We start from the raw sequence: 58,556 nt of genomic DNA, 5'->3' as shown, positions 1-58,556 counted from the left end.
TAGCCTTTCTTCAGGACTGGCTCACTGTTGGAGCAGGAGCCTGGAGGAATGGTTAGATATTTAGATTTGCAGGGAGTTTTGTTGGTTGGAGATTTACGATGGAACAACGTGGAGGCGAATGACAACGCGATAAATTTCAACATTAACTTTTTACCATCAGCTTTGGATCTCTACCAGTCCTCCCAGCTGGGGTGCTCTGGTGCAAACGTGGACGGGGTATACATCTACGAAAGACATACGCTGAGTAACTCAAGTGACCGAGCGGGGAGGTGAGCGGAGAAAGGGGGAGTGTGTAAGTTTAGACAAAGAGAGATGGGTTGAGTACAGCTAACCATCAGCCTCTGGTAAAGCCATCATGTCTGTCCTGCTGTAGCAGGACCTGCCGTGTTTCTACAACTTCACTCTACATAACTCTGATCTGTTGCACCGGCTTAACTCTGCTGTCTGGAATGTGGCTCTCAGGAGCCAGATAAAACAATTATTCAAAGTTTCACTGTGGGTCGATGTCGTGCACAAATGTTTAGCTGAATTTGCTGCCGAGTTTCAAGCTATTCTGTCTGTGTGTTTTTAAAGATGGGATGATAGGAATAAGGGGTGGGAATGTCTCCCAGTGTAATGTTGGGTAAATAAGGCAACGCTACAAACCTCAAAGGTACTTTAAATGTTTGGAGGAACGGATCAAATGACAACATGCAATCTGAGTGTTGTTGGTTATTACAAACCCACCGTTCAAATTTTGCTTCATTGAGATTCTTTGTGTTTTCCCGCTGATGGTTTTAGCATTAGAAGCTTGAGCTGTAGTGCACCAGGTGACAGAGATGAAGATCTATTCGTCAACACGTTGGAGACCAAGGCTTCTCAGAGGAATTTGTTAGGGGCGAATATTCCTCTAACTTTTAGCTAAAGTGGCCCAACAGCTACAGCATAAGGACTGCACCATGTAATGGAAAAATGCCATCGGAGGTGCACGTAGACCTGCAGTAGATCTTTGCTTCCACTTGGTGGTAGTGTCTTTGAAAAGAATGTAGGGTACTCCAGATGAGTGTTTGCGTTGTTGCTGGTCCTTTTCTTTGCTGCTGAAAATACTGAAGTCATAATGTAGTTATCAAAGAGCTTGTTATTGGATGCTGAAAATATTGGATCGACATGGAGGACAGTCAAAGTGACCTTCATGTCAATCCAGGCTTTTGTTGGGGCCATTCCACTCCTCCCAAATCCAGGTAGTTTATCGTGTTAATCCAAAGGCCACAAATACTGACCCCTAGCCAATCAAACTGGATCAGGGCGGAGTTGGGTTTGGGCTGAGTAGGATGTGGGTCACAGCCAGACATACTTGCATCATCGACCTCAAATAGTTCTTAGGGACTGTGATGAACTCTGTTCTTGTTCATTTTTCCAGTTTAAGCCAACCTTTCCCCCACTGAGAACCATGCATTGCATAATCATGAAGGAGTGCTGCGCTGTTAGCTTGTTGGAGGATCACATTCAGACGTGCCCTCACACAACTATGTTTGTGGCTCTTTGGCAAAAATTACTTTACAACATCTGGTGCGCCAGGTGTTTCGGTGTTGATTTGTCCGGTCTTGCACCTCCTGATTTATCTAGGTAGCCTGTTAGGCATTGCCCAAAAAAGCATGTTAATAAAAACCCTGAGGAGCTAAGAGGAAAAGAGTGCGAATAGGTTGATCTCTACTTCATACGACCAATCAAAATCCAAGAAGGTACCCAATGATAACTGAAATTGTTGCAAAATGTGATTGGCTTATGAGTAAATCGTCTCCCACGTTGGGTGCGTTCTTATGATTGGCTGAAACAAGGAAGGTATCCGATAGGTTGCAGATCATTCTGTGTTAAAAAAGAAAAGACTTTTGTGGGTTGACGCAAGTCTGGGGAGTCTCAAATATCATACACAAATGCAGCATAGTCCTCAAACCAGAAGCCGTTTATAAATCAAGTTATATTTGTGTGTGCATCAGAAATACATGTGTGAATCTTTTCCTGTGCATTTGTAAAAATGGAGACTGATTTAGCTCCATAGCGGTGCTCTTTTTTGGTCATTTTTCCATTTTTCTGCCAGAAACTTCAGGCAACATATATATAGAAACACTTGTACCCTGCATTTGCCTTCCATCACAACGGCACAAGGTTGTGAATGTTAATTCTGAGAAATAAAAAAGCAGAAACGGTGCTCTGTAATATTTGTGCGGATTTCACCTTTATATCTGAAGAAACAGGATGTGTTTACAATCACAAGCCTTTAGACTTGGGCAATTTAAAGGCCATTTCTTCCCACCATCATTTCTTATACCTTGACATTTAAACAATAAGTGTCACCACTTATGATCCCTGACTTTCCACAAAGCACAATGAAGGGGTGACTCTATGTATCATAACTGTTTTGTTATCTATTCTATTCATTAAAGTGTAAATGCCATGGCTCTGGGTGGAAATGCAGATATGAACAAGGGAAGTTTCAAAGATCAACACCGCTCCAAAGTGGATTGGAGCTCAAGGTTCAGAAAAAATGGATAATTTGTTAACAGCCTTTATCTGTTATTAAACCACCAGGAAATCCAGTAAGAGACATGTTCTACTGGCTGGCACACCGGATCTGTGATTAAAGAGTTACTTCAAAGGCCAGTCAGCAGAGAGCTGAGCTGCAGCTCAGACTGAAGGAGAGTTTACACAACGTGAAGCTGCATTAATGACACACGGATGCAAACAGACCGTTCTAACCTGCATGTTAAACAATCCTGTGTGTGTGTGTGTGTGTGTGTGTGTGTGTGTGTGTGTGTGCACACGTGCACGTGGCTGGACTGTGCCAGCTTCACAGCTCCAAGATTTCCTGTTACTCAGTTTTCGACTACATTCTTCAGCGATAAGATCATGCCAACACACACACACACATACACACACACGGCTGGTAAATGCAGACATTCCAAAAATAATACACACTTCTTCAGTTTGTCCAGTCATGTTTACGCAGCCATATTTATTCTTTATTATGCGGTCTGTCTCAGTCTCTCATTGCCCTCGCTCTTTTTTTAAATATGCTTGTGATATCTGCCTCATCCACATGACATGATGTCACCTCATTGCACTTTAGACTTACACTCTCTCACACACACACACACACACACATACACAGAAGAAGGGATAGGAAAAAAAAAATGGAAGACATGGGATGATTCTGAAGGATTTAAAACTCAAGCGCCCAAAGACTTATAGCATGTCCTCTAAGGAACTAACTGGGTCTTGAAGGATAATAATGATAATTTCTTATTCTTCACAAATGCCAGAAACATACCAAAACAAACGATAAAGCAATCTTCTGAAGCACGATACCATCTTATTGCTGAAGAACTCAAAGCTGCTGTGTTGTTACACACCATCAAAAAGCCATCGTGCGGCCGCACTGTTGGCCCTGCAGCTCATTTTCAGACATAAGAAAACAAATCGGACTGCTGTCTGAGCTGACGTGTTGACATGTAGGAAGCATGACGCCGGCGCCAACTGGAACTCTTACCCAGAAAAAGCAACGCTGTGTGGACAAAATAATGGGAGGTTTTTGGACAGATTCACGTTCCCACAATGTGAGTTTTCTTTACCATCAGCATCACCCGACGCAGCCCAGTTTATAACTCCACCGTTTCCATGGTGATCAAACACAGAGTTGCGTACGGGCAGCTGGGATAGGAAGAAATGACGTCTACCTGCACCGCTCCATTACCCAGCACGAATATTTACGGCCGGTAAGCAAAGCGCAGACATGCAGCAACAAGGTCCTCGGAGCCGCCTGACGTCAGCCAGACTTCGCTTATTTAGCTCCAGCCTGGATGCTGGCCGGCGTCCCGTTGCCAGCCATTGTTCAGCTCCCATCAGATAACATTTTCCCTGTTCTTATCACCCAGCGGGATTATTTTGTGTGTTTAAAACTGCACAGAGCTTCAGATTACACCCTTTGATTCATAGTTTTGGGCCTAAACAGAGAAAAGTGCAGATTCTCATTTGTCAGCAGGGTGCAAATGGCAAAATATGGAGAGAGTGAAAACAGAGGACACAAAGGACGTCACCTTTAGCTGGTGTGAAGCAGTTAGGACCTGCTGTCAGTACAGATGGATGAGTACCTCACCCAGCCTGCAAATAAAGCAGCTGCTCTTTCCTCCGCAGTAATAAGTGATAAATTAGCAGGAACTCAATAGAAGATGTCTGTTGACTGCCCATGATGTCAGCCTCGGTTGGTCTGCCCAGCAGACGAGAGCACAAAAGAAGGCGTTTATCTTCTCCACAGACAGCAGCACCTTTATCCTCAGCCACATTCCTCTGGCAAACAGCTCAAACTGCCGATAACGAGGTGGACTGATTTAATTTATTACACAGCATGTTGTGTCACCAATGACACATTTTGCGTCCTCATAACCACAATTGCATTTAAAGGACACAGTGAAAGGTTGTTCAAGGGTCAGTGACAAACTAAGCTTCCAAAGTAGTTATTTTGCAGTGACGAGTCACCGGGATATTTGATTTGGAATAACAAATGGAACAAAAACACATGCTTTTACAAAAAAGCGCAGACTGGTGCTTGTGTAACTCTTTCTGCGTGACTTTGGTGATCCCTCGACATTACAACTCAGCCAAAAGTAACTCTCTCTCCCTTTTTATTTACTTTTGTAGATTTAAAAAACCGCTATGATTAGGAGCTTTAAGTTAATTATCCTCTTTGTTGGAAAGCACGACGTCAGACTATTTTCCTCGGTTCAGAATGCTTTTGAATGATCTTTAACACGTGGCACACGTCCACTGAAAATAAACAAGGTTTAGCCTAGATGATACTTTTACCGTCTTGTTCAACTCTGAAACATCTAATTTGAAATATTTGTAGTTTATGGGGTACTTCTGTACAAAGCAGACCTCCCTTTTGGTTAACGAGAAGCTGCTTTCACGTGCCAATCAACAAACTGGCATTCACAACACGGATAATCAGACTGTAACCAGTAGGAATGACTGAACTTTCAGCAGCCCAGTCAATAAACCAAAGCTACATTCAACTTAAATCTTTAACAAAACTACACCTTGCTGTTGTTTAGATGCCATTTAACCACCTGATAAACAACAGCTCCCATTGGCCACCTGCTGCTGGAAGACAAACACGATCTTCCATCCAAAAGCATCACTGTGGTTTCAGGGTTTTATCTGTCTCATCAGTCACAAACCACCATCTGTCAGTCCCTGAATCTATCAACTAATTCCTAAATCCATCTCTGTCTTTTTCTGAGAACTGGGGCACACAAGGAAAAGTTGTTTGCCAACATGGTCCAAATGTCCTTGGCCAAAACCAGAACTTCCTCGTGAATCTGTTCTGACATGCTGCTCCGTCCGGGAGAACGCCACAGTTTGTGGTTTGCAAGGGAGTGGTTCATGTTAAAGTGTATGGGTGGAGGTTGTGTCAAAGAGCTGTCAGCATTCCAGATCTCGCCACATCGGTCATACCCGGCATTCCTTTGTGTGTTCACCTCACTGTGCCGACACACACACACACACACACACACACACACACACAGTTTGGAAGAATTCCTTGTAGTCAGCCACCGTGAACTCGATGCAGGAAGTAACTGAGTGAACTGGTTGCGGACATCTCTGCCTCCACATTCCCGTGTTGGTGTAGCTGTGTGCCATGATGTGTTTTATTCACCATCACATGACCTGACCCTGTAATCACAGCTCTGGGATCAGAGTTATGGTGCCCAACATGGTGATTTTGCTGCTATGTTTAGGGCCTTTTTATGCGTTGTTCCTTTAGACGCAGTGATTATTGGACTCCAAATAAATTGACTTCATTTTTTCACGCCACAGAGAGTTAACTCTTTGAAAGAGAGGTGATAGTTTCAGAACATTTCTAATATTTCAATAAGAAACAGGAGGTCCCAGATAAAGAAAAGAAGCGAACATCTGGACAAAGACACGGCTGAGTGGCACAGTGGACAAACAGAACAAGCGTGCATGGATGTGGGATGGGTTTATTTATTCAGCTTTAAGAGATGAGGGTTTCAACTCTTGGAGTTTGGTAAGGTGTGGTGCGAGCAAAGGAAATGGAGAGCAGCGATTGGTCAGAGGGACTGTGAGGTTGGAAAGGAACATAAAGAGATCAAATTTCTAGTTTGGTGCGAGCCATGCAGGGCTTTTATTGAAATGTAGCAGTTAAAGTCCAATAATGATGGTTAAGAGCCACTGTTTTTGTTAGTTAGATAAAAACCCAAATTAAGGCAAGTTACAGAACAAAAAAACATGCCTCTTGAGGGATTAGAAGTGGTTCATTTACAGCTTTCCTGGAGCAACAATTAAAGCCTAAAAGCCAAATCGTTTTAAGTGTACACAGGTACAAATAATTTAGTATATCGCTACCACGAATGGAAAGAAAAAGGCGAGTAACAGGCAAAGACAGGATAAAGACCAAAAACAGCAAAGGAGCTGAACACAGTGCTTCAGAGGATGGGGGAGCAGCAGTGTTCCCACACTGAAACCATAACAAGCCGGCTTGGGATTAACTGGAGAGACGGGTGAAAACTAAGCCACAAAGGCTGGAGCAACAGCACTACATGCTTACCTGTACTCTGATTTCTCCAGGGAAACTTTGAGGTGTTGGAGTGAGTGTTTGAATTGACCTGCTTTACTGGGGATAAAAACCGTGGTGCTCTGAAACTTTGACGGGCTACAAAGGAATCATTGGGACAAGCCGACCTCCAGATTATCATTTAACTCCTAACACCACGTGCTACATATAACTGATCAAAGAAGACAAAGTTGTGCTCTTGGTAATGTGTGACTTTTATACCTCCCATAAATGTGATGTTCCACATTGTATGAGCTCCTTCATCAGGAGAAGTTTTATGAGAGATCAAAGCGCACACACAGGGCTAGGGGTGGGCGATATGGAAAAAATGTTGTATCACGATTTTTTTTGCATAAAATCACGATTTTGATTTTTTTATCACGATCTTCTATCCAAAAAAAAAAAAAAAGACCAATTACAGTAGAGTTAAGTCGACATGCTGAACCACAGAAGAGCTAAGGAGTAAAAGAAAGAATTTGGCAATCAACACATTGTACTTCAACTGTAAGCCGATTCAAGATGAAAAATAATGATCTAATTGATGACATCTGACACAGTGAGAGTGAAGCAACCGGAAATAGAAAAACGAACCACTGATGACGACTTGACTCCACCTGTTAGAAAGCCCATGTTGTTTGGTTATTTTCAGTTAAATACATTAATTTATATTGTGTTTTACGGTGAGTTTTCATACGTCCAACGTTCGTGAACGCACCATAGACGTTCCGATGTTCCTGAATGTACCGCACCTGTGCGTGAGACGATGTCGCTGTAAAGTTTCGTTTCTCCTCCCGATGCAGCAGTGAACAGCTTGTAATTTTCCCTTTGCTGTTTTCACCTAACATTAGCCTGTACACCCTGGGTTTATTGTGTGTAAATGCCAGAAGAACCACAGCCAAATAAATCCACCACAAACTGGACATCTGTATCCGTGTCTTTTAACGGGGACACACACCATACACCAGCATTAAAAAAAATAAAATAATCATTGCGCTGATTGGCAAAGGCGATCTATACGGTTTCTCTAATTTGGTAGATCGCCTGCGATTCTCCACTCTTCCTCGCCAGTCACGATTTTATATCGTCAGATCGCGCACCCCTACACAGGGCACATCAGCCATGCACATAAACACTGACACGCACGCACATCTGTTTCAGTGTTGTTTCACTCGTAAACATCAAACTGACATCGCTCTCATGTTAAAAAGTCAGAGTACTGAAAGATGCCTAATCTCAAAACAAAAATATCAAGCTCCTTCGAAAGCTCCGTGTCTCACTCCAGCTGCAAAGTGAATCAACATCACCCCCATGTGGTGGTTTTAGGAGTTGTGAGAATAGGGTTCTCATTCAGGCTGCACACATCGCTGCAGTGATGCTTCCACACAAGCTGGGAAGCTGGCGGAAGGACCAAATCTTAACCGTTCAGCCATAACGGCAGGTTTACCTCTAACATTTTGATGTTATAGTAGCAGGATTAAACGTCACCTCTTTTCTTGCTCCTCTCATAGGTGAGCCGATGTGGATGTGACGATGGCAGAGAGCTCAAACTGTTTCTACTGTCGCGAGGACCTCGGGGGGAAGAGGTTCGTCCGTAACGAGGGCAAGCCGGTGTGCGTTCGCTGCCACACCAAGTTCTGCGCCAACTCCTGCGCCGAGTGCCATCGACCCATCTCCGTGGAGACAAAGGTGTGCTCTCAGGTTGCATTTCTGGGTCTGTGTCCAGAAAAGGTTTGGTGAACAAAGTATGCATTGGCGTCGCCAGGCCTGTCTCCCACTAACCTCTGAGGAATGCTCTTTCTTTATCCATCAGGAACTCAGCCACAAGGGCCGCTACTGGCATGAAGAGTGCTTCCGTTGTGCAAAGTGCTACAAGCCTCTGGCCAAGGAGCCATTCAGCACCAAGGATGACCGCATCATGTGTGGGAAGTGCTGCTCCAGAGAGGACGCTCCACGTTGCCACGGCTGCTATAAACCCATACCGGCTGGTACGACCCATCGCCTGCAAACCCTCAACTGAGAAGCTCAGTACTGAAAAGCCTCAGGAAAGAGTAGCCCTGTGGTCACATTGCTCGGGTGATGATTAAAAGAGTGAGACATACAAAACAATTTCCATTTGCGTCTCCTGGCCAAAGTTAAAATGTTTTTAAGTCGTCATGACTTTGAGAAAGCCATCCATGCCCTAATAAGTTCAAGGTTAGACTATTGCAATGCCCTTTATGTGGGCGTCTCCCGGTCTTCTCTCAGCCGCCTTCAGCTGGTGCAGAACGCTGCTGCCCGTCTTTTAACCAACACCAACAGACGTGTGCACATCACTCCTGTTCCTAACTCCCTCCATTGGCTTCCTGTCCTTTTATAGAACTGATTTTAAACTTTTAATATTTGTTTTTAAAGCTCTTAACGGCCTCGCCCCATCATATTTATCTGAGCTTTTAACAATCCTGGTAGAGCTCTGAGGTCAACAGATCAGTTTCTGCTGGAAGTGCCCAGCTCAGAATACAAACCCTGGGGTGACCGAGCCTTTTCCCAAAGCTGCCCCCAGGCTCTGGAATAAGCCCCCCCGTCCAGCTGCGTCTTATTTCTGACTTGGGCCTCTTCAGATCCAGGCTAAAAACCTACTTATTTAGGATGACTTTTAATACCAAGTAGTATGATGGCACTTTTGTCTTATTTTATCTTATTCGATTTGTTGTATTTTATTGCTTTCACTGTTCTTTTATTGTTTTTATTTGTTTTTACTTATTCTTCCCTTTATTTATCACCTGCTGTAAAGCACTTTGGTACATCGTAAGGATTGTATGTAAAGGGCTGTATAAATAAAATACATTTACATTTACATTTACAAATAAATTTAACTCATAAATGCATTACAGCATCCAAGAATGGGAGCGGGGATCAGTGACTGAAGAACAGTCATCTGTAGACTAATTATCAGCAGCAGCATGATCCATTTACCTTCCATTTCTTGTCTCCTTCAGGCACAGAGACTGTGGAGTACAAAGGGAACTCTTGGCACGACGAATGCTTCACTTGTTGCAGCTGTAAACGGCCAATAGGGTCGCAGAGTTTCCTCTCTAAAGGCAGTGACGTTTACTGCAGTCCCTGCTATGATAAGAAGTTTGCCAAACACTGCGTCAGCTGCAAAAAGGTAACCGCTTTCAACTAGGAAACCAACCCACCAGCTGACGAGCGGAATCTGATCCAGTTAGGATCGGATTCCTTGCTCAGACAGTCATATTTTTCCTACTGATGCCAACATTCCAATAAAACAAAATGTAGTTTTTGGATTCAATTTTGATGGCAACACTTGCGTCCCCAGCCGATAACCTCCGGAGGAGTGAACTACCAGGAGCAGCCGTGGCACGCCCACTGTTTCGTGTGCAGCTCCTGCTCCAAGCCTCTGGCGGGGTCCAGTTTCACCAACCACCAGGACCAGGTCTTCTGTGTCGACTGCTACAAGAGCTCTGTGGCGAAGAAGTGCAGCGGCTGCCAGAATCCCATCACAGGTTGCCTCATCTCTCTGTCATGACTATTAAAAACCTTACAGTAGAATTTTAATTCTAAACCTGTTATGTTACTCAAGAGTTACAAACATGTTCCAACATATAATATTTTAGGAAAGGGGCTCACCAGGTGAGAAGACTGACCCCGATGGGTTAGTGTGGCTCAGGGAGAGTCCTACATGAGTAAAAACTGCTTCCCAGCACCTTTATTAAACACAATATCAGCTTTGTTTCATCTGTACAGAGCCTTATCTGTAGCTCCTCCCCAAATGAGACATCCCTGCCTCACAGGCTCGAATTAATTTGAATGCTCTTTGCTATTTCATGAAGTCAGAAATGGACATTTTACCACCAAGAAGCTAAATGGTCACGCCCTTCTTTTTTTAGTGCAAGTTGTGACTTTAAAATCGACACAATAAAACTGGCAAATACTGTGCCAAGCGAAAAGTCAAGTGAGTAGGATTTGGAGGCATCTAGTGTTGAAAACAAAGATTGCATCACTACATTCCAGCTCTCGAGCATGTAAAAACTCAAAGGCTCCTCTGACTGAGGGGTTTGTACAGGTCAGGGAGGAGGAAGACCTGTCCTGTCTACGTATTTACAGAACGCTAAATTGAGTAGTATGTCGTAAAGTCTGAAGTTTGAACCATTGCACATCCACAGCTGTACTCAGACCAGCAGATGGCACACTCAGGCAGACCAAAAGCACCGATCGGCTCAGTGTAAAACAATGCTCTTCTGTCCCTCCAGGTTTTGGTAAAGGCGTGAACGTTGTGAACTACGAGGGCAGCTCCTGGCATGAATACTGCTTCAACTGTAAGAGATGCTCCCTCAGTCTGTCCAACAAGCGTTTTGTGGCCAAGGACGGAGACATCCTCTGCTCTGACTGCAGCAACAAGCAGTGATGGAAGACACTGCTGCGCTTCCAGAAAGTGATCTACGCAAACAATTTAGTATTTTCTTTCTTTTTTTATATATATAAAGACCAGGGTCTCCATTTCAATGTCCTGTTACGCGTTCAGCTGGAATTGTGAGAGATTGCATGTAGTGTGTGAGCCGTTAGCTCTGATGCTGCATGCTAACACTTCAAGCACACGCTGGGCCCGAGTGACCGGAGCAGCAAGCTTTGTGCTGCAACTTTATGAAGAGATGGTGGAAACAGGCTCAGGAGTCTGTCCGTTTCCTGTCCAAGACTGGTTCCACATAACAAGAGAAGATGAAATTCATCACTCACTAACGTGATCCTGGGAGCTTCTCCCTTTCATTAAGGACACAACCCGCTGAGGTGTTAGCATAAAGCTCAAGTATAGCTTGCATTATTATTATTATTATTTTTTTTTTAAGTTGAGAAGTCTGTGCTTGTTATGGAGCAGGAAGGCAACAGAATTAAGTACACATAACTTCTTTTCTATATCATAAAATAACTGCTTGTTTTAGTGTCTTTTACGTCTACATGCTGCTTTTTTTTCTACATTAGGAAAGTCAAGTCATCTACAGACCAAATCGTCCAAACTACAATATTTTTTAATTGACCATTTATATGCCAAAGGACTATTATACTTAATGAAAGTTAAACAAACTCTATGCACCTTTTCTAAACAGGCTTGGGAGAATAAATGTCACATTGTGTGCAAACAGCATGTCTGGATGTGTCGCTGGAAGGAAATAAACTTTCTACAAATATCTGAGCGTTGCATTGTTCTTATTGTTGCAGCAGGTTTCATTTAGATCCAGAGCGATGAGATGATTGGATGGGTCTTTCTTTTCTAATGCAGATGATGACACGACGACAGGGACCAGTGCTCAGCCCGTTCAGGTCTTGTGCACGACTTTAAAAGACCTGAACGGTGTTTACAGAGAGCAGCGAGCGACTGGCAGAGCTCATTACAAACATTTTGTGGCTGTGAATTACTTTCAACTTGAATTGATTTGAGGGCGTAGAGGTCACTCAGTGTGTACACACGCCCTCCCTCTTCCCTGTGTTTCCTGCGCACACATAATTACACAATCGGACCAATCCCGGCCAGATGCCACTCGTCTCCACAAACAGTCACACCGTGGTCGTTTGAGACGAAGAGGCACTCCGAAAAGCTGGTCCCCTGAAGCTGGTCCTCTGAAGCTGGTCCCCTGAAGCTGGTCCCCTGAAGCTGGTCCCCTGAAGCTGGTCCCCTGAAGCTGGTCCCCTGAAGCTGGTCCTCTGAAGCTGGTCCTCTGAAGCTGGTCCCCTGAAGCTGGTCCCCTGAAGCTGGTCCCCTGAAGCTGGTCCTCTGAAGCTGGTCCTCCGAAGCTGGTCCCCTGAAGCTGGTCCTCCGAAGCTGGTCCTCTGAAGCTGGTCCCCTGAAGCTGGTCCCCTGAAGCTGGTCCTCCGAAGTTGGTCCTCTGAAGCTGGTCCTCTGAAGCTGGTCCCCTGAAGCTGGTCCTCTGAAGCTGGTCCTCTGAAGCTGGTCCTCTGAAGGATATTTCACTTAAAGGTAAGCACCTCTTCAGCTGCAAAGGCAAAATATTGAGGAGATGGAATTAAATCATGTCAGAGTTAGATGTTGTTTTTATTAACCTGAGGTAAAATGACATCTGAAAAATCAAATCTAGATTAAAAAAAAAAAAGCATATTTCTTTTCCCCCTACTCCATAGATTTGAGATGATTTTCCTTCACAAATTCCTAAAAGTGATGATGACTCTGTCTCTGCTGGGCAGACAAGCCTCTACTGTGAAGCGAGGTAGGAAACATGACTACATTTATACTAATATATAATATATAACAGACAAAAAGAGAATCTGTTTTGGATTTTAAACTCGCTGTCTTCATGATTGCACTGTGACAGGAAGCTGTAAACATGCGAACCAGCATCACATGCAGTTGTTAAAGCCATGAAAGGTTAAAGAGTGGAGGACATGTTTGTTAGGGATGAGAAATGTACAGTTAACAAGTTATTTTTATTTTGTAGCAATGTGAGCACAGATCTTTCTTCAGAACATGAGGTCCACAGAACGAAATGTGTGACATTCAGAAAATAGCACCATTAGTAAACATAACAGGAACACATCAAACCGAACATTCAGAAAAACTAGAACTGCCGCCTTATTTAGGATGATTCAGGAGTGAAATGTCAGAATGAATGAATTCAGATTCACAGGACAAACAGCAAAGTGCCCCATATTCTTCCCTCAACACAACTCCTCCAATTTAAAAACAGACTTCACACCTTTCCCTCTGAAGCCAATAAATGCTTTATACAACTATACACACATGCAGCAGTGTTCCCCCAAAGCCCAAGGAGTCCAGAAGTCCATGGAAGAAAGAAGTCCCTTGAAAAAACATTCACTTCATGGCTGCATGGTCTCGATGCAAATTACAGTCCCTTTTAAATCAAAGCTGGTGAGGACGGGGATGCTTTGTGGCAGGGCCAGCCTGTCATCTACCCAGTGTGAGTGGAAGAAACACTATAATGCTTGAGCAAGCAGCGGCATTCAGCTCGCAAAAGTTCCTGAACTTCAGAGTGTGCTTCCTCAGGAACAGGAACATTTTCGGGAGTGAAATTATCTCCCAAGAATGCATAAAACCAGCGGCGTCAATTCAGCCAAAGCTAAGGTATGGCAAGGTGTGTGTGAGTTAGGCAAACTACGCTCCTCCAAAGGTTTCCGTTTCTGCTGTGGGAACACCTCCTCTTAACAAGATTTCATGTTTCTTACAGCCCCTTGGCTCAGTCTGTGGGGAAAGGTGGCAGACTTCACATCTGGGTGCAGCCACTGGAGGCTAAAGAATCATGTTTCCATTCCTGCTCTGCAGGAGTTCACCGTCTGCCTCCGCCTGAAGCTTGAGGTATTGATTAGAAACTTTCTTTCAAAGATATACTGCCTCTAAATTACAATGAAAAAAAAAATAGGATTGCATTGTTTAAGAGGTTAGAAAAGCCCTTTTCAAACACATCCAGGTGGAAGGCTCCACTCCATGGACAATCTTCATGTACCGTCATCCTAAGTTTGAGCATGCTGAGCTGGGCTTGGGAGGAAAGAAGGGGCGCTTAGTGGTTTGGCTCTTTGGTACAGAGCTGACCACCCCGCAGATCAACCTCCATCTGTCACAGTGGCACTCATTGTGCCTCACATGGTCTCATACGACGAATAGGCCTTCCCTATATGTTAATGGGAGCCCAATAAACATCACGCCAGGTAGGTTTTGATTTATTTTTTTAACATTTTATGGTCCAGCGTTAACTGTAGCTTGGGAGAAACAGAAGTCATCTGGTGGTTCAAACTCCAGCCTCCCCAGTGTCTTGGGCAAGATGTTAAAATGCAACTTTTCCTCTGATGTGTTCATTGGCATTTGGGTGTCTGTATGATAGCTTTATAAATAGCACCACAAAGCCTGTAAGACTGCACCAACTGAGAAGGGCTGTATGAGTAAAAGTGGGAATAGGAGAATGTGGCTTGTTGTGGTAAAGAAGACTTAAAAAGTGCTGATGAAATGCAGTATATTTTCAGCTGGGAGTTTCAGTTGTTTCAGCTGGAATCCGTACCGGACCCTCTCCTGTGTGACCATGACCTTCTTCTCCTTTAGCTCTTAAAACAGACACATCCTCCCCTTCCACTTCATGCTGCAAACTGTCCCCCAATGGATCATTCACTCTGGGCGCAGAACACAAGCTCATAGATGGGAAAATCCAGGTAATTCCATTTAGCAGTGTGTTGGGCAAGGTGTCTCTGTTTCGAATGTGGGCGAGGGAACGGAGCGAACAGGAAGTGACATCACTCAGCTGCACAGAGGGGGACCTGGTGAGGTGGGAGGTGAGCAACTGGGAGACTTGGCCCTGTGATTCAGTAATGGACTCCAGTCTGGAGTGTGGTGAGTGTGCCTCGGTTTGTATTTGATAAAACCCTGCATTTACTTTGTCCTCTGCAGGCTCTGCAAGAAGAGTCCCGAGCCATAGTTTCCCCCCTCCTGCCTGCCAGTGTTTGAAAGGCCGGGAGATTGGACCGAAAAACAAAAAGTTTTCAGTGCAATCTGTTGGTTTTCTTAGCTAGGATATTGTTTTTGAATTGGCTCTATATCAACGAATTGGATTATTTTATGAATTATGATTATTATTAATTATTTGAATTCCAATTGGCTTGAATTGGACTTACTATCTAAGTGCCTTGAGATGACATTTGTTGTATTTGGCGCTATATAAATAAAAATGAATTGAATTGAATTGAATTGAAAGAGAGTCACAGATGCACTCGCATGCAGTAAATGGCTGCGACACGCTCATTAAACCTTTTACAGCATCTTCCAACGTTCACAGCTCAATTACACACTGACCACCTGTCGTTTTGTCAGTTAAGCAAATACTCTATAAAAGTCGTTCTGGATCTATTATATTGGGCTTTGAAGCGCAAATCACATGGCTACAAAATGACTTATTCTGCAAGGCAAAAGCAATTTACCCGTGTGACTTACACCAGGGATGTTTGATGTTGCTCTTAGGGTTAGGGTCCCAACTACGGCCTTTACCGTGAGCAGGAAAAATAAACTATTCGCTCGGGCTCAAATATGAACATCAGTGTGGGATCATAGACCAAAAAAAGCACCGCATATGTAGAGTGCAATGATGCACTGACAAGAACTGCAGCAGAGTGTTTGTGCATGAACAGCTTTGTAAAGGGCTTTGAGCCTAAAAAGGTGCATTTCTATACAAATTGTGGGTCATGGTTTAATGTAGTGCTAGTTTTTTTTATACTGATGCCTAATGGTGGTGCTCTTTGGCAGAATGGTCCATTTACGATGCGAGATTGGTGTTTGGAATCATCCGTCATGATGGGAACAACACTGAGCTCTACACAGCGACAGACGTCGCACATCGCTGGGTAACACAAAGCAAAGTCCTTCTGTTACTGAGTAAATTCATACGTGACTTTGTGGTTAACTCCTGCTAATGCTGGAGGCTTCCAAGTGTTAACAAGTCATGAAAGAGACCAAGAGAAGTAAGAGATGAGGTCAAAAGAATGTCTATGTTAACCCTACTGCAACACAGGTTTAATGTCTTTAAAAGATGGTTTGTGAGTTAATAACTTATTAATTACCTGTTTGCTTTGTTGGCCTGCAGTGTAATAAGACTGCTCTGATGTTTGATGTTCCTGCAGCTCAGAGAGGTTTTACCGAAGGGCGTCTATTTACACGGAGTGTCTGTGTTTGAAGTAACCAGGTAGGAACAGATCGATGGCTTTTCATTTATTTTTGGATAAAATGTGTTTGTGTCACGTCAATTAAACTGTGTTTTTTCCCACCCAACAATCCCAGCAAAGAGGACCTGATAAAACCATCATCTCAAGACGGGTCGGTAAGCATAACAGAGCCACAGCTCGCTTAAAGCAAACACAACTGTGTTCTAGCTGGCTGATAAGACACAAGACTCAGTTGGACACAAAGTTCAAAACGATGTTTGAGCTGCTTGGAAAACCTAAAAACTTGACTTCCAAAATAATTCCTCCTTTCAGAATAACATTTTGTTCTAAAGTAACTTTTACGATTGCATTTCCCGATAATAATGCTCCTTTCGTTCGGCTCATTCTCCAGATGCTGTGGGCTGCCCCCAATATCGACAGGTAACGTGGTTCAAGTTCCCCGTTTCTATCATCTCATGGTTGCTGGGCAACAATCTGCCAAACTACAGAGAGCAGGATCAACTCACTGTAGAGCTGATAATCTTTTTATCAGAGTAATGAGAGCACATGTTAAGTATTCATGCGGAATGTGTCGCCGTCTTCTGTACAAAACGTGAGAAACCTTTCAACACGAAGGCTGTGCACACGCTACAAAGTGTCCTTTTACACTCAGAGTCCAGGGCCACAGAGGCAGATAACCTGCAATAACGCATCCCCGTGCCTTTAGATCAAGGTCACCGGATTATTATCTTAAATCTTGTGATAACGAAGCTCATATTCTTATGATAATGGAGGATCTACAGAAATAATCTGTTTTTCTTAGGGCCAGAAATCACATTAAATTCTAATGAGAAAATGAGATTTGTCATGTTGAGATCACAGGATAACCAGAGAATCAGGTCGTCGAGTGAGATAACAATAAAAAAGAAATCTGCTTATTATCAGAACAAAACAAGCTTTGTTATCTTGACACAGAACTAATAAGTTGTGACGATGATATAATGGCATTAAATAATGATTTAGAAAATCCCCTGAAAATAAATCATTTCCATCCAGGCAGTGCTTCGTCCATGTTTCCACGAGCCCAAATCAGACAAAGTTGGGACTCTATGGAAGATACAAACAGCACAGTGATCCTTAGTTTCACTTTGACCTTTTGTTCTTTCATTTTACTGTTAATAAAAAAAATACATTTTTGCATTTTCTTATTTTGGGTTATACTCATTTTCAACCCTCTAAAAATCCTTATAAACGAAGTAAACTGAGGAGGGTTAAAACCGTGATGACACCAGCTCAAACCCGTGCCAATATTTAGGAAAGCACAGCTGTAGCAGAGAGTAAAACCATCCATCTCCCTTTGCCCTGCAGGTATTGCTGCCTGGTTCATGTCAACGTCATCCCCAGCTTAGATGTGGCAGTTGTGATAAAGGAGATGTACGTAGACCTCACCATCCCCTACTACGACCCCAGTGGCCTGCTGCAGCTGCGGGCTGACACCAACAGCATTTATATCACACCTGTTGGTAGGAAGAACTTCCTGAAAGCAATAAGATAGAATTGGTGATGTAATGGATGTGTGCAGAAAACCTGATATTGAAACTGTTTTCCAGAAAGTTTCTCCAGCACGACTGTCAACCCTCCTACAGAGTCCTCCTCCATCACAGCCCCCACCTTTACAAGCACAACATCATCCCCTACCCAAGCCGCCAACATATCCCTGTCTACCAGTACGGTCACAGCCTTCCCCACCAGCCCTGCAAATATCTTCGGTCAGTCTGATATGTCAGCTCACGCCTCCAACTCTACCGACGCCGTGAGGAAAGCTTCTGATTTGTCTCCATCTTCCCTGCAGAACTGTATTTTCAGGTTAAGGTGAACGTGTCCATAACGGGAGACTGTGACCCAGAACACATCGTTCCCACTTGGGTGCGTGTCACAAAACAGATAAGCTCTTATTTTCGAAAGACAGATTCCAAATCTAGCTTCATGCATCTTAATTATGGTCAGTGAAGAAGTTGGAACGGCAGAAGACTTCCAGTACTGTGTGAAACATGTTTATATGTAGATCTTCTTTCCAGCTCAACAGCAGTTTACCTGATGAACTGATGGTTGTCCTGGACTTTCAGCTGCTGCCCAAAGATGAAAGGTAGGACACAGCCTCACTTAATCTGGATATATGACACAGTAAGATGCAAATGAAGAACTTAAGTGGATTAATAAGCAATGATCTCAGTTCCAGGCATCAACATGACCCTGAGTCTCATTCCTTCACTTCCGATAAGGTAACTAAATATTAAAACTTCTCAGCTACTAAGTGTCAGAAACTAAATGTTCCAACTAATTCTGCACGACTTTGCCTTAAAACTCTCCTTTTACTTTTGTTCTTATCCAGGGATTCATAAACAAAGTGTCGAGGTAGGGCTCACGTGTCCCCGTTTTATTTCAAATGGCACACAAACAAATTACACCAATCTCAAAAATTATGTCACAAGCTCCACAGCATGCATAGTTTGGTCAATTTCTGTCCACCTTATATCAAAATGGACTCATTTTGGAATATGTTTTATAAATTATTATATCTTTTTACAGTTTTGATGTGAAATCCATCAAATTTGTGCAAGCAATAACTCTGTTACTGTCTGCAGAGAGCGCTTTGTTTTCCAGGTTGAAGTCATGATGCCGCTGTCAGACACACAGGAAATGGAGGAGCAGATACGGCACCTTCTGCTGATGCCTTATAACGATGGCTCCATCTCCATAGCAACTGAGGACGTGGAGATAAGCCGCATATGTGAGTACGGCTGAACTTCAGTCAAAGATGAAGTAAACTGGGGTTTTCATTTTCTATTCGCCTTTTCAGTGAAATACAAGTGTACCGCAGAGGCCCAGCAGACCCTGAAAGGCCTTTTCACGTGGCCGGACACCTCGGGAGGGAAAAACGCCACTCACGCGTGCCCAGAAAACCCTCACAGCTCCGCCACCCGACACTGGTGAGAGTTTTCTGTTCACACACATGCAAGGCATTAATTACAGGGCATATCTGCAACTCCGCCAAGAGTAAACCTGCGATCATTAGGAGAAGCTCGCCTGGTTTAGATCCCAGAAGGTGGAAAAAGATCAGGATCAGGATCACAGGATGTACACTTAATGTAAATGTCTTGTTCTTTTGTCGAGGAAGTTGGATCAAATTCAGAAGGGAGATTACTGGTGTATGAGATACAGAAATACATGTTTTCACTAAATAATGCAGCAGACCCATCTATGGTTTCTGCCGAACCACAAACATTCACCACACATCAGCAGAGTCAGTGGGCTTCATGTGGTTAATATTTGCACCGGCGCTTCCACCTGAAGAGCTACGCTGACAGCCGGGTGGAATAAGCCGCTGAATGCTCCGTCTGGTAGTCTTTCTAATGTTTACAGGTGATATCAAGCGGCTGTTTAACGTGTTTGGCTGGATGACCCTAATCTAATGTATCAATAAGAATGAGTTTACCCGTCTATTGATCAGGTCCACCGGTACATATGTGCTCAGCAGACGTTCTGTGTTGACTCTGTGTTTCAGCAACAAATAATGGCTGGGCTGTAAAAGCATTAGTCAGGATCTCAGTGGCAATAATGAAAGATTTGTGTTCAATGATTCCCTGAACCAGCTGTTGAAAGTCTCATAAATGCTCATTTTCTGCTTTAAACACATTCGGTGATATGGACCGTTCCATTCACAGATCCACACGAATTTAAACACATTTCGAATGAGGAAAAAGGCAGACTAAGTTTGAAATATAAAGCTCTATATTCAGAGGAAACTCTGTTTACAGTCATGTCTTGTAAAGGAATTCTGTCCGTCTACACCTGACAGCAAACTGCGTCTCCAGACCCACTGGACCGATCCTGACCTGGAGGTCTGCCATCCAGTGGTGGAGACCATCCCCGACCTGGACCATGTTGAAGTCACTGCCGGTATGTTGACCTGCTTCTCCCTTTCTGTTGCTCATGCGTGCCGTGGCTGTTTTCACACCTGAATCTAAAATGTGGGGTTCCAAATCCAACATTAAACATGCACCCAGAAGAATCTGATGTTCTACGTAAGTTAAGGTCAAATTTGCTTGAATGGATTTCGCTTCACAGATGAATCTGCAAACTAAAAATGTGAAGACAGAGTGACATTCAGAAGCCCAGGAAAACACACAATAACACTCATCTTTGTGCTAAGGTTGTGTCATTTCTCTGCAGGTAATGCACAGGATGTGGTGGGGATGATTAAAGACTTACTCAGAAAGCCCTCCACTCTCACCGACAAAGACCTGATCGCAATACTCAACAAGCTGAAGGACGTTCTTAACGTCAGCATTGTCACGCCCCAGCTTGGCCAAGCTCTGATTGACGTCATTTCATACATCCTGGAGTCTGAAAGCAACCTTGTGCCTTTCACCAACACGTAAGTATGGAAACAGAATCAGAAATGCAAGTAGAGCCCTTCCTGATCAGAAATCTGTTTCCGTTTCCCTCTCCAGGATCCTCAACATTATAGAAGAAGTGGGAGACAGAATGATAGGCTATGAGGGCTCCTACACCCTGGCTGCTCCAGCTATTGCCATCTCAGTGGTGGATGTAGATCCTGACCAGCTTGGCAGCTTGAGTTTCGGGGTGACATCTGATCCGACTGGCACCAAACCAGAGGTTAAAGAACCGCTCTCTTCAATCTGTCTCGTCTGCTCTTTGAAAAGAATTCACTCATAAAAGTTCGTAAATCCTTTACAGCCATTAGGGTGAAATGGATCAGCCGCAGCCCGAAGTGAGATAACAGACTAAGAAGTGAGATCAGGGTAAATGAACAGAATATGTAGGGGCAGCGACCATCATACACCATGTTGCCAAAAGTACTCGCTCATCTGCCTTTACACACACATGAACTTCAGGAACAGCCCATTCTTAATCCAGAGGGTTTGATGTGACGTCGGCCCACCCTTTGCAGCTAGAACAGCTTCAACTCTTCTGGCAAAGCTTTCCAAAAGGTTTAGGAGTATGTTTCTGAAACTTTTTGACCATTCGTCCAGAAGCGCATCTGTGAGGTCAGACACTAATGTTGGACACAAGGCCTGGCTCACAGTCTCCGCTCTAATTCATCCCAAAGGTGTTCTATCGGGTTGAGGTCAGGACTCTGTGCAGGCCAGTCAAGTTCTTCCACACCAAACTGGCTCATCCAAGTCTTTATGGACCTCGCTTTGTGCAGTGGTGCGCAGCCATGTTGGAACAGGAAGGGGGCATTCCATGAAGCTCTCTACGCGCTGTTCCTGAGCTAATCTGAAGGCCACACATGAAGGTTGGAGGTCTGTAGCGACCTCTGCGCACTATGGGCCTCAGCATCCGCTGACCCCGCTCTGGCATTTTACTTGGCCGACCACTTCCTGGCTGAGCTGCTGTCATTCCCAATCGCTTCCACTTTGTTATAATACCACTGACAGCTGACTGTGGAATATTTAGCAGCGAGGAAACTTCACGACTGGACTTGTTGCACAGGTGGCATCCTATCACGGTACCACACCGGAATTCACTGAGCTCCTGAGAGCTACCCGTTCTTTCACAGATGTTTGTAGAAGCAGTCTGCATGCTTAGGTGCCGCAATTTATACACCTGTGGCCATGGATGAGACTGGAACACCTGCATTTAATTATTTGGGTGGTTGCGTGAATACTTTTGGCAATACAGTGTATATCTATACATCGAAACACACAAAGACCCTGCTGCAGTTCAAATACAAAGTATCTGCTTCAAGGATAAATCTCTCTTTTTGTCGTAGATTTTTATCAACAGCTACCCCTTCAATGGCACGGTGGCGTTCATCTCGCTGCCTCCTGTTCTGCAGCACAGTTTCCCACAGCCGGGCCTGAACCAGAGCCCACCCAGAGTGCAGTTTCAGTTCTTCGGCATCCCACTACTCTTCCAGGTACTTTACATCGAAAAGCACCAAACAAACGTGCCGCTCCCATGCACTGAGCGCTTTGTTGAAGGTTTCCTTATAACCGTTTTCAGAGCAGTCAGGACGGGCAGATCCTCAACACCTTTGTGGTGTCTGCCAGCGTGACCAACGCCAGCTGTCCAATCACAGACCTGGAGGAAGACGTCAAAGTCATGCTCCGACATCTGAAGCCCAATACGGTGGGGGAGTCTCTCATTTAATGCTGCGATGCTTACAATGCTGCTGGGAGCAGATGCCTTTGATGTACTAGAGCATCTCATTTTCTTTTCTGTTGAAGCTTGACAAGGAAGTAAAGTGTGTTTACTGGAACTTCAATAAAAACAGTAGGTCCTGGTTTAACTCCTTTTCAAACTGTAATAAATGCTGGATAACGAGGACAAATGATGTGTCAATGTTTCCGTGCAGATGGACACGGAGGCTGGGATGATGATGGCTGCCGGATATACAACAGCAGCTCCGACTACACCACCTGCCTGTGTGATCATCTCACACACTTCGGGGTTCTTCTGGTACAAACTACTTTGTTCACGTGTAGTTTAGGAAGTTTAGGAAGCACATTTAGACTTCAGAAGCACAGCAGTGGGAGTGCAAATATCTCCTACAACTAACTCTGCATGAGCAATAAATCACTTCAGCCGTCATGGGCGGAGCCTTAAAGCACAGTGGTTTGGTGTAAAAAGCCCCACCCTCCAGCTCTGAGTCATCGCCTTCTTTGTCCTGATTGGATTTGATGACAATAATATTCATTTTCACAGTTTTACTGAAGATCTTCATGCTAGCTTACACTTAGCTGTGGGAACCGGAGCAGTTGTGAGCCACCAGTAGGTCAATAAATACATATTTACTACCGTTGACAAAGCTGTGTGTATGTCCAGGATGTCTCCAGGACTCCATTGGACACGGCCAACGAACAGATCCTGACCATTGTAACCTATGTTGGTTGTGGAGTCTCGTCACTGTTCCTGGGAATCACCGTTCTCACTTACGTGGCTTTGGAGTAAGACAGACCACCGAGTTGTTGTTTTTTCCTGAATGTTTTCTGCAGCCCTGTCAACACAAATACATTTATTTATACCCTTCCATCTCCAACTCAGAAAGCTGCGTCGGGACTATCCTTCACAGATCCTCATCAACCTGTCTCTGGCCCTGCTGTGCCTGAACCTGGTGTTTCTGGTCAACTCCTGGCTGTCGTCGTGGGGCCTGCACGGCCTCTGTGTGGCTGTGGCCGCCACGCTGCACTACTTCCTCCTGGCATCCTTCACCTGGATGGGATTAGAGGCTGTTAACATGTATTTTGCCCTCGTCAAAGTATTCAACGTCTACGTGCCCTCATACATCCTGAAGTTCTGTGCTGTGGGATGGGGTGAGCCATGGCCATGAGCCATGTTGTTGCCTGGCTGACTTTCAATAAGCAGCCCATAAAAGTTGAAATACACTGGCATTGGTGCTGTAAAGATCTTTTTAAGCTTCGAACACGTTTTGTTGACTGATGATTACAGGGATTCCTCTGGGGATCTGCATCCTGGTGCTCATTGTGAACCGAGAGGCGTACGGCAGTCACCTCTACACAGATACTCGGTCTGCTTTACAGCCGCTGGATAACTCTGACAACTTGTGAGTCAAGGCTTTGTCCTTTGACCTAAACATAAGAGTTTTAATCAACAGTAAGACTAACCCCACACCATTCCATTGTTGCTCCCTCAGCTGCTGGATCCAGGACGACGTAACGTTTTATGTGTCAGTGGTCGCCTACGCTGCGCTGCTCTTTCTCTTTAATATCGGGGTAAATGCTTTCATTAAACTATCTCATTAAAGTATATATGTCTAAGAAACAACAACAACACATTATCCGAATAAAATTTAAGGCAGATCACTTTTGGAGAAGTATCGTTTTAGACTGAAAATATTAATGAGAAAAACTATCATTAACTTGATATTCAGCACAGTGTGCAATACAACTTATTTTACCATCTCTAAAAAAAGACAGACCGGGCCCATGTAGGATAGTGCATCTCAGTTTTTGTACATCTAATCTACCATTAGCTGAAACTCAGTTGTCCTGCATACTTTCCATCATTTAAATCTATCACAGTTCTCCTGAATTATAAGTTCTCTAAGCCTTCTTTTGGGCCTCCTTTTAGGTTTTTGTGGTGGTTCTGATTCAGATTCGTCAAATGCGATTCAACAGTCCAGCAGGAACCCGGAGAGGACTTTTGCATGACTTGAAGGGAGTTGCCAGTCTCACTTTGCTACTTGGGCTGACATGGACTCTTGGCCTCTTTACCTGGGGACCAGGAAGGATGGTTCTGCTGTACATGTTCTCTGGACTGAACACCCTGCAAGGTTGACATTTCTTTTCTTTTGCATTATTCATTGAAAACTGGATGACGTCCAGCATGTCTATAAAGCAGAGCAATAACATGGGAACTCATCACATTCAGCAATTTTACTGAACATGGAATTTGATCTCATTTCACCAAACTCGTGGGAGGCTTTAGCTTTTTAAAGCTGAAATACAACATCTGACCACAAGTTAACATTTAATGTCAGGGTTTGGCAGCTGTGGTGGGAACTTGTCACATTTATTGACCTAAAGGTGCCATTTGTATAAAAAAAAAAATTCAACTGCTGCCTCCAACCGAGTTGGGAAAAGCATTAAATACGATGAAAAATATGCAGCCAAGACACACAGTCCGTATTTTTTTGTAATACCGATTATTACCTCGAGACGAGACATCAGTCACCGTACTGTCGTCTGCTCGCTGGCCCACAGAAGAAGAAGTAGAATATACTGAATAACGTCTGCTGAGAGAAGACGGCCTCTAACCAAGATTCAACACTTGTGTTTATTCCAGGTCTGTTCATCTTCCTCTTCCACTGTCTGATGAAGGAGAATGTCAGGAAACAGTGGAGGATTCACCTGTGCTTCGGACGTTTTCGACTTGAGGAGCACTCTGGTAGCAACACATCAACACTGCTCATTCACACACACACTTACAGTATATATGAAACAAAAAATGTCTGAATCAGGGTGTTTTACGTCATCAGTCTGTTGTAAGAGCAGTTCTCTTTATGTAGTTACTTAGTTAACTAAATGTAACTGGGTGTGATTAGTATTCCCTGCGTCTGACACCTTTGTCCAGAGTGGAGCAACTCGGCATCGGTCAGAGTCCAGGCCAAACCAAAGGAAAATCTTCCTAGAGCAACAATACCATCGGTGCGCTCGGTCAAGTCCAGCTCCACAGAGAGCACATCAGCTTCTTCCGATTCCAGCCAGAGAGACTCATCCTGCAGGAGACCAAACCTGGGTGAGAAAACCCAACAGAACCAGGAGGGCGCTACGCAGCTGCCAGCTCAATGGCAACAATGATTAAAAACGCGTAGGACTATCAAACGTGCTGAAAAACATGCAGAAATCGCATCAAAGTGACACTTTTTAATTGTGTGGACAAAAAAAAAAAGGTTAAATTATAACCCATAAAGAAAACTGTATGCTTTACAACACCGAAACATTTTGCTAAGATAATCATCCTGCTGACATTTAACCGATTATTAAAAAGACTTTAAAGGTTACAATTAAAAGTTGGATTTCAGCTTGTTTACATTCCCTCTTTCACATAAAATGATTATCACAGCCTCGGACGTCACGGTCCCGCTGTGGCCAGAAGCCCACCGAAGGTCACCGCTTCCATTAATGAGGCTGCGCTACATTAAATAATTACAACAAGACGTTGGTAATTAAGTTGCTTTAAACACAACTGGAATGACGGGAATGTTGTTTCTTAAAACTTCACCATCTGACAGCTGAAATTGTTTGACCCGACTGAGATAAAAATGATTAGTTTTTCCACACCTCACAGATGTTTAATTATCTTGCAGGTCTTTTTGTCAATAGCCTGGCTCTTCCCCGAGCTCAGAGAGACCCCTCCGACGCCGGAGGTCTGCCTTCCCACAGGGGGATGTATCCAACATCTGGCTGGAGAAATCACTTGCCAGATGAGGAAGAACAGGGATAATACCAACGCATATCCAACACGTGCATGCGTCATTCAAGCAGCAGCCTAATCATTCCGTCTTTTATTAGGAGACAATGAGATGTGTAATCGGCGCAGAGAGGAGCCAAATGCATCCGCAAGGCCCCACCTTCTCTGCATGCATTTCCTTTTGTTGATTTTGTTTCTGCTAAATATTGTAAAAGAGCTTGTAATTATAAAGACATGAGCTGTTGCATCAGTTCCTAGGAGGAGTTGGTTGCCAAGCAACTGGTGAGTGGAGCTATGGAGACAATGGACAACAGTATGGTGAAAAAAAAAGTAATAAAAATCACAAATTTAACAATCCAAAAGTCTCACTGTGTCCATACTCTGTTGTGTTTTTTAGGTTTGACCAAACATTCCCATCCTGGTTTAAGGTACTTTAAAATGTGACATTTGTGATGTGAACAGCCTGCCGTGCACCGGTCCTTAGTCATTTCTCTGAAGTGGGCCATCTCTGCGGCTCACTTCAACGATTTGACACGCATCAAGTGTTTTGAAGCTCGTGCAGTCCTGGGTCTATGTACTCAATATTCTAAATATACATAGAGGCAGCATATACTGAGGTGTGTCTGCAGAGACACGTGCATGCCACACTCCCATCTCCCATACCAGTGCTTATTCTGCTGGTTCTTTCACTGGAAATCGTCCTTCCTTTCCTTACTGCCCGCTGAAAAAGGCAGCCCAACAGTCCCTCGTTCCGTCTCGCTACACAAAGCACGTCAATGTTGTTGAGTTGAGAGTGAGAGAGATGTGTTGACATAGCTGGTACATCTGGTAAAGTTTCAGTTGGGGGATTGTATGAAGTACCTGACAGAGTAACATACAGGCTTTATGGAATGATAACCAGCTGCTACATGATGTGCAAAGAGAGCAGGTTTGAAACCTGATTCTCTCCTGTTCCCCATGTTCACAAATAGCTCCATCTTTAGGTTTACACATGAACACAAACGGCTTTCTCACTATAGAGGGCTCCCTTCTAAGTGTTGGTGTGGTATAAAGTGTCTCGAGTCATTCAGCGTAACTCCTTCAGTGTGGTGCACAACGGTTTATTTTTTTAAACACTCAAGGGTTACACTTAAAACAAAAGAATCCCCACTGTTAAAACAAATGTGCAAAGTGCACTGAAGAACAAAAAAAATCTCACGGGGAACGTGGGGGAAACGTAACAGAACTGCTGTCAGGGCGAGTGCTCAAGCGCTGAAGTAATTCACCAGCTTTTTGGAATTCCAGGGCCCTGCGTGGATGCTCAGGAACTGCTGTTTGATCAGATCTTTAACCGTCTGGTACACAAAGGCTTCCACCTGTAAAACAATAAACCACATAGAACACCAAGCAACACGAAGGGGAAGCCAGCCAACTATTCCCGGCTCAGCAGTGAGAATCAACATACCTTGACACTGTGGTAGGTGGGAAGCTCCAGCAGGTAGCTGTGCCCACCCAGCACTGCAACTTGGCAGAAACAACTGTAGAGGGCTCTCTTGCAGAGTCTGCTCGAGAAGCCAGGCCCACTCACAGAGGGAGACCTGCGACACAATATGCAACACAACACATATTTTCATCAAGCAGTCTTTCCCTTGAAATAGAGATCGTCTTAGATTCATCTTAGGAACTTTATTATTTAGTAAAGATAGACAGATAAACTCAGTAATTTACTGAATGCTCCTTTTAAACACTACAGTTGTGTCTGGAATGATTTAAAGTGCCCGGCCTCCTATTTTGCAGCCCTACTCAATACACTGATAATTGTGAGAATGCGTATCGTACAGCACACTGAACAATTCGTCTCATATTTGTGACCAACGCTGAATGTTTCCATCCTTCTCCACCATTTGTGAAGATGCAGCCTCAGCTTCGAAGCTTTGTTGTGCTAAACACAAGAAGGTCTTCTTTCACGCTGCAGCAGCAACGGGTGTCTGTGTTCTGCCTGAAGAATACGAGGCGCTGGCAGCACATACCAACACCACTTACACATATAAGACCACTGACGTCCATACAAATAAGGACTGGTGGAGATGTGTAGTGTGACAGAAACTGTCAAGAGCAAATGATTGCTAAAAGCAGCCCAAATCAAATCAAGACCAAGATACTGTCTGCAGCCCATAATATTCCTCATCCCACTGAATACTCATTTGCGGAGTCCTATTGCTGGAACTTCGTACTTCTGAAATGAGGGCTTACTGTCCTGTGCTCCCTGCTCAAAGTAGCCCTTATTTGAGATATCTATTGAGAACCCGCTGTAGCTCCCATACCAACACTACCCTGGTGTGACCTGAGCTGACAGCCCAAGCTGCAGGACACAAGATGAAACAGCCAGCCTCACTGAATGTGATGAGCTGGATCTCAGCTCTATTTCTGTCAGTAATTGCTTTCAAAGGATAACAGCGCCTCGAGTGAGAGCCAACGTCTGCAATGCACTGCTGCTAGTGGGTATCAACAGTTGCCTGTAGCTCCAAAAACAAGAGATGGCAGGAGCCCCAGGCCATACCGGAGCTGTCAAAAGCCCGGCCGCATTAAACCCCACCCCACCCCCCACAGATCTATTACAGTACATCACTGGCTGCAGGACTGTGAATCAGGAAAGTTGCAGTGAGCTCAAGACGTTCCAGAAGAGCGCTGGACATCGCACCAGCCCCACATTTTTGATGGAGGGACGCGTTAACATGATTCTGCACATTTACTTCTTCCCAAAGCAAAAAGAATCATTAAATATCTTGACCCCTTGTACACAGCAACTTACCCCTCAACAATGATGCCTTTGCTGCTGTCCAAAACTTCAATGTCCTTATCTCCAAGACACCAGTTGATGCTGAGATTGTCGTGCAACGGGGACGTGACCACGGGTCCCACGTGGTCGCCACACAGAAGAAAGATGTCGTGCTTCCTGTAGCTTGGAGGCAGAAATTCCTCCCATCCATCACCCAGTCTCTTGTTGGTGATATCAGACACTTCTTTGTTGAAGGTGTTCTGGCCTCCTAAGTAAAGAGGAATTAAAAAAATAAAAAGATGAATGGCATTAAAGATTACATAAATGAATAAAATGTCCTCTCTGTAGAACTGGTAGTTAATTGTTTCGATCATTTCTGACCGTTTCACAGTGGATCCTTTCTAAGGTACAATAAAAGAAAATAAAAAAAACATGGATAATGTTGTGGAAACATGTAACAGCAACAGTGTTTAGTAAAAAATGCTGAGTAAGGACCATGCCCGATTTAACTGTGCGCGTCGGCAGCTTCAAGCAGCGCTTAGGCCCCAGAACTCCAGCAAGTAGAGGCATTTCACACTTCAACTTAATTTGCTAAATCTACTTTGCTCCTTCCACGTCAAAGTGCAGAGCCAGAGAGGAAGAAAGCCCCAGGGTAATTAAGTTTTAAGTCTTCTTTGGAAAAGGCCTTTCATGGTGTTGTTAAGTAGGCTGTTTCCTAACTGTAGCTTCATTTTTAGCTTCCCAAACAGCTAAAGTGAGCCTGTTTCCAGTAGTGTGGAATATGAAACGTGTGATCTTCCAGCTCTTTACCTAGCACCATGCTGGTGATGTAAAGTGGCTGAATGAAGTGGCTCAGTAATGCACCCTGAACCCCTGTGATCGTCCAGCAGCACAACTTGTCGCTGCCGGACATGCAGCAGACTTTGGCACCCCACAAACTTGGGTCGAGGTAGGCCACAGAGACCAGCTGGCCCTTAGCGTGATACTGGAGCTTCATAGAGGTCCACGTGTCGTTTGCTGAGCCCCTAAACGGTAAACGACATCACTCATTTAGAAAGGTAGAAGTTCATTTCTCAGTAAAAAACACATTAAAATCATGCCATGAAAATGATACTCTGCTTGCTTTCCTTCAGCCATGCAAGGGCAGCAGTGGACGAATAAATAGCTTTAAATTCAGAATCAATAAAGATAAAAAGCACAGCACCTGATGACACATAGCGGCAGTCAGGATGAGCACCAGGTTGAAGGTTTGGGTTGACTTAACTTTTAAGACACTGAAAGAACAGAGTTCCCATATCCTATGAATAAAACTAATCAACAGAACTATATTTTTGTTGTTTTTTGAAATCCTAAACAGTAATGGGTTCATATGACAACCGTGAGATGCTTCATTTTTTGCTTCGGAGATCATAAAGTTTGAATAAAATCCTTAATTTAGATCACACCATAGCATTCTGCCTCCAAAATGTGGCTCTGAGCAAATACACACATTAAAACAATCCTGGGAAAGGACTGATAAACAGGCTGCTGTACTTGAAGTAGAAGTTCTTAGCAGCTCCCTCGGGGCACTGATTGGTGTAAAGATGCAGGCTGATTTTGGGCTTGAGCTGCAGCTGGTGGCTGTCTGCACTACTCTCAAAAATACACTTCTCCTTGGCCTTTGGATCAGCTTCAAAGAACAACAAAAGCTGTTTGTATAGAAACCTGAACAGGAGCCAGAAAAAGAGAGAAATTAATACGAGGCACAACAGTTCCTGCAAAGGTCCACAAGCACTTATCAATGGGAGAATGAGAAAGCCTATTTAGCCTACGTGCCAGGACTACAAGCTGAATGCTAAAGAGAGGAAACACTTTTTTCATTTGGAGCTGGCCATGTTCCTCTGCAGCACATTTTTTAAAGGATGAGTATTCTTGGGATTGTCCATTGGTTAAAGAGCGTTTTGTACCTTAGGAGAGCCCTTCTGGCGATGATGATGGCATGGCTGTCATGGACCATCAGCCCACTGTAGCACAGCCACTTGGCACAGCTTGAACGACCGGCCCCCACCGCTACCACACTGTAACGCTCACAGGGACGACCGGCAGTATCGAACGCTTCTGTGGGGACAAGAAGTTGTACTTCTCTTCAACACATCAACAGCTGTTACATATAGCAGAAAGTGTCCATTGAAGGCATTCCCACTTCATTTCAAAGCAATTTTAAAAGCTTTGTGAAGCCCAAGCGGCAGTGTTTAAAAGCATCTTCCAAAAACCTTTCTACAAACTTTACAGAATTCAGCCTTTTACATCTTGTTAAATCCAAAATGTAGAGATTCAAAAGTAACTGGACAGATACACGTGAAGTCCAACAAAATTAATCGGGCTCAAAATGAATTAGGCTCAGCCTAAAAGCAGCCAGAAAAGCCTCATGATTCTCATTTCGTGTGCCACGGTGACAGATTACAGCATGGACATCGGTTGCACGTCTGAGCCGGGGCCTGAAACGCACTGCAGCCACGCGGAGGCCAGGATTTCTGTGTGCGTGTAGCAAAGCTCAGCGGAAAATGTTCCGATACAAAAACACCCAGCCAAAACTTTTGCTAGTCATCATTATGATGACGTAACAGCAAAAATACACATTTACATGTAGTTTCTGCACAACATGTAACAGGCACTGAAAATACAGCTTAGCTGTTAACATGGTCTGCTTTTAACTCGGGCAGCTGTGGAAGAGCTTCTATGTCTTCATTTTTTTATGAAATAGATTAGCCGATGCACTGCTATGTAAAGCGACTGTACAGGTCGTCACTGCGCAGCACTGCACCACAACCTGGCCTGAAGAGATCGAGTGAGAAGTTCAGTAAGGGGGTGATGTGATGGCGTGCGCCTCCGTTTGCAAAGACCAGAAAGGAAAGTCCTGCATGAACAGCAGCTACTCCTCTGGACTGACGGGACCCAGTTGGGGCTGGTTGAGCATCTGCTCAGGTTGCCTTCTTATCCCCGGACTCACGTGAGAAAATCTCCTGGATGGCTTGTGACGTCTCAGTGTCCCTCCCAGAGGAGCTGCACGCTGTGGCTTTGAGTCTCTGCTCAAACTGCTATCGTCTGCCATCATTTTGAAATATCTGAACAATCAGATGACATCAGAAATGTTTGTCTTCCAAACCGCTGTCTTATAATCGAGCCTTGAGACTGGAAACGACCACGCCAAGTTATTCAACATGCTACTGCGATACCGCTTCAAGGCCCGCGGGGAGGAAAAAAAGACAAGAAAAATGTTTCTTTGCATTTTTTCATTCCTTTGGAGCAATAATATTCAGAATCAGGGCATTTTTCACTAGTGTTTCATGGTTAAAGTATGGAATCCTGAGAAAGAATTGTCACAACATTAGCATTGCATACCTAAACCCCTCCATAACACAAATCGTACACTCAGTGAAAAATGTGCCCTCCCAAATGGTAGAGCAGGACGTTAAAGGTAGAACTGCCCGTCACCAGCATAGTCTGAGTTGGTGAATTTCTGGACACCTAAAAGTAAAATACTCTCAGTACTAATCAAGTGTTGAAGATAAACAATTAAAGACAGCAACAATTTAAAGAGAGAAACAAATGTTCAGTGTCAACAGCCCACCCGAGGTTACCTCTTATCAGGACGAACGCCGCCATGTGGCTTTTACAGCCACGGAACTCCGGACACATTCTCAGAAGGCTGTCAAACTTCTCACTGCTTATGGCTGCCATGTGCTTCTTGTGCCAGTCGGTCTGCCAAACTGTAGGACACAAAACATAACAGGGAGTGAGAAGTTTCCTCTCAAATATGTCTTTAGAATGGAAAAAGCTATTGATATTGATATTTTGAAGGAGGTCCAGTCCCGTTATGCTTCAGAGAGAAAGGTGGCGTCTCAATGCTTGGTGAAGCAATGTGTGGCTCACATGCTTGGATTTAACCAGCACAGAATCATGGCGGCAGCAGCTGCTGGACCAGGACGGAGATGACGGGTGCGAGTGTAGGACGTGGCTTTAAGGCGGTTCTTCACTATCCTGTCGTGGGAAGACGCCGACATTCAAGACTGACTGCAGAATTCTGTCAGTAAATGCAGGGGCAACACTGAAAATCAACGAGTGCAGCTTGCATTTTTCAGTTTTCGTTTGTAGGTAGTAGCACCATAGTGAGCGAAAAATACTTCTTTTTTTTGGTTGTACTACCTTAAAATGAGGTTCGAAATGAGATCATCTGATTCTAAGAGGTCAAGTGGAAACACTGCAGACCGCCGTTTGGTCATCATCGTGGCGCCATAAGTTACAACACACTTTCTTTTGCTATTAAATGATCCAAAAGGCCATTGCACAAGCTATGATACTGATCAGGCAAGTTTGTGCATTACTAATGAATCCAGGACCATGTTTATTAACCTTGAGTCTGCGTTTACAGGTCAATCTTTACTTATATAGCGCATTTCATACCACAGGCAACTCAATGTGTTTACAGGTCAATCTTTTTACCCCACTGACCCGGAGAAGCACTCAGCAATGCTCAGTGGCTGTGATCGCTTCCAAAAAGATTCTCAAACCCTTTTGGAATTCGTGCCCGTTGGAAACTCATCTATAATACTCCTCAAAGGCAAATCACTTTTGATAAAAGCATTGGTGAAATCCACACACATGCAGCACATGCAAGGCCTCTGCAGCTTTCCACATGATAAATGGCTGATCCCAGCTCCAGTTGAGGGGATAATCTGTGTGGTGGAAAAGGAAGCGTGGAGGAGCCCCGGTGTTAAAGTTAAGACTGATCAGATTTCATCGTTCACTTCTGCGGGACAGCTACGACACCTTCCGTCTTTACGCTGTTCAGTTGACCGCTGAAGTCCTTGATGTAGTCGACTAAAGGCTCTTCATCCGAGAGGACGCTTTCAGGAGGTGACATTCCACGCAGAGAAAGGGCAGCGCCATCATCATCATCATCAGAGTCTTCATCCTGAGGAAAGAAAAGAAAAAAGATGCAAAGTAATAACTCCAACCCTCCTTTCAACAACTGACCGTCTCAATGATAAGGCGATGACTGTGCGAGTTAGAAACTGGAAATGTGCGTCTGCTGCTTAAGGAAACAGGTGGCGACGGATGTTTAAGTCACGACAACATGTTGCGTGAAGTAAAGCGCTGCTGTGCTTGTGACTTTAAGATTTCACTTTGATGTCAGATGCTCAAATGCAGTTTGACAAATACAATGTCTAACAGATTCATCCTTTTTTCTGATAACACCTCTACTTCAAACAGAGGAGAAAAACTAATGTGAGCTTTTTACTCCCAGAAATGTTTCGCGTGTGACAGGTGCTGACAGCATCCGAGTTCTGGGGGAAACTGCACATAAATGCACTGAATAAAAGGCCTTCAATATGAGACAACAGCTACTGTGAAACCCCTGGTATCACGTGCAATTTATTTACCTCTTGTTCCACCAACACATCAGAACCAAGTTCATAGCTGCACTTCTGAGGAGCAGGTTTCTCCACTCCGTCACCTGCTTCAAAAAGTGAAGCCACTCGTGCGTGGCGATGGTTGCGGGCAGCAAGGGAATTTTCTCTAAAGAGAAAGAAAGAGGATGCAAAGGTTAGGTCCGATTCAACCGCTGAGAAACTGTCTCGTTCGCTGTGCTGACACTGTGGGATCCCTCATCAATGAACTTCACAAACCAACAGCGCATGTGCCCATTCTGGATCGGTCACACTCATAAGCGAGCTACTCACCTGCCTGCTGTGAGACCTCAGCAATGACAACCAAAACCAAATTACTGTTGACAAAAAAACAAAACAAAAAAACAGTTGCAGTCTGGTTTGCTTGAATTAAGCTGTGAAACACACTACCCTGATGGGACAAAGTCAATCTGGTTAAATGCAAGAGAGCGAAAGGCAACAGTCGACAACCACATTTGCACCAAGAACACCCGCCGCTTTAAGCTCCAGGGAATTAAATGATTGCTTCAGACCCCGGTTGCTTGTTTTCCCCTTGCAGGCAAAGACTAGCCAAATGAGTCCACTAATTCCACACTGCTGGGTGTCTGTCTGAGGTGGTCAGCTGCTGTCAGACAAATTGGCAATGATGCATCTTCCTCAAGGGTTCCTCAAGGCCGGAACAGGATCCGGCACCTCTTCATTTTGGCCACCCTGTGTTCCGGCACCTATTTGGGCAGATCCGTTACCTCTCACAAAAAAAAAAAAAAAAAAAAGAAAAAAAAAAGAAAAAAGAAAAAAAAAAAAGGTTAAAATGAAATAAAATATGTAGATATAAATTTACAGAACAAATCTCAAGAATTTCATGTTGTTTATTAAGATTTGAAAGAGTCGGAGATCTGTGTTGACGCACTGAAAAGCTGGGCCAACGATCAAAGTGCTTTCACTTTTGAAATTCGCCACATCGAGGAGCACGTCGCAGAGAGGAAGAAACAGTAACCATTTCAATGCAAACATATCAAAAAGACAGTTAAATTTACTGTCTTTTTTTTTTTTTTTTTTTTTTTTAAAAAAAGGAGTTGCATGACACTTCAAAACGATTCAGAAAAGCCTCCACAAGCAGCGACGAGGGCAGCTGCAGCGAAAACCAACTGCAGGAGGAGGTTAGCGCGAACAGCTAGCCAAGCCCGGGCAGGAGGCTGGCTCTCACTGTGGGAGTCACTGTGTCAGCAGGCCTACAGAATGTACAGAGACTCAGATGGTAAAGACACCCCCAAAGAGCTGATGGAGTTACTTGTTGCTGTCAACAGCATTCCCATTGCAAGTGCTGAATGTGAGCGCGGATTTTCTCAAATGAACTTGATTTGCACTCCCAACCATAGCTCTTTGCCCACATCCACCATGTCATCTTTACTCTTCTTAAATCTTGTTGGACCCCTCTGGCTAAATTCAATCCAGTCCCGTACGTGAGGTCCTGGGTGGCCAAAGGACACAGAACTGCCACAGACACGCGCAGTAAAAGCAGAAAACAAGAGGTAGAGGACAATCCGGACATGCTCGTGATGTGGGGTGTTTTAAACAACTAAATATGGTGAGCAAACATACTGTCTATTAATAGGCCGCCGTGCCAATCTTTGAATAATAAATATATTTTTTTACACGTTAGACCTGTTGAGAAATTAATTGCTGGCTGTCCCACCTGTGGTGATGTGGGCATTTGCCTATGTTTTGCGTACTAGCCTAAAATAATTATAAATTATCGTCATAACATTTATACCATGGATAGGCTATTATTTGAAATTGAGGCTTGTAAGTCCCACACAGGGCCGGGGTGGGCCATTTTCTCAGTCCGGGAATTTAATTCAAATTCAGGCCACTCTGATATGGAGGAGGAATTTGAGTCCATGAAAAAAGATAAAACAAACAAAAAACATTCGTGTTCAGTCCGAAATGGATAGAAATCAACAAGAAAACAGATTCTTCCTTTCACATCAAAGCGTCGTGCCCGCGCGGTGTCCGGATAAGTGCTCATTGCAACTTGAAAATAGAACAGTCTATTCCCTGCACGGGCGTGAGCGGGCTCAGCTCACATTATAATAAATGGGAGGGGAAGGCTTGAACATGAAACATGATGCTGATTCCCGCGGATAGAACGCGCGTGCAGACTCTGCAGTAATTAAAAAAGGCAACTAAACACCCCAACGTGCTCGCGCTGCCCCTGCCCTGCCATACTGCCCCTGTCCCTGCGCATGCGAACCATGTACAATATTTGCATACAGCCCTTCTAAATAATTATATTTATTTTAATTGCATGTTTGAGATGCATTTAATAACAAATATCAAACAACAAATGTGATCGCCCCTATTTAATATTGCGTTAGTAACCACATGTGCGCGCCTGTGGGAATGCAGGCTACAGTTGATGAGGAGAGAAAGCGTGATAAAGCGTTAAGCAATTGTTCATCAGAACTGGAATGTAAAGAAAGTGTTCGGTTCTTCTTTGAATATAGGAATACACTTCTAAATCATATAAATTGTGAGATTTTACATATTTAACAACAAAAGCTGTCAGATGACAGTTGAGTTGACATTGAAAAACGTTTGCCACGTTATAGCCTATTTGATTAAATTCACAACCAGGCCTATTGTCCATATCTCTCAGTAACCTACCAGCTTGTCTTGAGAAGATATCTGTCAATTTGGCACATTTGGCTGCCACCTCCTGTCTTTTTTTGAGCTTAGCCCTCTCTGTTCCACCTGGCCTCTTTCTACCCTCCATCACTGACGCGCTCTGTGTCGCGCCATTGTTTTTTAAAAGACGAGCCATGGGCCAAACCATCTGAAACATTTGGGAGGAGAGAATTCCCTTACATGGTAGAACCTATTTAATCTGCTGTGATGCAGCAGGCGGCTGCGCTGCAATGGTGAATTTATGCAGACTACAGTTGAATTGATATTAATGCAAGAATAAGATAAGTGACAAATATTAGTTACAACTATTTTCCCCATGGGCCAAGCAGCCCAGGTCGATGGTTTGGGCCGGGATAGGTCCCGGATAATACCATTGCCAAACCGGCATTGGTCCCACAGCGTTTCAAGTGGACATTTTCATGTTGTTTTCAGCACCTTTTCTGTATATGTTCCGGGACCTGTACGCGTCTCGTCATCCCTGAGCTGTCATATGTACTTTGCTTCCGGCACCTTATGATTTACAAATTAAGCACTGAGTGTGAGTGTTTTTTTTTCCCTCCCCCATTACCTCAGCCCAGCACAAACTGCTGCATCACCCTGGAGTTGGTGCAACAGTGGCTCGCTGTCCGCTGGCAGAGACTGAAAAGAAGCAGCATGTCCTCTTGGACTGTACGCACGTGCGTCTTGATCTGCCATGCTTGTCAAGCCACCTGTAGAAAAATTCAAACTGCGTTAGTGTGAGCTTTCTAACTTTTAACTAAATCAAGCCCATTTATCTGCCATGCAGACTCAACTTAAAGACACCTAGAAAATAAAATGACTCCCGAGTTGGAAGACGGTTAGGACGCTGGTTTAGACCAAATATGGCCAACTTCCACCACAGATGAAGGCTAATGGGTGCGATGCCTCGTTAGCTAACCTAGCTGCTGTAATTAAATGTCTAGCTGTGTTCGGTTGAATGATTTAACAAACACAACAATTACTCACAGAATTCACTGTCGCAAATTTGTGGGGGGGAAAAACTATCTTTATCGTCTGATAAAGATTAAAACATAATAATAATAAAAAAAAAGCGATTCTGATATCTTCCATCCGACCGCTAAAACCTTTGGAATAGCTATCAAATGCTAACCTGACATGCTAATTAATGGCGTGTTTCTGCTCCGTCAGACACGCTGCGTCATCTCCATTATCAGCATGGAAATAAAATGATTATACAGAGTCTATGAGACGATAGCAATTCCTTTAATTTCCAAATACATCTACAAGATCTTACCGTGACTCATTACAAGCTCCTCGCGACTGGAAATGACGAGCCTGTCGGACGCTTTGAGTCTGACTTTAGAAGAAAGCAAAGGAGGAAGTGGTTTAGAAATGGCAAGTTCATCGATGCAAAAAGCAATAAGAAATGAACAGTTGTAGTTGGACATAAATGAACCTCCTGTTCGGTTTCAGATGCCAGTGCAGTTAAAGGAGTATGAACGCAAACATGAGTCAGAACTCGGTTTGGATCCGTCCCTGCTTTTTAACTCTTTGAAAGTGGTTACATATACTGTAATCTACTGTAATTTGCATCAACATTCAGCTATAACAACATTATGATGCTGGGAAAAACCAAGGCTGCACCTTCTCCAGTTCATCTTAAAGATTTTGTATTGAGTTTTTTAGTTGGCCCATACAATTTTATGGAAGTTTTTCTGTGCCATCAGAGTTTGAATACGAATTTCTAATATTGAATTTTTACAGCATCAAAATCAGACTTTGAATTTGAAAAACCAAGTGTAAAAAAAAAAAAAAATCAATTTCTAAAAACAAAAATCAGTGTAAAAAAATTCAACATCTAAAAAAAAATTCAACATCTAAAAATTCAGTGGAAAAAGAACCAGACTCAACATCCGGGTAAACAGGGAGAAGCAATCGATCCCTGTCTCAATTCATCCAACGGCAGCCAATCAAGTTACGCTCCATTGGACAGATCAGCCATGTCCACCAACGCGGGTGATGGTGCTTCAGTGAGTTTACTTTATTTGCCATTTGTGTTAATAAAATTGAGTAATAGATATTACTCAATATCTATTGAGCTGATCTGATGAATTGAGACAGGGACAGATTGCTTCTCCCGGATGTTGAGTCTGGTTCTTTTTCCACTGAACTTTTTGAAGTTGAATTTTTTTCCACTGAATTTTTTTTTTTCCACTGTTTGTTTTTCAAATTCAAAGTCTGATTTTGATGCTGTAAAAATTCAATATTAGAAATTCGTATTCAAACTCTGATGGCACAGAAAAACTTCCATACAATCCAACCTCCACCATGTGCACTGGCTGTTCAGCTTGTGTTTGCATGTGCATTTGGATGTGTATGATCACAGTGTGTCATGTTATCTGCTGAACAACTTCCTGCATTTCAGACACTCCCAAACTGCGGTAAACAGCCAGCTCTGTCCCTTTTCAGTATTCCACTTGGTTCATTCAGTTGTCAGAGCTAAAATAGGTCGCTGACCTAAAATTACAGTCACACAGATACATGGATGCAACTGTGGCTTGAACTCAAAATATACAATTTCCATTCAAGCCTCCTCAGCGAGGAAACCACAGACTCTCATTTCTGTTTACTCTGTAATATCTGTTTGGATGTCCCCTTTGTTGATGGAATTTAGATTGAATGCTAAAAATGAAAGGGTGGGTCAGTCATGTTTTATGCATGGACACAATAAATAAGCAAATGAGTGCAGGGTGGTTAGATCAATTCTATCAATTTTAAATCTGTGACAGAACTCACAATTATACATGCTTGTTAATACGAATACAAAGACACATACTGAGTCTTCTCTGATGAAAAGTATGCAGTTGTTGAACTTGAACCTCCTCCTCCTGGGCGAACATACTTCCCCAAAGTGTGTGGCATTATTGGTTGTAGAGAAATATTCCCCCGATCAAGACTGAACTGGGTTTAACTTCCGCTCACCTCTGGAGAAAGCCTTCATATGTGCTCTTATCTAAATGAGGCTCTCTTGTGAAAGGATGTGTGTCTTCTTTTGCTTCAGTGTGACTATTTCACACAAGACTGTGAAATATGAAGTCAAGCCCATCTCAGGAGATCCTGCTGAGGCGCAGAGGAAACAATCCCATGTGTCATCTTCATTTTAAATACCACCTATTCCCTCCCTGACTCTGCTCTCTTTTGTCTCTTCCAATTCCCCGTTCTCTCCTTTTCTGTGTCCTCCTTTCTCTCCTCTCCTCTGCCTACTTTGCTTTTTCTTTCACGCCCACACACTTGCTCACAGGCTGAGAGATTTCCCTCTTTATTTTTGATGGGAAAAAGAAGCCACCGTGGTGGCATACAGAAAACCACAGAGCTCGATTCATATTTATTTATTTTTTTCTGCTCAGAAACACTGTTTCCAGAACACATTGTCACAGTTTTTCTGTTGGAATATGGACAAGCAAAACTGTGAAATTTTGAGGCTGTTTGACAAATTTTCGAAGCACATGTTGTTGTGTTCATGTGTGTCACAGTGTGATTGTTTGTGTGTGTGTGTGTGTGTGGATGAGCTTTGCTATTGATGGTTGGCTGTCAGAGATAACACTGTTATGTTTTGTGCTAATTAACATTGGAAATGAAAGCCTGAATATGAAACAACAAGGTTTTCCATCACAGATTTTTTTCAGTGTCCACTGAATGGTAAAATTGTCATCATTCATTAAAACACTGAAATATATTGATCCTTATGCAAATAAAACATACTCTTTTTCTTCCAATTGTTTGCCTTTGAAGGCTTTCGGTAAAAAAACCCAAATGATTGCACATTTAAATTGCATGTTTGCATATTAGCCCAACTAAAGACCGATGGCTCAGGAATGGTGACTAAAGATCAGCCCGTTAAGATCAACTTGCAGTCAATGAAAACATTTCTAAATCGTGGCCCTGCTCGAACAAAATTCTGATTTTAAAACCATCATCATCTGAGAAAACTACCATTCGAGGAACTTAAAGACAGCACATGTGCTGGGACTTTGGCTACACCTCCATGCACGATGATATCCCACAGAGAAATAGGGCTGTGCGATACTGCAAAATTTGGTATCGATCCAATACTAAGTAAATACAGGGCCAGTATTGCCGATACCGATACCAATACTTTTTACTACTACCATCTACTTTTGTGTAGGGGAGATCAATGTATCATAATTTATTAAGTGAATGCATCATCAATATGCAAATTTGAATGAAAACTTGAATTTTTATGATTATTTAATTAAATATGTAAGTTTTCCTTTAATTAATCATGTTTATGATGATAATTAACACAGGACAAAGTTTACAGGCAAATAAAAATACTTTTATTAAGGAACTCAGAAATGTTTATAGAAAACTTCAAACTTAAATTTCCCTTTTGGGGTGGCAATCTGCTGCATGTCTTCCCCATCTCTCCGTCCCCTGCTTCCTGTCTCTCTCTCCAACTGTCTGTCCATTAAAGGCATAAAAATATGGAAGTTTTTCTGTGCCATCAGAGTTTGAATACGAATTTTTACAGCATCAAAATCAGACTCTGAATTTGAAAAACCAACAGTGGAAAAAATTCAACTTCAAAAAATTCAGTGGAAAAAGAACCAGACTCAACATCCAGGTAAAAAGGGAGAAGCAATCTGTCCCTGTCTCAATTCATCCAACGGCAGCCAATCAAGTTACACTCCATTGGACAGATCAGTTTACTTTATTTGCCATTTGTGTGAATAAAATTGAGTAATAGATATTACTCAATATCTATTGAGCTGATCTGATGAATTGAGACAGGGATCGATTGCTTCTCCCTGTTTACCCGGATGTTAAGTCTGGTTCTATTTACACTGAATTTTTTTAAGTAAAATTTTTTTACACTGAATTTTTTTTCCACTGTTGGTTTTTCAAATTCAGAGTCTTATTTTGATGCTGTAAAAATTCGATATTAGAAATTCGTATTCAAACCCTGATGGCACAGAAAAACTTCCATATAAAAAGCCCCTATTGATATTTTAAATCGATCCGTCCCACCCCTACAGAGAAAGCTCGAAGTGGCAGAACGCCTTCAACATTTTCTCCCACCGTGTCATGACATTAGACATACTTCAGTCAATGATTTGATCCTTTCCTGTGCACGTACACCAGAACAATGATGTCGGTTTAGTAAAATCACACATTCTGGTCGTAACTGTAGCTTGACTCAACTGTGCCAGTGACCTTGCCGTTATAATTCAGCAGGGAATCATCTCAGGATGGATTCATTTATTACAATATTCCAGCAGCTGATTGTATGAAACGTGACATAGCCTACTCCTTTATGCCCCTTAAACACAACTCGTAATCACTTTGACTTTTCATCTAACGCAATTGTGAGCATCAGTGTTATTGAAGATTTTAACATGGTTATGGATTCGTCATAGGGATGATGCTTTTTATATATAAAAAAAGACAGTTTATACTGAATACCGGAGATTCTGACCTTTTCCTCCTATCTTCTGCAATATTATATTTATGGCCTGTATAAAAGAGATTGTGCCTCATTTCCCTGATTAAGTAAACGGCACAGAGTGTGTCACTATGTTCCACTCAGCAGTCGACCTTTGTAGTCTCTGATTGCACATTTTACCCAACATGAAAAAGAAAACGTGGCACCTCAAGGAATATAAATGCAGCAAGAAAAACGCTTGCAGGATTCTGCTCATTTCATTCAGATTTACGTGTTTAATCTGTGAGAAAAAAGGTCTTGTATCTCTAAAGAGCGAGCCTGAACTTTAGGAAAGGGAAACATTTTAAAAGCAGGTCAAAAAGAGATTGAGAATTGATTTCGTATTTGTGTCGTATTTTCTCGTTCATAATGGAGAGTCAGTCAGGTCAAATGGGGTGATTGTACATTTAAAAAAAGAGAGGAAAACATTGACAGACTTGCTGGTGAATGCATGTTAAATTATTAGAACTGAATTCTGAAACTGATTTCCAAACGGGTCACCGTCTCCTTATGCAACTGAGAAGGCATAAAGTACAGTATGTAAGTTCATAATCTTCATTTTTGAGAGGCCTTTTCCTTAGGCTCACCACTAGAGGGTAAAAGTCCTTTTCTCACCCACTCGCAGTTTATTTCTGATACTCACACATGACCTACAAATCATCCATCAGCAGGGAGGGAGCAGAGGCACAGAGTGCAATGGGCTTATAATCCAGCTCTGCTTTCCCTACATGTTCCCAGCCTTTGAATAAAATGCTGCAACTCCACAATCCTGCAGTTTTCCTTATCCTCACAGCTGCAGAAGAAGCATGCATGGCAGTTATTCCACACAGATCTCACGTTTATCCGAGCTCGAAGGACGAGAGGACGATCAGATATTTAGAAAGTTGAATAAAAAAATGTCTCTTTGGGCAGAGGGAAATAAGACTTAACCCTATAGCTGGTGCTTTACACATCAACTGGTAAAAGGCCATAAATGGCATTAATGTACATGACGTGAGCAGGCTTTCACAGCGGATTTCCTTCTCAATTCAATTCAAAAGGAATTAATGAAGATGAAAAGACAGCTGGCTTCAGAATAAAAAATGGATGAACACATTTCTAAGAATCTATTACTCATGTATTTGATAGCTCAACATCTAATTTCGGTACTTAAAAATAGAAATTTGTTTCCCAAATAATACCCGATAATAAATTCTATAATTCCATCATTTCTCCTCTGCTTCTGAGTGAAATGTCTCTACTGGATTAATTCCAATGACATTTGGTACACACCTTAACATCCATCTGAGGATGAAAACCTCTGACGGGCTCTATTTCTTTTCTTTTTTACACCAAAGTCTAATTCTTTTATGTTTTTTTGGGATTACACTGTTTTAAAAAGAAATGATGACACCCCTGATTCCCCCCCGTAAATACTAGCATGCTAACATTTGCATTTAGCCCAAACCGCTGTTGTGGCCTCACAAATGAACTTAACAGTTTTACAGCCTCTTTCCAAAAGATGTCTGTTTAGTCATAAATAGTAGAAGCAGAAAGGCGAGCAAGGTGTCAGACGAGATCATTTGTGGCTTTTAGAAATCTTTTGGTGGTGGTACTAAGCACTAATTTGTTTCCAATCAATTAGCAAAGAGAGAACATAATACACGAGGTAAGTTATCAGTAGCCTTAAGTAGCTTTGAAACAGTTGTGTATAATGTTTGATAATGTTTGATAAAGACATTGACCTATGACGTGTTTACATGTGCTGTGTGAATTTATGGGTAATCTGTCTGAATAGAGAAGGAGACATGGTTGTATGCACATGCCACACAACACCTGTGCTGTTTGTTAATCTCAGGATATTCAGTGGATTGCACAAAGGCACTAATCACACAATTTCATCAAAGCATGAAGATGCAACGTTTGCGAGGTGCTGCCATCCAACTGTGCCAGTGGGTGGCAGCCGGGATCGGGATGCACAAAGTAATCCAAATGTCAGCTTTTGTACATTAAAAAGAGAAGGCGATCCTTGACAGGCGTGACCAAAAGAGGAGCACAGAGTCCAAGCTAAAACCGATTGGCTCTTTGTTTTCATTGTCTATTCTGAGAAAAAAAAGGGGGAGTTTATGAGGAACTGTCTGGATAATAAACACCATTTCTACAAGTGGTTCTTCATTCTTTATCCCCTATACAGTATATTATTTCTCTCTGTTGATGCTGCTTCATGCATCTTTAAAAAGATGAGAGGGAGGCTCCATTTTTCTCACGCCATGTATGGCGAGGAGAGAGAAAACATGAGCCAGATGAAGGCGAAACAGACGGTAGCAGCATGCCAAGCCCACATAATGTATAAACTCACTGTACTAGAGGGTATTTATATAAAAAATGAATCATCCTTTGCTCTCTTTCTCTTCTGTGTCGTGAGGTCTTCCCCAAATCCTGCCTCATCTTCCTCCGCATATCGTGCCGCTCTCAGTAAATCTCATCAGGATAATTATTCGCGTACAGGCATCCGAAGCACGAGCATCTGCCTCTCCTTCTGCTGACCTCCCCCTGCCTCCCCCTCATTTTTTTTACATCCTTTTCTCTCCTCTCTTACACTTTTTACTTCTTTCCCCAGCCTCGTCATCCTGCTTTTCTATCACCTCTCCTCATACATAAGCCTTTTGTTTGCTAACTGGAGCATCTTTCCCACTTATTATCTACTTCACAACATATTTAGCTTATTGGAATTACTGGTGCAATCCGGGAGCATGATGAAAGATTTGCCTTAAAGATTTGATATAAAATCTATACACATTTACTGGCTCATACACAAAATGCCACAATGAAAGACTCCATCACAGTATGTAGACCACATCTCTCACTATGAAAACAGATCTGAGAGCACACGAATGGCCATGGGATATACTGAAGCCTTGTCCATCTTACTGATATCGCTTTATCAGAGCAAGTTGTAGTTGCATGTTTTTACATTTAATTCCTGGCTGGCAACATCGATTAGTTCCATGATGTCATTTTTTGGGAAACCTAGAGGAACACCTTTGAATTTTTGTCTTGGTAAGAAAATAAGGCTTTGAAAGACAGTCAGACTCAGCCCTTCTTAGGGAAACCATATCATATCTCTGTGCTGAAGTGAACAGAAGGGAAGATGAATATTTGAGGTTAAATATGATATTTGCATTCCTTTCTCTATGTGTGCTTTTAAATGCCTAAATGGAATCAATTACACTGCAGAGGTGAGAGGAGGATCTTTCTATTCACAAAGCATGTGGTCAACAGATGCTGACCTTATATTATCACATATGAGAGGTCCTGGAGAGATGATAGATATGAAGGTAAGACCAACACATTGCCAACCACAGGCAGTGCCAGGAATCCAAGAATCATGTTAAAGAGAAATGACTCACCCTTACAAAACCACATGTGCTTTATTAGGCCCTGGATAAAAAACAACCCTCTCTGTTACCAAACTAGAGATAACGTCATGTGTCTAAAGGTGCCTTTGTGTTTCTACTTTGATTCTATTCAGAACTTTGCAAATGATGTCCATCAGTTATGTTCTGCCAGCTGGGGACAATGTTGTGCAACCAGAAAATGGAGATTCATTTTTGTCTTTTTGTTTTCATGGGAAAGACAACAGCAAGTGTACAGAGGTGATCTTTACAGTGAAATCAAGTGTTAAAATGGTTTGCTTACCTTTGGAGAGCAGTGCTGTCAACATGCAGGCTGCTGCAGCAGCAGTAACTTGTGATTGTTCCTGTTCTTTGTTATTAATCTGCACCTCCAACGCCTCTGTCGGATTGACATTTTCAACTAGTTTAGTTCTAAAAACATTCAGAATTAATCAGTGTGAAATATTCAGTAAATTGGTTAATGCTAATTAGCAAATCTAACCATAATAAACACAATTTCTGCATAAGGGGCCAGCTAACATTGTAACAGTTACTGTGAGTATGTTAGCATTTAGGTCAATGCACCTCACAGTCCAAGTGCAGCCTCACCAGTTGTGGGCTCTTGATCTTCTAAGACCACATAACAGGTGAAATACTGCAACATATAATTACAAGTCCAGATAGCAGCCATCAGGTCTGTCCTGAAGCATAACCGTCTTCACCTTCACTGCTTGCTGCGCTGCCCTTGTTGCACCCTTCGCATCTGTTAGCACATTTCTCTGGCACATGCTGTGCTATAAATAGTGGTCTCTTTAATGAGTTAACTTTCCTTTTATATTGTGTTTAAACAACAGCAGAAAACTATAGAAGTGGCTTTATGTTATTACCGAAGGTGTCTGGCCCTCAGACTTAGTGCTGGGATTGTAAAATGAGTGATTGACTGTTTGACAGCATTTGGATGAAAGATTGATTCTTATAGTTATCTATCAAGGAAAACTGCATCATAAATATAAATAAACAAACAGTAAAAAAAAAAAAAAATTCTCTTCATTTGAATCATTGCTGGTATAAAGTTCCCATAAAAGTGTGACTATGTAGCCCTCCCTGCAGTTCCGCTCCAGTGTCCTCAGCAGGCACCAACCACCTTTCTGCACCAGCTCTGCTTAAAGTTGAACTCCAAAATTCATCAGGCAACGTTAGTGTTTGCTTTCAAGTAAAGGATGAGCCATCAACATTTTTTCTTTTATGTTTGCCAGACAATTACAAACTAATAACTCAAGAAAAGACACATCATTAATAAACATTAAGCCTGAAGTTAGAAAACAAGGAACTTGGGGAGGAACTTTGGGTTCAACACAATATGATAATAAATATAACGAACTAATTGATACAAATCCTATATATATCAACTTTGCAAAGAAAGCAGAATTTGTTGTTTGATATACCATTTGAAATAAGTCTATCATCTGCGAAAAGACATTAATCATCTGGAATAGTGTTGACCAAAGCATTTCTTTTCTTCACCTTGACTAATTTTTGTCTCAAACAAAGACATCATGATCAGAGGGAAGGAGGAGGAGGGAAAGAGAAATTTGAGACATAGTCAGTGTAATGCCCTGCTAATCAAACATCTAATTATATACCCATAAAATCAATAGAATGGAAGATAACTTTACAAAATTAGAGAATCTTTCATGCATAAGCGGAACAGATTTACTGTACACTTCGGAGGAGATATGGGGGGATGGGAACTGCTCCTCGATGCCACAGCAGTGAGACTGCATGCATATTCAGAGGGAGAGGAAAGCATACAGTATAGCATACTGTACAGAGACGTTTCAAGGGCATTCACTGCACTGTGGTACGCAGGCAAAAATTCAAATGCCTCCAATCGAAAGCTTCAAAATTGTTCAAATTTCATGTCGCCATGATGCCATGAAAAAGACTTTGTCTGAGGCTTTGAACAGTGCACAGAAAAGCAGTCGGTAACAGTGAGACGTGTAGGCGGGGGCATCTGGATGACATTGCATGGTTCAGCCAAATCAATTAAACATCAATGGCCAGTTGGGCATCATTTGAACTGCAATGAACCTGCAGAATAAATCCCACAAACATTCTGAAAAAATTCTCATGTTCATCCAGACTTCACACCCAAAAATAGAGCTGCGTATATTAAACATGAATGAGTACATGTTTGTTTGATGAGTTTTCTGTGAGTGTGTGTGTGTGTGTGTGTGTGTGTGTGTATGTGCGCTCTGGGTCTTTCCCCAGAGCGGTTCTGTTCTGTTCTTCTCCAAGGTGATGCTGGTTACCATGGCAGCAACACTAGCTCTGAATCTCTCCCTCTTGCTCTCCTTTTCATTCCCCCGTCTTTTACTTGCTCTCTCTCCCTTCTCCCTCTTTCCGTTCTTCTTCCTCCCTCTTTCTTTTTTCTGGCTCACTGTCTCTGCAGCCTCCATCACACACCACAGTAAGCAGGCCACCAGCCATCATTTGCATGGCACAGTTGGTCCACATCCAGGCTCACTCATTTCTGGCAGAGAGATGATGTGTGTGAAAATTATAGAAATGTTACACATATTGCCACAACCCTTTCCAGCAAGTCCACCAAACTGTGAATATGAGGTCGATTTCCATATCTCCATATCTCCGACCTTCATTTTGTTCTCACGTTTCCCTGTTTTCTTGAGTTGAATAAATATCCTTCTTCACATATTGTATGTTTTGCATTGAGAGCGTTGTTCTTATTCATTCATTTATTTTGTATTTGTGTGGATCATATGCTTGGGGTTTATGTGCCAAACCTGCAGGCTTTATGGTGCATCTTCTTTCGCTCTGTTTTTGGGAGACAGGAAACTATTTCCCATATTTTCATCCTCTCTTTTCCAACTAATTTGCCCGTTATCAACATGCATTAGAAGGAAGACATCGAGAACAGAAGATGGAGAATTGTAATGAAGACGAGTGATTTTCATTCCCTGTGGAAATCAGCAGACTGAGATCTAACATCTTGGGGAAGTGTGTCTAACTGTATAATCAATGTGGGCGTAAAAATATATATGCAGCTGAATCTCTATTCAAATATGTTTCTATCACAAAATATATCAATGGTTTCATGTGTGTGTGTATGTGTGTGCATAACTATGATTTCCACAGCCACAGGGTCATCAATACTTACTGTAAATGATGACTATTATAGGACGTGGCCTGTGGTGGGACATTGGAGTATGAGGACAAGGATTGAGCCTGTGCATGTGTGAATGGAGTGCATATAGCGGCACATGATCCTATGTGTGAGTGTGTGTATGTAATCCATTGCAGGGCTAACAGAGAGGGTGTGGTTGGGGTGCAGACAGGGTCTCAGTCTCAGTCCAGGGTGTACGATAACAGTAATTCAATTGAGCTGGTGAGCCCTGGCCTGTGGGACCCACTGTCTGTGGGTATAGGTTTGTGTGTGTGTGTGTGTGTGTGTGTGAGGGAGTGAGTGTTTTAGTCATGAGGCAACCTGATCCTACTCACTCCCTCCTCTGCGCTGAATGAATAAGTGATCAAGGTCCATAGTACTGTGTGCGTATGTTTGTGTTTTTACTTTCATCCAACTTCCCTACCTTTGTCCCTCCTTCTGTTGTGTCCTCATCCTATTCCTTGTTCTTTATTCACACTTTTTGCCCACTGCCTTTATGTCTTTCCTTCCTCTCCATCCTTGCCCTGTTTTTCTCAGGTCCTTTTCCCATATGCAGAATAATTTATTGCGTTTTTATTTCATTCTATTAAAAGCTTTCACAGAATGGTGAACTCCTCCCCTTATACACCCAATTCTGTTGCTGGCCTGCTGTTGCCAACGTTTCTCAGTTTCCACATTTGACATGTTGCAGTCCCATAACCCAACATCAATGTCATTGCTCATATTTAAGAGGGAGGAAAGTTGTTTGTATGGCCCAAAGGGTATGAACAGTGCAAGACCAAAAGAAAGGTTTTAACTGCGCGACATACATGAAACAGCAGCAGATCTATGGAGGCAGGTGTGAAGAGCTGGAGCTGGAGCTACAGTTTAATGTAACTTTAGGAAGTTTGTAAACTGGATGCCCATTGTATCTTGTAAAGTGGCCATGCTCACACTGTTTGGATGTCCATTTGCCTGTGTTGGGTGTTGAGGTGTTATTGTCTGTTTGTGGGTAGAATTCATCTTCATATAGACGGTTCCATTGATTTACACTTCAATTCCTTTTGTGATTAGAGAAGAAAGTTGCCATCACAATGGTGGAATGACCTACGGAGCACTACAAGAACAGGGGCATCCCTGAATATCTACAAGAAACTCTGGAAGACCCAGCTCTTCAGAGAGCATCTCCTATCCTAGCACTTACCCTGCACTTCCCTACCCCCTCTTCTGCACTTTATCTCTCTGTACCTCCCTCTATGCCTGCACTCTATCACTACACTGTCCCCCCGTCACCTCTGACAGAGTCTGACTTGTGGTTTCCTTCTATGTAGCTTATTGTTAGCTTTGATGTTAGCTGTAATGTTATATCCTCATCTGTAAGTCGCTTTGGATAAAAGCGTCTGCTAAATGTATAAACATATCAATGAAATCCAAACTGGAGATTTGCTCTAGACACAAGCTCTGATTTATGTAGAAGTCAATTTGTTTGTTTTTTCATTTTTATAATTTAGGCAAAGTTACAATAATTAAACTAAAAGAAAGCCAATAACTGAGCATCCTTGTCGTTGTTTTGATTCCCCCTTAAGCTCCTTCTTGCCTCTTTCCCCACCACGCTGAGCTGGTCCTTGGCAAATGGTCATCCTGTACAGGCCAAACAGAAACAAATGGCAGCCTCTCACTGCAACAGCCCGATGCTCTGACGCACACACATGCATAGGCATGGCTGGGCATGGTCTGATCACGCACCCATGGGTAAGCAGAGGGAGGCACACACAGAACTCTAGATGCTGTGTGCCTGCACATATGTACCAGCATGGATGATATGAGCCATCATCCATGCATGTGTACGTCAGATTCATGGCCACATGCTGAGAGACAGACGTGCTGTATGGACACAAATCTGCACTTCACTGCCCAAGCCTGTGGTGTTATTTTGGCAAAATCCTTGATTTAATATGAGTTCAGACCTGTTTTCAGGGGTGGAGCCAAGGGGTGGCCAGGGACACCACCCACTTAAGCCTGGTCACCCCACACAGCCAAGAGTGAAGTCTTTTGGAAGGCTATTTAGTTACCCAGAGCCGGAAATTAATCCAAACTCCTATTTTATCAATACATCAGTCAATCAATCAGACTTCATTTGTATCAGACTCCCTGAAACCGGCAAAGAGACATAAACAATAATCAGACTCACAATGGATTGTGAAACAGATAACCCCAAATATAAGAGACCAAAGATCTGAGGAACTGAGACAACTTTCATACTTAGATCAGTTTTGCATTTAGAAATGCAAAATGGGACTTTAGGACCATAAACATGAATAATGTTAAGTAAAATAAGATTAATTAGAATAGATATTTCATTTACGAGCTAAATTAGAGATAAAATGTACAGAAAATTCTGATAGAAAAACAATTAAATGAAAATGATCTAAAAATCAAGTAAATATAATTAAATTAGATAATAATAGAAAAGTACAATGGAAATACACGCCTACACCAAATGGTAAAACTAGCGAAAATTCAAGGGTAAAGAAAACAAACGAATAGCAACACACCTGTATATTCTTATTCATGCACTTAAAATTTATGATCTGATAACTTCTGTCAACACTGATATCAGAAACTGCACTTGATGTCATTTGATCAGTCATGGGTAACATAAACAGGATGCACCTCAACGCGGCAGTCAAGGCTGTGTATGTAGATAAGACCCCACAGCATCTGCCACGGAGAAAAAACAATAAAGAGACATCAGATTGTTAGCCAACCCTTTGAGAGTAGTTGTTTTAGCCTGGCCATCGCTTTAAACATTGCGTGGCTCTGCCACTGCCTCTTTTCCCAGTGGTGACGCTGCTATAGCCTGCTTTTGAAAGAAAATCATTTAGGCTAGAAACACACTGGGTGGGACCAGACTTTTCATGCCAGCTACTCCCAGATTGGGCACTCATGGTGACAGTGTAATGAATGGAGACCAATATGTTCCCTGCCTTACTGCCACCTTGTTTTTCCCCCCTCTGCCTCCTTAAGTGTTGGGATTCTTTTTTTCCCCTCTGACAAACTGACAAACTCCCACTGTGCCCACTTACTGCCTCCTTCTTCTGTCATATTGTTTCTGTTTGACATGTTGTGTGTCTGTGAAGCGTACTAATCACAAAAATCTACTGCAGTGTCAAAAGTAATGTGATGCACATGCTATGCATTTGCATTTTCCAGCTCGGAGTTTGAATAATGATCTGACTTGAGATTTGCAACAGGGTAAAAGGCAGTCCAATTCCAGTATTTTACTTGCTTTCAGCTCACACAAACAAAAACTGAATCCACACACAACAATTCTACTTATTAAAAAAAGTCTCCAGACAGTATACTCGACTCATATAAAGATACCATTCTTGATTAATCACTTGCATGTAAAGAGCTATTATAGTTGGTTATCCTATAATATAAATAACAGTACATATATTTAAAAGTACTGGAAACTAAACTGAAGGGAAAAGCGTTAATTGTGCCAGCTGTGTGGCATGTGAACTGCTAAACTCCAGCATTGCAAATACGTTGGTGTATTCACAGCTCCTACTTTGGAAAGCTACTGACAGCATAGTGATGGCCATAGATTTGGTTTAATATATGTTTCATATGATTTGAAAATTTAAGACCAGAGGATTCAGGAGGATTAACCACATGACCTTTTAGAGAGAGAAAGAAGCACTGAAATGATTACAATTATTCCGTCAACAAATTGGCTGAGCGATAGCATTGGGTTTCTGCTATAACTATAACAGGTCTGCTAATAAGTTCACAATGATAACTTGATTTTGTCAAAAGTAAAAGAAAGTCATCGCTGTAATGTGAAATACTGCAGCCCCAATTCCAAAAAGGTTGGGATGCTGTGGAAAATGTAAATAAAAACAGGATGTGATGATTTGCAAATCTAAAAAAGACGATGTATCAGATATCGATAGTGTGAAACATTTGACCATTTCATGAAAAATATTAGCTCATCTTGAATTTGGCCAAATGTTGAAGCATTGGGACAGAGGCTGGAAAAGTGTGTTGTACTAAAAAGGAACCGGAGCTGGAAGATGTTTCAGCTAACCAGGTTAATCAACAACAAGCCAATAATATGAATAAAAAGAGCACCTTAGAGAAGCAGATACTCTCAGACACCGGCAGAAGAATGTTCTTTAATGAAACATTTTAAAGTTTTTGAATATTCCATCATCTGCAGTACACAATATAACCAAAATACTAAAAGAATCTGGAGAGATCTCTGGGTCTTTCAGCTCTGCGCTCCATCAGGGCTGAAAGGTATATTCAGGTGCTCTTATCCAGATGATTCCTTTTTCAGAAAAGGCCTTGAATATTTCAGCAAGACAATGCCGAACCACATCCTGCATCCATTACCAGGTGAGTCCAGGTGCTGGTCTGACCTGCCTGTAGTCCAGACCTTTCATCAGCTCAAAACATTTGCTGTTTCATGAGACTCTAAATTCAACAAAAAGGAGCAGCTGGAATCCTCCATTGAACAAGATTAAGAATTTACAGACTGCTGTTAAAAGAAAACAAGATGTAACACAGTTGTAAGCATGGACCTGTCCCAATTTTTCTGAGACGTGTTGCTGCTATCAAATTCAAGGTTAGCTAGTGTTTCTTATGATACAGTCAATCGTTTTGCCTTCAATCTTTGATATATTTCCTTTGCTTTCTCTCTGATTTTCTTTACATTTTACACAGCATCCCTTAACTGGGGGTTGCACTTTATTTAACACATGTGACATTGCCAATACACTGAAACTGTAGTGCAAGCTTTGTTTTTGTTGATGAGTTCAAAATGATGTTCAGGAAATGTTTGGCTGGGCATTTTATGTAAAAAAAACACTCAAATGAAAGCCATGACATCCAGCATCTGCAGTGCTGTGCAACTGATGCGAAGCCAGAATACATCACCACAACATCACTTTCCATAAATGATGACATACAGGTAGATTCTTTAAAAAACTTTCACATACTGCCAACCATTGTATGTATAGCTAAGTAAATTACTTTAGAGTTTAAATGGTCGATGTCTCTATTTCCAGTATTTTACAGTGACAATAATTATAGTGCACATATGAATACTTGAGGAAACAGTGCTTGAGTGATGATACCATTTGTTGCTCATTTATTAAGATCCCATTCTCTCTGTGCAGCCATGCAAAGTACTCACTGGAGCTAATGACTCTCATGAGATGGCTGCCACTCTCATAAATCCTCCATCTTGTGACTGCAAACATTATGGATTGAAAGAATTATCCTCCGACTGTGATGACTGAAGGTTCACGGTTATAAGACGACATCTAACATTTACAATGTTATGCCTTGCTTAGTGGTCCAGAATGTGAGCTCGTCCCCAATTTGTGCCTTCGCTAAATCTAATACTGCCAATAAATCTGAAAACTTTCTTTTTTCTCAAACCGGGCTTTTTAAAACGGTTCACAAAGACATTGAGTATTGAAAAAAAAAGGAAAAATGACTGTATTAGCAGAATAAGAAACACACCAAGCTTAAACACTAATGCAGTACATGAGAACAGGGATAGAAATCTAAGAAAAAGGTCCTCTCGAACGTGGGTTTTTAAAAAATGCTGAAGGCTGTCCGCAGATTTAGCAGCTCAGGCAGACGGAGGAAGATGATTCCACTCTTCTGTTTGGTGAACAAGGAATGAGAATTTCAGAAATATGAGTGGTTGCAAAGTTAAACACTGCCTAATACGTGATCAACAAGATCTTGAAGTTGATTCAAATTTTGCTGAAGGCCAGTTAAAGGATGCCAGAAAAGGGGTTTCATGGTACTGTCAGCTGGTTCTAGCTCCTAGCTTGGCACAGCCATTTTAAACCAACTGTTATCAGGATTAAGCAGTTTGACTGAGACACCTGTGGAGGGAGTTAAATCAAGCTTGGAGAATACAAAGTAAGAACTGATAGTACTAATAATATCAACAAAATAAACAAAAGTAATATTCTGATCAAATATGATACCAAGAATCCTAGATGCATTATCTGAGTTAAATGAGCCAATAACTGCAGTGACTAGTGTTTCTCCCCATAGCCGTAGCGACATTAGAGGACAGCGAGGTCTGGACCTCCCTTATTTCATCCGAGGTTTTATTTTTTGTTTTTTGTTTTGGACCGCCAAAAATGCCCAACTGAATCAAACATAAAAAACCTCAAAACCTCTGTGAAACGTGCTTTGTAGGTTGTGGTTAACATCCATGGGCTTTGTTTTCGTTTTTTTCCTCCCTGAGTGAAAAAGACTGTGCGAGTGGAGTGGTGCGACTCGTGGAAGAGAACGCAATTCAGCAGACATCGCAAGTGGTTAAGCCTGCGCAGCGCAGCACTTGGGCGCAACAAAGCCAACAGTTTTAAAACAGTAGCCTATGCATAATGAGTTATGAGTAGGCTATGATGTCTTCTTTGACAACTTTGTGAAGCAATTTGATAAGTCACTGTTTTTAAGAAGCCGTCATTTGGTTAGTGGAGAAAAAAAAAGACTGACTGACACCATCAGCTGCATAAAATATGAACATTAAAAACATAGGCTCATGTAAAAGCATAGACTATCCGATGCCTCTGGTCATAGGAGGATTCAGCTTGCATTTGATGAAAAAGTTGATTGTTGAGATTTTAGGTGATGCCATTTGTACTTTTAGGGGCTGTAATTTGCAATGGTTTTATTTCTTCTTGAATAATATTTTTATTTTGGAATATCACTACCATTCATCATTCAGTTCAACAAGTTCAAAGTTACCCCCTATATTCTTTAAAAACATGGTGGTGTACTATAAAAAAAATGTAAATTTAGTACAGTAGATTTAAAAAAATAAATGCTGGTTTATACAATTAAAAGACATTTAAACAATACAACTCTTGTGTGACCTGTAATTTAATAAATACATTAAAAAATATAAATATATATTGTACATATACATAAATGTAGGCTAAATATTAAAAACTATATAATTTAAAATATATATATATATATATTGTAAAAACTTTCGGCGCGCGCTGTGCGCGTGCATCATGGACCTCGCCTATTCCAAAATCCTGGCTACGGCCCTGCTTCTCCCTCTGCTCAGAACTAACACCTTAGAATCTTTATTTTATAACGAGGTCAAGCGGGTTTTTTGTCTCGTCTCCATGTCATGTCTCGTCATTTCCTGTTTTACTTTGAAAGATTAACTCTCCTCTCGTTTCAGGTCACTTGCCCTTCCTCTCGTTTTCCAGTCCGATTGTCGCATGAATGATTCCACCTGTTCCCTGTTAACCCTGTGTGTATAAGAGTCTGTGTCTCCCTTTGTCTTGTGCCAGTGTGTCGTACCTGTTGGTCCTAACGTGCTTCACGCTCGCCTTTGTTAAACCATAGTCCAAGTACCAAGCTATTGTTCTGATCGAATCCTCACTAAGAGAGTTTTTGTTTTTTGATAACTTTAATACGATAGCCTTGATTAGGCATAGTTTAAGTTTGATAGCATTCTTGCTTTTTCCTCCAAGTGGAGTGATCTTTTGTTTGGATAAGATTTCATATTGTAGTGCCCCCTATTTTTCAGGACAGGTTTTTTTTTGTTTTCCTCCTTAGTGAAGTGATTATTGTTTTGATAAATTTTCATAGATATGCTTCTCTCATTTTGGGAGAAGTATATATATCATTGATAACTTCTATAGACTGTTTTGTTCTCTCTTGGAGAGTTTTTGGAAACGCCTGCTCCTCCAAATAAAGCTTGTGAATTAAACATCTGCTCCTGCGTCCTGCATTCCCTAGGTGTGACAAGTGTCACCATTCAATTAAAAACAAGGTGTGTGCAGTAAATTCAGCTGTATAATGATCTCCCACAGAGAAGGTTAGAAGCAGCAACATTCTGCAACGTCACCGCATCATAGCATCAGATATACTTCCCTCTGTGACTGAGGTCACTATCATTGCATGTTTACTGGGATAAGGACTGGTGTTCCAGTTGAAAGTAAAGTCGAGCTCAACCGTAGCTCGGCTAAAGCATGCTGATTGTTGTGCAGTCCACTGTTACGATTGGTTTTTGCTTTGCAGTCTTTCAAAGTTTCTGGGTAAAAAAACAGCCCTTTCACATATCATTTCATTGAGCCATTCCTCATTCTAATTACTGACATAGTGGCCTTGTTGTGATCTCTTCTAGTATTTCATTACTTGAGATCAATGAGGCTTGAGTGATGCTTTTGCTCCAGGACATCTTTGTCATTTGTGTTTGTAATTACCACAACATATTTCATCTTTGGACCTGAGCGCTTTAGGGGGAAATTGTCTAGCTATATAGTTACTCTAGATGGTATTTCATTGGCTTCCAGTTCTACAGTGAGGAACCTTGGAGTTATTTTTGACCAGAATTTATCATTTGACTCGCATATAAAACAGGTTTCTAGGACTGCTTTCTTTCACCTTCGTAATATTGTTAAAATCAGAAACATCTTGTCTCAGAGTGATGCAGAAAAACTAGTCCATGCATTTGTTACTTCAAGATTGGACGACTGTAATTCTTTATTATTGGGCTGTCCCACATATTCTCTGAAAAGCCTTCAGTTGATCCAAAATGCTGCAGCCAGAGTTCTGATGAGAACTAGCAGGAGAGATCGTATTTCTCCAGTTTTAGCTTTTCTTCATTGGCTCCCTGTTAAATTCAGAATAGAATTTAAGATTCTTTTCCTCACATATAAAGCTCTTAATGACCGAGCTCCATCATATCTTAAAGATCTCATTGTAAGATATTTTCCTAACAGAGCACTTCGTTCCCAAACTGCAGGTTTACTTGAGGTTCCCAGAGTTTCTAAAAGTAGAATGGGAGGCAGAGCCTTCAGTTATCAGGCCCCTCTCTGTGGAACCAGCTGGCAGTTTGGGAGGCAGAGCCTTCAGTTATCAGGCCCCTCTCTGTGGAACCAGCTGGCAGTTTGGCTTCAGGAAGCAGACACCCTCTCTACCTTTAAGACCAGGCTTAAAACTTTCCTTTTTGATAAAGCTTATAGTTAGGGATGGCTCAGGTGATCCTGAAACATCCCATAGTTAAGCTGCTATAGGCCTAGACTGCTGGGGGGCCTCATCTGTCACACCTTTCCTCTCTTTTTCCCCTGTTTAATTTCTCAAATGACATTATGTACATGTGACATTATTGTGGTCATTAACTCGTGTTTCCCTGTTCCAACAGATATCCTTTGAATGGTGTTACAGTGCTTGTTGTCCCCCCTTTCTGTCTTCTCCAACCCCAGCTGGTCGAGGTGGATGGCCACCCTTCCTGGTTCTGGTTCTGCCAGAGGTTTCTTCCTGTTAAAAGGGAGTCGTTTCTCTCCAGTCGCCTCAGGCACGCTCAGGCCGGGAGATTGGACTGAAGACAAGTTTCAGTGCAATCTGTTGGTTTCCTTAGCTAGGAAATTGTTTTTGAATTGG

The 58,556-nt window shown here is 42.4% G+C and overlaps 3 protein-coding genes and 1 long non-coding RNA gene across 4 annotated transcripts in view; 3 read left to right on the top strand and 1 right to left on the bottom strand.

The window, feature by feature from the left end:
• LOC142401851 (four and a half LIM domains protein 1-like) overlaps positions 1-11,793 on the top strand; it is a 13,777-nt gene extending 1,984 nt beyond the window's left edge. The window contains exons 2-6 of the mRNA XM_075487315.1: positions 8,119-8,296; positions 8,421-8,595; positions 9,586-9,755; positions 9,927-10,113; positions 10,861-11,793. Coding sequence (XP_075343430.1) covers positions 8,141-8,296; positions 8,421-8,595; positions 9,586-9,755; positions 9,927-10,113; positions 10,861-11,015 — 843 coding nt within the window. The 5' untranslated portion in view covers positions 8,119-8,140 and the 3' untranslated portion in view covers positions 11,016-11,793. The remainder of the gene's footprint in view (positions 1-8,118; positions 8,297-8,420; positions 8,596-9,585; positions 9,756-9,926; positions 10,114-10,860) is intronic.
• A 4,594-nt stretch (positions 11,794-16,387) lies between these two features.
• Positions 16,388-17,772, top strand: LOC142401659 (uncharacterized). Its single transcript, XR_012773178.1, has 3 exons — positions 16,388-16,431; positions 16,668-16,696; positions 17,624-17,772. It is a non-coding gene; the product is annotated as an uncharacterized LOC142401659 (long non-coding RNA).
• Positions 17,773-18,931: 1,159 nt separating this feature from the next.
• adgrg4b (adhesion G protein-coupled receptor G4b) lies at positions 18,932-26,528 on the top strand. Its single transcript, XM_075486769.1, has 17 exons — positions 18,932-19,046; positions 19,116-19,245; positions 20,115-20,215; positions 20,489-20,693; positions 20,770-20,935; positions 22,056-22,202; positions 22,289-22,414; positions 22,513-22,558; positions 22,641-22,744; positions 23,111-23,232; positions 23,330-23,598; positions 23,735-23,849; positions 23,940-24,018; positions 24,377-24,578; positions 25,091-25,192; positions 25,379-25,543; positions 26,115-26,528. The coding sequence occupies exons 1-17, from the start codon at positions 18,932-18,934 to the stop codon at positions 26,249-26,251; spliced, it is 2,331 nt and encodes a 776-aa protein (XP_075342884.1). The 3' UTR covers positions 26,252-26,528.
• Positions 26,529-27,410: 882 nt separating this feature from the next.
• On the bottom strand, positions 27,411-37,789 carry adad2 (adenosine deaminase domain containing 2). The gene is made up of 10 exons (XM_075486768.1): positions 37,679-37,789; positions 34,400-34,612; positions 33,801-33,930; positions 32,597-32,725; positions 30,923-31,073; positions 30,510-30,680; positions 29,787-30,001; positions 29,010-29,244; positions 27,663-27,795; positions 27,411-27,573 (listed from the first exon to the last, which is right to left on the bottom strand). Exons 1-10 carry the CDS (start codon positions 37,787-37,789, stop codon positions 27,463-27,465), a joined length of 1,599 nt encoding a protein of 532 aa, XP_075342883.1. The 3' UTR covers positions 27,411-27,462.
• Positions 37,790-58,556: the final 20,767 nt, after the last annotated feature.

This window comes from Odontesthes bonariensis, chromosome 16 (genome assembly GCF_027942865.1).
Source record: "Odontesthes bonariensis isolate fOdoBon6 chromosome 16, fOdoBon6.hap1, whole genome shotgun sequence".
In the NCBI taxonomy this organism is placed as follows: domain Eukaryota; kingdom Metazoa; phylum Chordata; class Actinopteri; order Atheriniformes; family Atherinopsidae; genus Odontesthes; species Odontesthes bonariensis.
This window is presented reverse-complemented; position numbering and strand designations above follow the sequence as displayed.

Coding starts and splice junctions, on each gene's coding strand:
- adgrg4b (XM_075486769.1), top strand. CDS start 18,932: ATGCCGCTGTCAGACACACAGGAAATGGAGGAGCAGATACGGCACCTT. Junction 20,694..20,769: donor CTTGTGCCTTTCACCAACAC/GTAAGTATGGAA, acceptor TTCCCTCTCCAG/GATCCTCAACATTATAGAAG. Junction 22,559..22,640: donor CTGGAACTTCAATAAAAACA/GTAGGTCCTGGT, acceptor GTTTCCGTGCAG/ATGGACACGGAGGCTGGGAT.
- adad2 (XM_075486768.1), bottom strand. CDS start 37,789: ATGGCAGATCAAGACGCACGTGCGTACAGTCCAAGAGGACATGCTGCT. Junction 32,726..33,800: donor CTTCAGCGGTCAACTGAACA/GCGTAAAGACGG, acceptor TGTGTCCTACAG/TTTGGCAGACCGACTGGCAC. Junction 29,245..29,786: donor CATCACCAGCATGGTGCTAG/GTAAAGAGCTGG, acceptor CTCTTTACTTAG/GAGGCCAGAACACCTTCAAC.